At 46.3% G+C, this 72,089-nt stretch overlaps 2 protein-coding genes and 1 long non-coding RNA gene across 3 annotated transcripts; all 3 read left to right on the top strand.

The window, feature by feature from the left end:
• Nucleotides 1–46,371: 46,371 nt before the first annotated feature.
• On the top strand, nucleotides 46,372–48,547 carry LOC123411413 (pentatricopeptide repeat-containing protein At4g20090). Its single transcript, XM_045104353.1, has one exon. It carries the CDS (start codon nucleotides 46,490–46,492, stop codon nucleotides 48,392–48,394), a length of 1,905 nt encoding a protein of 634 aa, XP_044960288.1. The 5' UTR covers nucleotides 46,372–46,489; the 3' UTR covers nucleotides 48,395–48,547.
• Nucleotides 48,548–49,398: 851 nt separating this feature from the next.
• Nucleotides 49,399–51,789, top strand: LOC123411414. The gene is made up of 2 exons (XR_006613261.1): nucleotides 49,399–49,919; nucleotides 51,462–51,789. It is a non-coding gene; the product is annotated as an uncharacterized LOC123411414 (long non-coding RNA).
• A 1,611-nt stretch (nucleotides 51,790–53,400) lies between these two features.
• LOC123409781 lies at nucleotides 53,401–56,013 on the top strand. Its single transcript, XM_045102650.1, has 2 exons — nucleotides 53,401–54,267; nucleotides 54,393–56,013. The coding sequence occupies exon 2, from the start codon at nucleotides 54,972–54,974 to the stop codon at nucleotides 55,686–55,688; it is 717 nt and encodes a 238-aa protein (XP_044958585.1). The 5' UTR covers nucleotides 53,401–54,267; nucleotides 54,393–54,971; the 3' UTR covers nucleotides 55,689–56,013.
• Nucleotides 56,014–72,089: the final 16,076 nt, after the last annotated feature.

The following is a 72,089-nucleotide window of genomic DNA, read 5'->3' as shown; positions in this document are numbered from 1 at the left end:
GTTGTAGTGTGCCACTGACAGGTGGGTCCAGGGCCTACCTGTCATGCTCTAGGGAACCCTGGTGAGTATGATCAGTGGGACCCTCCCCTGTTGTTTGCATGTGTGATTATTATTTTTATTTTTTTGATGAATTTCCAAATCTGGAATATTCCTAAAATGGAATTTGCCTATTCTGGCATATGCCAAATTTGGCAGGTTCAGGAACACCTCTTGTTCTTGACTATAGTGTAGTTTGATTATGTGCAATATTTATTTTATTGTTTGTGGTGTTTTTCTGCAAGGAAATATGGCAGTATGATATATGGATTTGGGGTAGAAAATCCCAAGGAATATAATGGTGGTACTGGAATTCAGTTTTGAACAGATCTATAAACGTCACTTTGTGGTGAGGTGGCACTTGTTTATCCGAGTAGGGTTGTTTTGTGTGCATGTTTAGAGCTGTGCATACATGCATCATATTGTGTGTTGCATCATTTATTGTTGGTGTTTATTAGATGTTTCTTTCTTTTGGGTAGCTTCTAGGGCCGGAAACGAGTTCGAAGAGTCCGACCCCCACTACTGTGGTGTATCCTAGTGGTAAGGGCCAGTGTTGTTATGGAGAGGTGGTCGGTTCGACCCCCACTACTCCCATTTTACTCTGTGATTATTTTGTGTTGTAGTGTGCCACTGACAGGTGGGTCCAGGGCCTACCTGTCATGCTCTAGGGAACCCTGGTGAGTATGATCAGTGGGACCCTCCCCTGTTGTTTGCATGTGTGATTATTATTTTTATTTTTTTGATGAATTTCCAAATCTGGAATATTCCTAAAATGGAATTTGCCTATTCTGGCATATGTCAAATTTGGCAGGTTCAGGAACACCTCTTGTTCTTGACTATAGTGTAGCTTGATTATGTGCAATATTTATTTTATTGTTTGTGGTGTTTTTCTGCAAGGAAATATGGCAGTATGATATATGGATTTGGGGTAGAAAATCCCAAGGAATATAATGGTGGTACTGGAATTCAGTTTTGAACAGATCTATAAACGTCACTTTGTGGTGAGGTGGCACTTGTTTATCCGAGTAGGGTTGTTTTGTGTGCATGTTTAGAGCTGTGCATACATGCATCATATTGTGTGTTGCATCATTTATTGTTGGTGTTTATTAGATGTTTCTTTCTTTTGGGTAGCTTCTAGGGCCGGAAACGAGTTCGAAGAGTCCGACCCCCACTACTGTGGTGTATCCTAGTGGTAAGGGCCAGTGTTGTTATGGAGAGGTGGTCGGTTCGACCCCCACTACTCCCATTTTACTCTGTGATTATTTTGTGTTGTAGTGTGCCACTGACAGGTGGGTCCAGGGCCTACCTGTCATGCTCTAGGGAACCCTGGTGAGTATGATCAGTGGGACCCTCCCCTGTTGTTTGCATGTGTGATTATTATTTTTATTTTTTTGATGAATTTCCAAATCTGGAATATTCCTAAAATGGAATTTGCCTATTCTGGCATATGTCAAATTTGGCAGGTTCAGGAACACCTCTTGTTCTTGACTATAGTGTAGCTTGATTATGTGCAATATTTATTTTATTGTTTGTGGTGTTTTTCTGCAAGGAAATATGGCAGTATGATATATGGATTTGGGGTAGAAAATCCCAAGGAATATAATGGTGGTACTGGAATTCAGTTTTGAACAGATCTATAAACGTCACTTTGTGGTGAGGTGGCACTTGTTTATCCGAGTAGGGTTGTTTTGTGTGCATGTTTAGAGCTGTGCATACATGCATCATATTGTGTGTTGCATCATTTATTGTTGGTGTTTATTAGATGTTTCTTTCTTTTGGGTAGCTTCTAGGGCCGGAAACGAGTTCGAAGAGTCCGACCCCCACTACTGTGGTTTATCCTAGTGGTAAGGGCCAGTGTTGTTATGGAGAGGTGGTCGGTTCGACCCCCACTACTCCCATTTTACTCTGTGATTATTTTGTGTTGTAGTGTGCCACTGACAGGTGGGTCCAGGGCCTACCTGTCATGCTCTAGGGAACCCTGGTGAGTATGATCAGTGGGACCCTCCCCTGTTGTTTGCATGTGTGATTATTATTTTTATTTTTTTGATGAATTTCCAAATCTGGAATATTCCTAAAATGGAATTTTCCTATTCTGGCATATGCCAAATTTGGCAGGTTCAGGAACACCTCTTGTTCTTGACTATAGTGTAGTTTGATTATGTGCAATATTTATTTTGTTGTTTGTGGTGTTTTTCTGCAAGGAAATATGGCAGTATGATATATGGACTTGGGGTAGAAAATCCCAAGGAATATAATGGTTGTACTGGAATTCAGTTTTGAACAGATCTATAAACGTCACTTTGTGGTGAGGTGGCACTTGTTTATCCGAGTAGGGTTGTTTTGTGTGCATGTTTAGAGCTGTGCATACATGCATCATATTGTGTGTTGCATCATTTATTGTTGGTGTTTATTAGATGTTTCTTTCTTTTGGGTAGCTTCTAGGGCCGGAAACGAGTTCGAAGAGTCCGATGAGTTCGTGCAGGAAGATCAGGACCAATTCCACTCATAAGAAATCACAAGCAAGATGATCGTGACCTTGACACCGTTTCTTGCTTTGTTATGCTTAGTGCTATGTTTCTTTCATTACATCTCCGCTGCCTACCACATGATATATAGGCCATCAAACAATGCCATGAAACCTCAAACACCTCCCCTCCTAGCAAATATTGTTTGGCTAAGTTAGGCTTGCTCAACCACTAATTTATTAGCGTTGCTAGTTGCACGTGCCAGCTGGTCAATGTGATAACATGGGCATTTGATATCATCCTATTTATAGCTATTTAATTAATGCACCTATATACTTGGTAAATAGCGGAAGGCCTGGCCTTTTGCCGGGTGATTTGTTCAGCTGTTGTCGCCTTAGTTTCGGCTACGGATGTTTTGTTCCATAACTAAGCGATCCTAACATGTTCGGGGTTGTTATGGGGACCCCATTGATAAATCGTTTAGTGTTAAGGCTTGTCTAGTGATACGTCTCCGCCGTATCTACTTTTCCAAACTCTTTTGCCCTTGTTTTGCACTCTAATTTGCATGATTTGAATGGAACTAACCCGGACTAACGTTGTTTTCAGCAGAATTGCCAATATGTTGTTTTTGTGCAGAAATAAAAGTTCTCGGAATGACTTGAAAATTTACGGAGAATTTGTCTGGAATTAATGAAAAATACCTGCGCAAAGATCCACCGGAGGAGGTGAGCCAGTGGGCCACAAGCCCAAGTGGCGCGGCCACCCCCTGGCCGCACTTGGCAGGCTTGTGGGGCCCACGAGGCTCCACCGCCTCCAATCTCAGCTCTATATATTCCGTTTCGCCCGAAAAAAATCAGAGAGAAGGATTCATCGCTTTTTACGATATGGAGGCGCCGCCACCTCCTCTTCTTCATCTGGAGGGCAGATCTGGAGTCCGTTCTGGACTCCGGAGAGGGGAAATCGTCGCCATCCTCATCATCAACCTTCCTCCATCGCCAATTCCATGATGCTCTTCACCGTTCGTGAGTAATCTCATCGTAGGCTTGCTGGATGGTGATGAGTTGGATGAGATCTATCATGTAATCGAGTTAGTTTTGACGGGGATTGATCCCTAGTATCCACTATGTTGTGAGATTGATGTTACTACTACTTTGCCATGCTTAATGCTTGTCAGTAGGGCCCGAGTGTCATGATTTCAGATCTAAACCTATTATGTTGTCGCCAATATATGTGTGTTTTAGATCCTATCTTGCAAGTTGTAGTCACCTACTATGTGTTATGACCCGGCAACCCCGGAGTGACAATAGCCGGAACCACTCCCGGAGATGACCATAGTATGAGGAGTTCATGTATTCACCAAGAGTTAATGCGTTGGTCCAGTTCTTTATTAAAAGGAGAACCTTAATATCCCGTAGTTTTCATTAGGACCCCGCTGCCACGGGAGGGATGGACAATAGATGCCATGCAAGTTCTTTTCCCTAAGCACGTATGACTATATACGGAATACCTGCCTACATTAGATTGACGAACGGGAGCTAGTTACATATCTCTCCGTGTTATAGTTGTTACATGATGAATCACATCCGACACAATCATCCATCACCGATCCGATGCCTACGAGTCTTTTACTACTGGTCCTTCCTACGTTACTTTGCTGCTACTGCTATCACTGTTGTTGTTGTTACTCTGTTGCTGCTGATGTTACTTTGCTGCTACTGGTTATTGTTGCTACTGCTGCTGTCATACTACCTTGCTAGTGATACTTTGCTGCAGACACTAAATCTTTCAGGTGTGGTTGAATTGACAACTCAACTGCTAATACTTAAGAATATTCTTTCGCTTCCCCTTGAGTCGAATCAATAAATTTGGGTTGAATACTCTACCCTCGAAAACTGTTGCGATCCCCTATACTTGTGGGTTATCAAGACAATTTTCTGGCGTCGTTGCCGGGGAGGCACAACTCAACTACGAGGACAGGTAAGGATCTGCCATCTAGCTCTGCACTTGATTCACCTTCATTTATGAGTAAGTTTGCGACACCACCTCGTGCTAGAAATCTTGATATAATGTCGCGTGTGCTTGATGATGCTACTTCTGCTGCCCATGATGCTTATGATGATGCTATGCTTGATACTGCTTTGCCTAATGATGTTATGCTTGATACTACTTTGCCTGATGATGCTATGCTTGATACTGCTTTGCCTGATGATGCTATGCCTGATACTGCTTTGCCACTAGGTGCATTCCTTGATGCACAAATTGCTAGAGTTGCTGCTAGATGTGATGATACTTCTGAAACTGCTGATACTATTGAAGTAGAACCTGCTATTTTTCCTGCTATAACTATCTCTCCTATGCCTGATTTGCCTGTTATGCCTGAGCGCTATGTTATGGAGGGAGAGATAGCTGAGGACTTTCTTGCGTGTAAGGATAGCTATGATTTTGAGGAATTACTGCGCAAGTGGCAAGAAAAATCTCTGAACGCTAGGATGAAATACGACCCGAAGTTTGCTACTTCGCCTATCTTTGACCGATAAGGATTATGAATTCTCTGTCGACCCTGAGCTAATCACTCTAGTCGAATCTGATCCTTTTCACGGTTATGAGTCTGAAATGGTTGTAGCCCATCTTACCAAACTGCCCGATATAGCCACCCTATTCACTAGTGAGGAAAAGATCCGCCACTACTATATCCTCAAGCTGTTTCCTTTCTCGCTAAAGGATGATGCTAAGACCTGGTTCACTTCTCTTGATCCTGGTTGTGTGCGTAGCCCCCAGGATATGGTCTACTACTTCTCTGAGAAACATTTCCCTGCCCATAAGAAGCAAGCAGCCTTGCAGGAAATATACAACTTTGCTCAAGCTAAGGAAGAGAGTCTCCCGCAAGCTTGGGGGAGGCTCATCCAGCTACGGAATACTTTGCCTGATCACCCTCTTAAGAAGAATGAAATACTTGATATCTTCTATAATGGACTTGCCGATGCTTCCAAAGACCACCTAGATAGTTGTGTTGGTTGTGTTTTTAGGGAACGCACTGTAGAACAAGCTGAGATTCTACCGAATAACATCTTGTGCAATGAGAATGCTTGGACTATTCCCGAACCACCTCCTAAGCCAACTCCGAAGAAAAGAGGTATTCTATTCCTCGGTCCTGAAGATATGCAAGAAGCCAAGAAATCTATGCGAGAGAAAGGCATTAAATCTGAAGATGTCAACAATCTACCACCCATCGAAGAGATCCATGGTCTCGATAACCCGATACAAGTAGTAGAAGTAAATTATCTGCGTAGGTTTGATGAGAGTGATATTCCTTTTGATAAACCTGCTAGCTTATGCTTGAATGAATTTGATAACTTTGTTGCCAAACAACAGAGTTTCAATGATTATGTTAGCAGACAATTGGAACAGAATGCTCGTATGCTTAGTCATTTATGTGCTTGTGTGGACAGAAATGTCAATGATCTTAAGCTTCTGAGTAAACATGCCTCTATGGTTACTACTCAGGTAGAACAAGTACTTAAGGCTCAAAATGACTTGCTCAATGAGTTGAATGACAATTCCGTTAGAGTCGTTACTAGAGGCGGTAGAATGGCCCAAGAACCTTTCTATCCTGAGAGTCATCCAAAGAGAATTGAACAAGATTCTCAAGGAGTTAGCACTGATGCACCTATTCATCCTAGAAAGAAGAAGAAAGATGATAGGGATGTGCACGCTAGCAACCCTGTTGCTGCTACACCTGAGAGTCCAAACGATGTCTCTGTCTCTGATGCTGAAACACAATCTAGTGATGAACATGAGCCTAATGATGATATCAATAGTGATGTTCATGTTGATGCTCAACCTAGCAATGATAAGGATGTGGAGATTGAACCTGTTGATCTTGATAACCCACAGCCTAAGACTAAGATATATGATAAGAATGACTTCGCTGCTAGGAAGCATGATAAAGAAAGGGAACCATGGGTTCAGAAACCCATGCCCTTTCCTCCCAAACCATCCAAGAAAAACGATGATGAGGATTTTGAGCGATTCGTTGAAATGATCAGACCTGTCTTTCTGCAAATGCGTTTGACAGATATGCTCAAATTGTCTCCGTATGCTAAGTACATGAAGGATATTGTGACTAATAAGAGGAGGATACCTGAGGTTGAGATTTCCACCATGCTTGCTAACTATACCTTCAAGGGTGGAACTCCTAAGAAACTAGGTGATCCCGGAGTGCCCATTATACCTTGCTCCATTAAAGGTAACTACGTGAGAACTACTTTATGCGACCTTGGAGCCGCTGTTAGTGTTATGCCTCTCTCTCTCTCTCTATCGTAGACTTGAACTGGATAAGTTAACACCCACTAAAATCTCTCTGCAAATGGCCGACAAATCAACTGCTTTCCCTATCGGCATTTGCGAGGATGTGCCTATTGTGGTTGCCAACGTCACTATCTTAACAGACTTTGTTATCTTGGATATTCCTGAGGACGATGCCATGGCGCTCATCCTCGGAAGACCCTTTTTAAACACCGCAGGGGCTGTTATAGATTGCAAGAAAGGCAATGTCACTTTCCATGTCAACGGTAATGATCATACGGTGCACTTTCCGAAGAAACAATATCGAGTACATTGCATCAATGCTATCGAAAAAACTTCATCGATTCTTATTGGGAGCTTTGAATGCCCTATTAATCCTGTTAAGATGAAGTATGATTTGCTTGTTGGGGAGATACACATCCCCATTGAGGTGACCTAGTGACTATTTGAAAATTCTCCGTTCTCTTTTGTGATTCGAAAAGGTTTGTCGAGGAGACTTGATCAACCTCATTGACGGATTTTCTTTCGATGACCATGAGATGGATGAATCGAGGAGTCACAAACCTCTGTTCCAAGCTTTCACTTTAGGTTGATTAGAAGAAAAATGATAGATTTAGTTTAGTTTTCCCTGTTTCCTGTCTTAGCGTCCCGTGGAAAAGTACCCCGAAAATAAAAGTTCTCCGAACGTCCTAAAAATCAAGTATGATTTTTTCTGGAATTTTTGAAAAATACTGAGACGAAGAGCTTGTCTGGGGACTGCACTAGTGGGCCACAAGCCCTAGAGGCGTGGGCACCCCCTGGTCATGCCACCCAGGCTTGTGGGGCCCACAGGCACCCCCTCCACTCATTCTTGCTCTCATCTGGTTCTCCGACCTCCAGAAAAAATCGTTTCGCAGCTCAAACCCGTGTTCTTGCTCCTCTTGCTGGGATTTTCGATCTCTTTGCTCAAATCACCATTCTCTGAACTGTTCTGGGAAATTACTCCTTGGTAAGTGACTCCTCCATTGGTCCAATTAGTTTTTGCTCTAGTGCCTTATACTTCGCGTATTATTTCTGCCTTGGTGACCATCTTCTAGAGCTTTGCATTCTAATTTTAGATGGTCCCAAGTAGTTTTGATGCGTAATATGGCCTCTAGGCACTTGTGGGGGTAGTTGCTACTAGTTTAGTGGAGCCTTGTTCATTTTTCGTTTGGGTCAATGAAAATTTCAAAGAAGGAAGATGTTCAGGAGAAACTATCATGGTGGTTCCTCAAGCAAGGGAGGTCCCCGTCTTGCGATTCGGGAGCCTGATCCTTACCAACCAAGGGACGCGCAGGTACAACCATGTGAATGGACTTCTGATGAATTTATGATTGAGGCAGGTTTCAAAGACGAGTTTGATGTACTTGATGGGGTCATAGTCCTAGGGTAGGGTCATAGGCCTGTCCTACAGGTCCTACCCAAGGACTACCCCACGCAAGGGACAGGACCTTAAGTATGCCCGACTGTATTAAGGTGCCCCCATCATCGAGTCGGTAACGGGCCCAGAATCATCTAGTCGGAGACTAAGGCTCGAAGGACACCGGACCTACCGACTGGATACACTCGGTGCATCGTAACCTCCCTGGAGGGAAACCGCCGTACGTTTCCGGGTGCATTAACTAGCATTTATAGCATACGTTACCTGTAACGCATGCATTCAATCGCCACTACTCCACCCTTGAATCAGAACCGTTGTGGAGGGCAGCGCACTCTATATAAGCCGCCCTCCCCCACTGGTAAAAGGGTTAGAAAAACATTGTACTCCATATTACACTCGGTAACAAGCTCCAGGAGCACTGAGACGTAGGGCTATTACCTCCACCGTAGAGGGGCCTGAACTCATACAACCTCGCCGTAGCTAGGACTCTGCCCATCTCATTCGTACCCTACACATCTACTGTCAGGCTTATACCCACGACAGTTGGCGCCCACCGTGGGGCAGGCGTCTAAGCGACTTCCGGCGAGTTTGCGACTACTTCCTTTCGTCATGTCGTCCGGTGGAGTTTCGAGCATGGGTCACCAGATCCTCTTCGGTGCTCTCTCCTTCGTCGTCGACGATTCGGCGTGGCTTCGGGAGGCACCCCCTGACGTCGAGGCGCTTCCCCGTCGCGGGGCCACGCACTTCCGTGCCGGCGCTCGCGGCGTTCTTCTTCTCCAACAATCGGCTCCATTTCCGGATTACACCCTCGTCACTCGCCGCAGTAAGCGGTCCCGCAGTCCGCGTCTCCAACGTTGGGTGCAGCATGCCCGAGCGCGCCAGATCGCGTCCTCTCAGGTGGCAGTTCTGGAGTCTGTTGTAGTAGCCCCACGCTCCCAGTGCTCGGACTCGGTTCCGACTGAGCTTCATACCAAGTACGTGGGTCGTGGGCCTGCAGCAGAAGTACACATGGCCAACTCCCATGAAGATCCTCGTCAGGCCAACCGAGGTGAAGTTGGCGAAGCATCCGGTGCGCGTCGTCCGCCTCGTCGTTCTGCCAGCCAACACACTCGGCGGAGCAACGTGGAGGTGTTCCGCACACCTCTCCTCAACCTGGCCGCGGCTGCCCAGATTGTCGATTCCCTCCAGCCGACTGATTCAGAGGCAGGAAGGGGAATCGAACAAATCCGAGCCCTGTTGCGCATGGCGCAGCAGCAGAATTTGGCAGTCTCCCAGTCACACAATCGGATCCACAATAGTTCCGTCCATGCAAACACGCATAGATCGGTTCACAGCCCTGGATCTCATCAGTATCGCCGTCGCTCACGCACCCCTCCGTGCGGTGGGCCCTGCGGGTCCCGGCATCATGATGATCGGCATTCAGTCGGCGACACTTACGACCCAAGACCCGACGCAAGGGGCCGAATCGCTCAGCGAAGAGTCGACACGGGTCGAGCCCACCGCGATGGCCGCGGTATGGACCGTCCGAGTGGAAGCAGAGCCATCGTATCTGGCCCCGAGTGTTTTAGTCGAGCCATCCGCTCGGCTGATATCCCGCCCAACTTCCGATTGGCTGCGGGAATCGGTAAATTCTCAGGAGAGTCCAAGCCCGAAACATGGCTAGACGACTACCGAGTGGCGGTCCAGATCGGGGGAGGAGACGACCATGTCGCTATGAAGCACCTCCCTCTGATGCTCGACGGCTCGGCCTGAGCTTGGCTGAACCAGTTGGCCCCCTCAAGCATTTACAGTTGGGCAGATCTAGCCCGAGTGTTCATCAGAACCTTCGAAGGAACGTGCAAGCACCCTGCAGGTCTTGTGGAGCTTCAGCACTTTGTCCAGAAGCCGAATGAGCCCTTGCGCGACTTCATCCAGCGATGGACGACTCTTTACCACATGGTGGAGAACGTCACCGAGCATCAAGCAGTCTGCGCCTTCAAGGCAGGCGTGCGGTACAGGGAGCTCTACTTGAAGTTTGGTCGAACCGGCGACATCTCCATGAGCAAGATGATGGAGATAGCAACTCTCTATGCAAATGGCGAAGAAGAGGACCGCATCCGGAGCGGTAAACACAAGACAGTCGGCGATGCTGACGGGGGTAACACTCGGAAGCAGAAACCGAAGGTTCCGCCCACACCGCAAGCAGAAGCTGCAGCTGTAACCAGCGCCAAATTCAAGGGTAAAGGGAAAGCACAGTTCACCCCCAAGAAAAAGCCTTTCAACAATCCCATCCTGGACCAGCCTTGTCCAATCCATACGAAGATGGATGAGGAAGGTAACCCCATATACGCAAAGCACACCACTCGGCAGTGCCGTCTCCTGATCCAGGGGTTCAGCGAAGGGCAGCCGAGTGAGAAGAATCCTGAACAGGATGAGGAGGACAAGGAGGATCCGTTCCCCCAAGTCCATGCAACCCTCATGATCTTCGCTGACGTCGAAAGCAAGAGTCGACTGAAGCTAGTGAACAGAGAAGTCAAAATGGCCGTTCCGACTGCTCCCAAGTTTCTCAAATGGTCTCAGATTGCGATTACCTTCGATCAGTCGGATCATCCAACACATGTCCCCACCCCAGGAAGGCAAGCTTTGGTCGTCGACCCGGTGGTGGAAGGAGTCCGACTGCGCAAAGTCCTAATGGACGGCGGCAGCGGGTTGAATATTATGTACGCCCACACTCTCAAGGGGATGGGCATTCCGATGTCCAGACTCAGCGACAGCAATATGCAGTTCCACGGGGTCGTCCCAGGGCGGAAGGCCAAATCACTCGGCCAGACCGCATTGGAGGTCATCTTCGGCTCCGACAAGAACTTTCGCAAGGAGAAGCTCGCGTTTGAGGTGGTGGACTTCCAGAGCGCTTACCATGCAATTCTGGGTCGCCCGACATATGTGAGTTTCATGGCACGACCGTGTTATGTGTACTTGAAGTTGAAAATGCCCGGTCCAAAAGGCGTTATCACCATCACCGGCAACCGCCAGCGAGCCGGGGAGTGTCTGCAAGAGGGGTCGAGGATCGCCGACCAGCAGATGGCTGTACTCGAGCTCGAAGAGTACAAGAAGACAGTCGACCCCGCCAACTTAATGCGCTCAAAGAAGCCAGCTTCTGAGTCCGCATTCCAGTCGGCGGGAGAGACTAAGAAGGTCAGCATCCACCCGACGGACGAGTCTGCCGCCCCGACGAACATCTCCACCACCCTGGATCCCAAATAGGAAGCCGAGCTCACCCAATTCCTCCGTGAGAACTTGGACATCTTCGCATGGAAGCCATCTGACATGTCGGGTGTACCTAGGGAGTTGGTTGAGCACCGACTTCATGTGGATCCCGCTGCTCGGCCCGTCCGAGAGCGCCTGCACCGGTCCACCGCGCACAAGAGGAAGGCAATCAGAGAAGAGGTGTCTAAGCTGCTAGCTGCCAGATTCATTCGCGAGGTTCACCACTCTGAGTGGCTCGCCGATGTAGTCATGGTGCCAAAGAAGGACAAGTCCTCCGAATGTGCATTGACTTCAAGCACCTCAATAAGGTCTGCCCGAAAGACCATTTTCCGCTCCCCCGCATAGATCAAATTGTCGATTCGACTGCGGGGTGCGAGCGTTCATCATTTCTTGATGCCTACTCGGGTTATCATCAGATCCGTCTGTATGGTCCCGATGAGTTGAAAACAACTTTCATCACCCCATTTGGGTGCTTTTGCTACATCACCATGCCTTTCGGTCTGAAGAATGCAGGAGCTACCTTTATGCGCATGATCCAAAAATGTCTCCTCGACTAGATCGGTCGCAATGTGGAGGCATACATGGATGATATCGTAGTCAAGTCCCGCAAAGGTTCCGACCTGCTGACTGACTTGGCAGAAACATTCGCCAACCTTCGTAGGTACGATATCAAGCTAAATCCTGCCAAGTGTTCATTCGGTGTTCCCAGCGGAAAGTTACTCGGTTTCTTCGTTTCCGAACGAGGGATCGATGTTAACCCCGAAAAGATCGGGACCATCGTCCGAATGGAGAGGCCGGTCAGAATACACGATGTTCAACGACTCACAGGTTGCTTAGCAGCTTTGAGCAGGTTCATCAGTCGACTCGGCGAAAAAGCACTTCCTCTATACCGACTCATGAAGAAATCAGATACCTTCGAGTGGACAGACGAAGCCCAAGTCATGTTCGACGACCTCAAAGTCCTACTTTCCACCCAGCCGGTTCTTACTGCTCCGCTCAGTAAAGAGCCCCTTCTTCTGTATATCACGGCTACAAATCAAGTCGTCAGTACTGTTCTTACAGTCGAGCGAGAAGAAGAAGGCAAAGCATACAAAGTTCAGCGGCCGGTGTACTACGTCTCGGAAGTCCTGACACCTTCCAAGCAGAGGTATCCCCATTATCAAAAGCTTATCTATGGGATCTATATGACTGCAAAGAAGGTGGCTCATTATTTCCAAGACCACTCGGTATCTGTCGTTTCTGATGCTCCGTTGTCGGAAATTCTCCACAACCGGGATGCATCAGGCCGAGTGGCGAAGTGGGCGATGGAGATGCTGTACTGCAACATCAAGTTCGAGGCCAAGAAAGCTATTAAGTCTCAAGCCCTGGCTGACTTTATAGCAGAATGGGTAGAACAACAGCAACCGACTCACATCTACTCGGCTCATTGGACAATGTTCTTCGATGGGTCTAAGATGTTGAATGGATCCGGCGCTGTCCGAGAATGCCTGCGTCGGTCCGCCGCGCACAAGAGGAAGGCAATCGGAGAATAGGTGGCTAAGCTTTTGGCAGCCAACTTCATTCGCGAGGTACACCACTCCGAGTGGCTCGCCAATGTTGTCATGGTGCCCAAGAAGGACAAGTCTCTCCGAATGTGCATCGACTTCAAGCATCTCAATAAGGTCTGCCCGAAAGACTATTTCTCGCTCCCCCGCATTGATCAAATTGTCGATTCGACTGCAGGTTGCGAGCGTTTGTCATTCCTTGATGCATACTCGGGCTATCATCAAATCCGTCTGTATGGCCCCGATGAATTAAAAACAGCCTTCATCACCCCATTCGGGTGCTTTTGCTACATCACTATGCCATTCGGTTTAAAGAATGCAGGAGCAAATTTTATGCGCATGATCCAAAAATGTCTCCTTGACCAGATCGGTCGAAATGTGGGGGCGTATATGGATGATATCGTAGTCAAGTCACGCAAAGGTTCCGACCTGCTGACTGACTTGGCAGAAACATTCGCCAACCTTCGTAGGTACGATATCAAGCTCAACCCAGCCAAGTGTTCATTCGGTGTTCCCAGCGGAAAGTTATTCGGTTTCTTCGTTTCTGAACGAGGGATCGATGTCAACCCCGAAAAGATCGGGACCATCGTCGGAATGGAGCGGCCAGTCAGAATACACGATGTTCAAAGGCTCACAGGTTGCCTAGCGGCTTTGAGCAGGTTTATCAGTCGACTCGGCGAGAAGGCGCTACCTTTGTACCGACTCATGAAGAAATCAGATACTTTCGAGTGGACAGACGAAGCCCAAATCACATTCGACGACCTCAAAGTCCTACTTTCCACCCAGCCAGTTCTTACTGCTCCGCTCAGTAAAGAACCCCTTCTTCTGTACATCGCGGCTACAAATCAAGTCGTCAGCACTGTTCTCACAGTCGAACGCGAAGAAGAAGGCAAATCATACAAGGTTTAGCGGCCAGTGTATTATGTCTCCGAAGTCCTGACTCCTTCCAAGCAGAGGTATCCCCACTATCAAAAACTTATTTACGGGATTTACATGACTGTGAAGAAGGTGGCTCATTATTTCCAAGACCACTCGATGTCTGTCATTTCTGATGCTCCGTTGTCGGAAATCCTCCATAATCGGGACGCATCAGGCCGAGTGGCGAAATGGGCAATGGAGATGTTATACTGCGACATCAAGTTCGAGGCCAAGAAAGCTATAAAGTCTCAAGCTCTGGCTGACTTCATAGCAGAATGGGTAGAACAACAGCAACCGACTCACATCTACTCGGCTCATTGGACAATGTTCTTCGATGGGTCCAAGATGTTGAATGGCTCCGGCGCTGGCGTTGTGATCATATCACCAAAGGGTGACAAGCTCAAGTATGTGCTTCAGATACACTTTGATTCCTCTAACAATGAGGCAGAGTATGAAGCTCTTCTCTACGGATTGCGCATGGCCATCTCACTCGGCGTCCGTCGCCTGATGGTCTAAGGCGATTCAGACTTGGTGGTCAACCAAGTGATGAAAGAGTGGGACGTAAGGAACCCCATTATGACAACCTACTGCAATGCAGTCAGGAAGCTGGAGAAGAAGTTTGAAGGTCTAGAACTTCATCATGTTCCAAGACTGAAGAACCAAGCGGCGGACGAGTTGGCGAAGCTCGGATCCACTCGGAGACCCGTCCTGAGTGATGTCTGCCTCGAGCACCTCCGTCTTCCTTCAGTCAAAGAAGATCCCTTCACGGAAGAGCCAGTACAACCCAAGAGCGCAACAGACCCAACTGAAGTCGATGTGCCTGCTATGGTTGATCTGGTCACAGAGATTCTGGTAATCATTCCCGATTGGACTGTGCCGATTATGGCATATATCCTAAGGCAAGAACTTCCAGAAGATGAAGTCCAAGCCCGACAAATAGTTCGCAGGTCGAAGGCGTTCACTGTCATTGACGGTCAATTGTATAAGGAGAGTGTTTCATGCGTTCTCCAACGTTGCATTTCCCCAGAGGAAGGGCAGTTGATCCTAGAGGATATCCACTCAGGAACCTGCGGCCATCATGCTTCTTCAAGAGCAATCGTCACCAAGGCGTTCAGGGCTGGATTCTTCTGGCTGCAGGCTAACGAAATGGCCAAAGCTATGGTCGATCGATGCGAAGGCTGTCAGTTCTACTCCAACAAGTCCCACAAGCCAACATCTGCACTAAAGACAATCCCACTTGTGTGGCCGTTTGTAGTTTGGGGATTAGACACAGTCGGACCATTCAAGACAGGCCAAGGAGGCTACACACATCTGTTGGTGGCAGTCGACAAGTTCACAAAGTGGATAGAAGCCAAGCCCATCAAGAAACTCGACGCCTCCACAGCCGTGAAGTTTGTCAGAGACATCATCTCCAGATTCGGAGTGCCTCACAGCATAATCACGGACAATCGGACAAACTTTGACTCGGACAGATTCAAAAGTTTCTGTGCGAGTCAAGGTATCCGAGTGGATTTTGCTTCCGTAGCACATCCGCAATCCAATGGACAAGCTGAGCATGCAAATGGACTTATCCTTCAAGGTTTGAAGCCTCGACTCATGCGAGAGATAGGACATGCTGCTGGTGCGTGGGTAACCGAGTTACCTTCAGTACTTTGGGGCCTCCGCACCACTCCGAACAGATCAACAGGGCGATCACCGTTCTTCCTCGTCTATGGAGCAGAAGCGGTCCTTCCGAGTGACCTGCTTCACAATGCCCCGCGAGTCAAACTCTTCTCCGAAGCCGAAGCAGAACAAGCAAGGCAAGATGGAGTCGATCTTCTAGAGGAGGAGCGCGAGATGGCACTTACTCGCTCAACAATTTATCAGCAAGATCTGTGACGTTTTCATGCACGACATGTCAGAAGCCGCACGTTCCAGGCTGGCGATTTGGTGCTCCGAGTGGATCAGCAAAGACCACACAAGTTGGCTCCGGCCTGGGAAGGTCCTTTCATCATTTCAAAGGTGCTGAACAACGGGGCATACAGACTCTACAACATTCAGAAGGAGACCGACGAACCCCGCGCGAGGAACGGAGACCTCCTCAAGCGTTTCTATACGTGATCGCCGACTGAAGCAGTGTAACGAACAAGTTTTGGAGAAATAATATATAGCAGTTTCAATTTCTTTTGCAGATTCAGAGTTCTTCCGTGGTTGCACACTACGGTCACACAAAAAAAAACTTAGCTGCGATCCCGAATCGCCTAAGTAACACCTACCTTCGAGTGTGCACTTCACGTCGCACTCGGGGACTTAGCTGCGATCCTGCATCGCCTAAGTATTAACTTCCTCCGAGTGTGCACTTTACGTCACACTCGGGGACTTAGCTGTGATCCTGCATCGCCTAAGTATTAACTTCCTTCGAGTGTGCACTTCACGTCGCACTCGGGGACTTAGCTGCGATCCCGAATCGCCTAAGTAACACCTTCCTTCGAGTGTGCACTTTACGTCACACTCGGGGACTTAGCTGCAATCCTGCATCGCCTAAGTATTAACTATCTCCGAGTGTGCACTTCACATCGCACTCGGGGGCTTAGCTGCGATCCTGCATCGCCTAAGTATTAACTTCCTCCGAGTGTGCACTTCACGTCGCACTCGGGGACTTAGCTGCGATCCCGAATCGCCTAAGTAACACCTTCCTTCGAGTGTGCACTTCACGTCGCACTCGGGGACTTAGCTGCGATCCTGCATCGCCTAAGTATTAACTTCTCCGACTGTGCACTTTACGTCGCACTCGGGGACTTAGCTGCGATCCCGAATCGCCTAAGTAACACCTTCCTTCGAGTGTGCACTTTACGTTGCACTCGGAGGCTTAGCTGCGATCCTGCATCGCCTAAGTATTAACTATCTCCGAGTGTGCACTTCACGTCGCACTCGAGGGCTTAGCTGCGATCCTGCATCGCCTAAGTATTAACTTCCTCCGGGTGTGCACTTCACGTCGCACTCGGGGGCTTAGCTGCGATCCTGCATCGCCTAAGTATTAACTTCCTCCGAGTGTGCACTTCACGTCGCACTCGGGGACTTAGCTGCGATCCCGAATCGCCTAAGTAACACCTTCCTTCGAGTGTGCACTTTACGTCGCACTCGGGGGCTTAGCTGCGATCCTGCATCGCCTAAGTATTAACTTCTCTGAGTGTGCACTTTACGTCGCACTCGGGGGCTTAGCTGCGATCCTGCATCGCCTAAGTATTAACTTCTCTGAGTGTGCACTTCACGTCGCACTCGGGGACTTAGCTGCGATCCTGCATCGCCTAAGTATTAACTATCTCCGAGTGTGCACTTCACGTCGCACTCGGGGGCTTAGCTGCGATCCTGCATCGCCTAAGTATTAACTTCCTGCGAGTGTGCACTTTACGTCGCACTCGGGGGCTTAGCTGCGATCCTGCATCGCCTAAGTATTAACTTCCTCCGAGTGTGCACTTCACGTCGCACTCGGAGACTTAGCTGCATCCTGCATCGCCTAAGTATTAACTACCTTCGATTGTGCACTTCACGTCGCACTTGGGGACTTAGCTGCGATCCCGCATCGCCTAAGTACTAATCTTCCTTCGAGTGTGCACTTCACGTCACACTCGAGGACTTAGCTGCGATCCTGCATCGCCTAAGTACTAATCGCTCCTCCGAGTGTGCTCTATACGTTACACTCGGGAACTTAGCACTGATCATGAATCACCTAAGTCCTAATATTCTACGAGTACACATTAAGTGTTCAACTCCAAACAACATTCAAGCAAAAGAATAAGTGTTTTCATTGTGACTACCAGCAGTCTAGAAACGATAACGGACTCGGTGCAGATCAAGCTTACCCGCACCGATCTAAAAGTATGACGGCCAACAGAAGTGGCCAGAATATCTTACAGACAAACACTCGGCATACCGAGGATAGAGTTCGATCATGAGTCAGCTGGGCCCGCGTCAGGACTGGAGTGTTCCACAAAGGTATCCAGGTCGATTCCATCAGCAATGCGGGTCGCAGTCTCCAGGAATGTCTCCATGAAGTCTTCGAATTGAAGCTTCTTCGTGTTGGCGACTTTCAAGGCTTTCAGCTTATCTTCCCGCACTTCTTTGCAATGGACTCGGACCAAGGACAGCGCCACATCAGCACCGCAACGCGCTGCCGATTTCTTCCAAGATTGCACTTGGCTCGGCACCTCCTCCAGTCGGCTCGTTAGGGTCTCCATCTCCTCCCGCGACTCGTCTTCCGGCCAAAGTTCCTTGTCAATTCGGCCGACGACTTCTCTCAGTTGACCGATGAAAGGACCTACTTTGCTAGCGCGGATTTGTGCTTGAAGCAGATCCCGATTGGCGTCCTCACCGAGTGGAACTTTGTCCTTAACAGACCGTTCCACAGCCGCCGTTTCAGCTTCAGGGTCTCCGCAAAACTCTGCCACCAACAAGCAAGCAGACAATGAAAACCGAATGTATGGCACACGATAAAGCCACTCGACAAAGCATAAGACTTACCAGCCAGACAAGTCATCATTTGCTCAGCCCAGTCGGTGACATACTTCTCTTGAGCTATGCACCTTCTGTTCAGGATGCCCATCTGATTATGCAGATCGGTCCTATGTTTCCTCATCATCTGCGTCTCCGCCGTCAATACCCTGTTTGCCTCCCGAGCTTCTTCCAAGGACTTTTCTCGCGCTTCCAGAGCGTCCTTGATACCAGCCATGGCAAGCATTGCAGGTTCCAGTTCACCAGCATATTGATTCCTCTCCGCTCTAAGGGCTTCATAAGAAGTTCCCATTTCACAAGTTTTCTGCACCAAACAAACAAAGGGCGGTCAGCAAGTTTATCAGTTCACACACTAAGTTTTTCAGACCCCTGCCGACGCAAGCAGTCGACAGCGGTCTCGGGGACTACACCCAGTGGGTTCACTGAGAGTGACCCCACTGACACGCACCTCAAGCAGATCCGCCCTATTGAGGTGCACGTTTTCACCTACGCCTCCGAGGCTAAAACTACTCGACTTGTGTGTAGTTTAATCTAGAGACTCTTACCGCAAGAGTGCTCCGACTGCAGTAAATACTCGCACTCGGAAATCTTGTCTACGGACACGATAAACATAAAGGCCAAATGTATAAAGACAACTGTCGGTGCAAGCACTCGACAGAAGTCTCGGGGACTACACCCACTGGGTTCACTCGGAGTGAACCCATTGCAAACAACAGACAACACCCAGTGGGTTACAGAAGAAAAGTAAGTACTTACTAGGTTACTTACTCGGATGTCATCGCGCAGCTCCAAGCTCCGCTGATATAAAGCTGCAGCGGAGTCATAAACCCTTTTGGCCTCTCCGGCCATCAGCTCCGCCTGAACCATGGTCCCCTTGACCGCTCCCACCTGCTCCTCCGGGACACACCGAATGTTGAATTCAGCGTTCAACGAACCGGGAATCGGGGGGAGATCCTGGTTCATCCCAAGGTTCGCCCCAGTAGGTTCCTCACCCGTCAGCGCCGGTTTAGTCGGCGGAGGCACTTCGTTTGGTAGAGCGTCGGTGGCAGGGGCGACGGCAGGAGGAGCAGCCTTAGGGACAGGCTCTTCGACGGGCTCCGCGGCCGGGTCAGCTCTCCCCCCTGACAAGCCGAATAACGCAGTGCTTCAGAAGAAGAAAGAGATGGCGCAGTCTGCAGGAATAAAATACCCGACTCTCCCACAACGTACCTGGCTGTGATGAAATGACATTGTCCGCGTCCATGGGGTCGTCCCCTTGGCGAGCCGGCAAGGTCGCAGAAGTGGCAACCCTGTCGAGTGAAGACCATTCTACTTGTAAAACAAGAGTTCACTCGGTCAACAGAAAGGACCAAAAACTAGATTCGCTTACGTGGAGGTGACGGGGATGGCCACCCTCATCCGCGGCAGAGCCTTTCGAGGTTTGGACCCGCTCGATTTGGGCGCCTTGGAGGACTGGCCCGCAGGTTCAGCGGCTGCGTCCCTGGCTCTTTTGGTACCTCGAACACTCGGTGCAGCCGGGGAAGCAGGCGGGGCACTCGGCAACACAGGGGGAACTGAAGGGACGGCAGACTCTTGCCGACGCCTATTCCGATGCTCTGGCCGCGGAGGCGGCGAGTCTGGCTCTTCATCCTTTTCCTCTTCCTCGCTGTTTTCCTCCTCCGACTCTCCGCTGTCGAAGATGTATTCGTCGCTCTCCACGCTTCCCTCCTGGCTGGCTTCTTCATCTTCCTCCTCCAGTTTCCCGCTCGAGACGGGGGAGAACCAGTTGGTCCACGCCTGCATGAATTTCAGTCGGAAACGTTAAGCATCACGCGGAGATATAAATGAGTTGCTGAAATCAAGGCAGTTCAACGCACTCGGCTAATGCTACTCACCTGATTCGGTGGAGGGTTGTCCGCACCGTAAGGCGTCACTCGGCGGGCCCCCTTGGGATTCTCACAGGGACCCGTGATTTGGAGCACCTCTGAGGTCACCTTCTCCTCGAGAATGCCCTCCACGTTGGTCTGAGTGGAGTCCTCGGGTCCTACGTAGTGCCACATAGCGTGGTGGCGGGCTTGCAGGGGCTGGATTCGCCGACCGATGAAGACTTCCAGCAAGTCCATCCCAGTGACCCCCTCCTAACAACATCCGCGAGTGCCTCAACCAAAGGCTGGATGTCTTTCTTCTCCGCTTTCGAGAGAGCGAGTTGCTTGGGCGGAGCAGGGCAGTTTAGACTGAATGAAGGCAGCCCAGTCGACGCGTTCGGACAGGCTATGTCCTGGCAGTAGAACCACGTCGACTGCCAGTTCCTAACCGACTCACTCAACTGCAGAGCAGGGTAAATACGCCGATTCTTCTTCTGAAACCCTAAACCTCCACAGAGCTGGAGGAGATGCGTCTTGTCATCCGATTGACTAAGACGTTTTATGGTTTGGGAGCGGACGGAAAATATGTGTTTGAATAAACCCCAATGGGGAGGACAACCAATAAAGCATTCGCATAAAACGATGAAGGCAGAAAGGTGGACGATGGCATTCGGAGGGAAATGATGGAGTTGTGCACCAAAATGATTCATGATACCCTTGAAGAAAGGGTGAGGGGGCAGAGAGAAACCTCGGTGAACGTGGCTGAGGAGCAAGACGCGCTCCCCCTCCCGTGGCGCCGGCTCAACCTCGTCGTCCGCCGGCAACCTCCAAGACTTATGCACGAGCTGGCCATGCTCTACCAGCTCCAGCAGGTCCCCCTCCGTCACTGTGGAGGGGAGAAAGTCTCCCTGGATCCATCCCGCTGGCAATGGCCGCTGCCGCCGCTGAGCAGCCGCCGCCTTGCCCTTCTTCTTCCTTGCCTCCATCTTGCTGGTCTGGCCCTTGGTCATGGTGGCGATGGCGAGCTTTCGAGAAGGATGGGAAGGGAAAGGTGTATGAGCGCAAGAGGTGGCGAGGAAGACGGAGCAAGCAAGAGCAGAAGATTCGGTGAGCGTAACCGAAGGGTCTCGTCGGCCAGAGTTAAATAGAACACCGACTGGGTCGCTGGCGAGCGGGCCTGAAATCTTATCCGCCCAACCAGCCGCGGCGATATCGGCGGAAGAGTTGAAGGCACGAGGATCGAGGAGTCAGGCGCTACTCGATCGTGCTGACGTCGCCCCCGCTAAGCGCGCGGAACCCGAAATTTGAGATCCCGGAAAATCCGCCGCTGTCAGTTGACCGGTCGTGTCAAAAGATGCCGCGAAGGCACTCGGTTCTCGACAGTCCGTTCCACAAAACACATTCACTCGGATCATTGGCCAGGAGAGATAGAATGGATAGAGGCAAGCAACGCCCAAGCCGAACCTAGTCCAGTCGGATCTGAGCATCGAGCACTGCTTTGACGTTTCAACCCCAATCCATTCGGGGACTAATGATGGGGTCATAGTCCTAGGGTAGGGTCATAGGCCTATCCTACAGGTCCTAGCCAAGGACTACCCCACGCAAGGGACAGGACCTTAAGTATGCCCGACTGTATTAAGGTGCCCCATCATCCAGTCGGTAACGGGCCCAGAATCATCCAGTCAGAGACTAAGGCTCGGAGGACACCGGACCTACCGACTGGATACACTCGGTGCGTCGTAACCTCCCTGGAGGGAAACCGCCATACGTTTCCGGGTGCATTAACTACCATTTATAGCATATGTTACCTGTAACGCATGCATTCAATCGCCACTACTCCACCCTTGAATCAGAACCGTTGTGGAGGGCAGCGCACTCTATATAAGCCGCCCTCCCCCACTGGTAAAAGGGTTAGAAAAACATTGTACTCCATATTACACTCGGTAACAAGCTCCAGGAGCACTGAGACGTAGGGCTATTACCTCCACCGTAGAGGGGCCTGAACTCATACAACCTCGCCGTAGCTAGGACTCTGCCCATCTCATTCATACCCTACACATCTACTGTCAGGCTTATACCCACGACAGTACTTGTTCGCAACGTCGGACTCGAAGAATTCATCTTCGATAAATGTGAATAGTATGTTGCTCTCACTGCCTCTTTTGTTCGTAGATTCAAATTTTCAGTTGGTCGTGACACATCGGTACTGTTTGATCTCTATGATAAATCGTATACCATGGATTTAGAGGATTTTAATAGAATTTGCAAAATACCTATTTGGGGTAGCCTCAATGATCCTCCTAAATCTTTGGTTAGAGATTTTTTTCTCTGGTATTACTATTGGAGAAACTAGAGACATTACACAAGCTACCATGGGGAGTATTCATTTTCCTGCCTTGCATTACTTTGCCCTCTTCATAGGCAGATGCATTAATGGCAAGATTGAGCATTGTCACCTCTGTGCACCCGACCTTAGTATCCTTAAGAGCGCAGTGATGGGTGACAAGAGTTTCAACATGGGAGCTATTATAGCAAGGAGGTTGAATAAGAATGCTAATGAAGGGGATTTCTTTGGTGGGATCTATGCCACCCGCATAGCAAATTTTCTTGGAGTACCCATCCGCGAAGGAGATCCCCCGCTCCATACAACTTTTCTTGACCGCGTCGCTTTGACACGCTACCAGTTCCTTGAGAGGGATGATGAATCCCTCCTTTACCGTTTGATATTTAACCGGCGGCGTGTTTTCCATATTACCCTTCCTGCTCCTGCCTTCTTTGACTTTCAGGTAAAACGGAGATATTACATAACTAGAGGAGAGGCAGAGGAGTATGAGAGAGAGGCAAAGGCTGCTCGTCTCCGTGAGGCAGCTATTCAGGCAGTGGCTGCAGCACTCCCGTATAACCCCCATTATGATTTTGGGTGTCGCCAGGACCATCCTTGGGAGTAGACCAACTTAGGCCAAAAGCCTAAGCTTGGGGGAGTACAGGTTTCTCACCGACTTTACATTCTTGCTTATGCTTTCACTTTGTTCGTCGGTGTTCACACTTTGCCACTGTAACACCCATGCTAGTTTATTTCTTTTTCTCGTTTTCTTTTCGTGTGTCTATCTAGTTTGAGAAAACCCAAAAAGATTTTCTTTTTCTTCTTTTGCTTGTTAGGAGTTTTCCCGTGTAAGTAGTTTTCTTTTTCTTTGGGTCAAGGTAGAAGACCATGGTTACAATGTTTAGTGGCTCTCGCATGCATACCTGTTTAGCTGTCATAGAGCCATATTACTTTGTCTTCTCTTTTGTGTTTGCCTACAGATTCTAGCTTTAGTCCAATGCACGAGCACACTTATTATTGTTCACATCGTTCGGGCGTGCAAGTGAAAGGCAATAATGACGATATATGATGAAGTGACTGAGCCTGGAAAAGCTGGTATGAACTCGATCTATTTTGTTTTTGTAAATTTGACTAGTTCATCATGCCTGATTCAGCTTTGTTGTGAGAGAAACATGTTTGCAATGACAACTTAGAGATCATAGTTTCTTATGCCATGCTTACTTATCTAGGAGCTTATAATGGTTTGTCTTGGATGCCCACATGAATGTTGAGATGACTGTGTTGTAGTATGATAGGATGGTATCCTCCTTTGAATGATTCAAGTGGCTTGACTTGGCGCATGTACACGCATGTAGTTGAAACAAAATCAACATAGCCTCTATGATATTCATGTTCATGGTGATTTATGTCCTACTCATGCTTGCACTCAATATTGGTTAATCTTAGTGCATTTTGATGACTGTTGTCGCTCTCTAGTTGGTCGCTTCCCAGTCTTTTGCTAGCCTTCACTTGTACTAAGCGGGAATACTGCTTGTGCATCCACTTCCATAAACCCAAAGTTGTTCCATATGAGTCCACCATACCTACCTATGTGTGGTATATACCTGTCGTTCCAAGTAAATTTGCATGTGCCACTCTCTAAACCTTCAAGAAATAATCTGTTTTGCGTGCCCGAACCGCTCATGTGGTGACAGGGGGCTATCAGTATCTTCCATGCTAGGCGTGTTATTCTCGATATGTGTTTATTCACTATCATTCACGAGAAAGGGACCGGTAATTGGAATTCCCAGTTCCATGCTCCCCGAGGATTGATGTTGGTATGGACGGTACCCGAGGATTCGGCTAGCCGTGGAGTGTGATTGATTGGTGGTGGGGGAGTCAAAACTTTACTTTTCTATTTGGGAACTTCCTATACCATGTGTAGCGTGGAAGATGTTGAGAACTCTTAGTCATTGCATTGACAATGAAAGCATGCCACCCAAAATTATTATCTCTGTTTTCAAAGCTTGAGCTCTGGCACCTCTGCAAATCAATGCTTCCCTCTGCGAAGGGCCTGTCTATTTATGTTCCTGTTGTGTCATCCTCCTCTTATAAAAGCACCAATTAGAGAGCACCTCTGTCGTTTTTATGCTTTTCTTTTAACTGTGTTGAGCATGACTGTGACTGGATTTTTTTGCTATCAATTACAATGTTTAGTCAGCCCTTGGTCTTTGAAGGTGCTCTGCATTTATGTTTTGCGGCCTTAGAAAGAGCTAGCGAGATACCACCTGTTCGTACTGCTTATTGATTGTTTTGATTGAAGTGTTGACATTTGAGGCTTATTATTATTTGCTCGCTAGCTGATTATGCCATTGATATGAGTTTACCGTGAGACCTAGATGTCATTTGCTTATGTGGTTTGCTTGTGATCTTGCTGAAATTCTGGTTATGAGTTAGACATAGTTGCAACCACAAGATCAAACAGAGTTCATCAAAGTTTTTCTTTTATCTCTTTCAGTTTGTCAACTGAATTGCTTGAGGACAAGCAAGGCTTTAAGCTTGGGGGAGTTCATACGTCTCCGTCGTATCTACTTTTCCGAACTCTTTTGCCCTTGTTTTGGACTCTAATTTACATGATTTGAATGGAACTAACCCGGACTAACGTTGTTTTCAGCAGAATTGCCATGGTGTTGTTTTTGTGCAGAAATAAAAGTTCTCGGAATGACCTAAAAATTTACGGAGAATTTTTCTGGAATTAATGAAAAATACCTGTGCAAAGATCCACCGGAGGAGGTGAGCCAGTGGGCCACAAGCCCAGGTGGCGCGGCCACCGCCCCTGGCCGCGTCTGGCAGGCTTGTGGGGCCCACGAGGCTCCACGGCCTCCAATCTCAGCTCTATATATTTCGTTTCGCCCGGAAAAAAATCAGAGAGAAGGATTCATCGCGTTTTACGATATGGAGGCACCGCCACCTCCTGTTCTTCATCTGGAGGGCAGATCTGGGGTCCGTTCTGGGCTCCGGAGAGGGCAAATCATCGACATCGTCATCATCAACCTTCCTCCATCACCAATTCCATGATGCTCTTCACCGTTCGTGAGTAATCTCATCGTAGGCTTGCTGGGCAGTGATGTGTTGGATGAGATCTATCATGTAATCAAGTTAGTTTTGACGGGGATTGATCCCTTGTAACGACCCGACTCAAGACGAGTCAAGCCTGTGGTGTTTCCGTACCATCCCAAGATCATGCTGGTACACACTCAGTACATCAATGTATATATCAAGAGTTCAATCACACAGCTTTATTAATCGAAATCTCATATCGAGTACTTTATTACAATAATGGATTACAATAAAGTGGCTGAAGGCCATCTCATGAGATATCTAACGAAGACTAGCGGAAGCATCAGGTAGACGAGTCCATCCGACTCCAGGGCATGTCGCTGAGCGTAGATCGTAGCCTCACTCCTGGTCGGAAAAGTACTCTGCAACATGATACGTTGCAGCCGTGTAGGTCAGCATATGGAATATGCCGGCAAGTCATCAAAGAGAGGGGTAAAATAATAATCAACTATCTCTACATGCATATTTGGCAGGTGGGGCTATAAGTTTTGCATAAAGCCAATTTTCTCCTACAACAAGAGGGGCTGGAAACAAAATATTACTACATTGTTTGTTGTTAACGAGATGGTTCCGCCAACCAATTCTTGTACCCGAGTTGTTGTTAATACCCACATCATTATTAAGTTGTGTCGAGAGTTCAGGGGAATTTCAATGCCTTCGGCTCAAGTTGTCCATGACCGTGGACACGGCTAATCGATTAGGTTGGGCACTCTGCAGAGTTTTGCACACGTTCCCCACAAGATTTGATCGCCTCCGTGTATGTCCTCGCACTTCAGGGTGTTTGAAGACCGGATGATCAAAACATGGTCTTTCAACGGGTCCCCCTGAATCCCTGTCGGTGCCAATCCAATCCTACCATTCTTCTACATCTGTTAGCACCGCCTGTCCAGAGTCTCCGCGTTGTCCAACCAAGCCAGAGCCCACAATGACTTATGTCTGTGCAGGTAAGCCTTGGGTCTTGAAGCCTCCGTCCGTCTCTTCGAGCCTGGGTGAAGCTTTCCGCAAGATGTCATGGCCATCTCCAGCATCCCGGGTCATCCACTGGTTTCTCCAGGGAGCCGATCAACCGTCCTTCACCCAGAGTTGCATTGCATCACGAGGTCTTGAAAATCTTGTCTTAACCGGTCTTGGTTATTTAATCAACCTCGCATCACTCATGTTATGCACTCGACCGAAATCCCGTCTACTCAAGCATAGCAATATGAAATTTGTCGTCCCGGGCCAAGTATCGGGGTTGTTGTGTGCCTGCCACATGATACTACAACCTATACTAAAATTTCCAAGTACCTAAGCAGCATGCAATTGGGCAAAGAAAGGTGAAACTACCATGCATCAAAAAACATAGGAGATAGTATGATCAAAATGACTTGCCTTGATGATAGTTCTCTTGATCGAGCGCTTCTAAGTAACAAGCTTCGCACTCCGGGTGATCTACCGATACAAAAAAGTACACACCATAAGCACTACAATCAATCAACAAGTAAAAATAACATCACAAGTAATAAGTAGCTATGGCCTAAGTGAAAGAATTCACTACACGTCACTAAGGCAGAAACTTGTTTCTGTTAAAACCCCAAGTAAAAATATTTAGAAAATTTGAAACTTATACCACAGTAATATATAATCACTAGGAAGCAGTAGCAAAAAGAATCAAATAAAAATCATTTTTTAAACTCCTGGAATAAGAAAAACATGGTTTAAACTAAATCTGATCTAATTCAAATTTGAAAATTTCAAACATAGACAAATTGTATGTTTTTAAAAACTACAGAAAACTTGTGATCTACTGGAAAAAGAATCGACCTCATTGGATCTCTAGATCAAAAGTTATAGGGGAAACAAGATTACAACTTTTTCTGTTTTTCAATTAAACAGAAAAAACAGAGAACTAGCTAGTCAACCGGGGGGGTATGTGGCGTGCTCTGATTGGCTGCGGGGTGTTTTCTGCGAGGGAAAAGTAACACACGGCCGCAATCTAATGAAAACTACTCGGCTCAGTTTAAGTGACAGAAAAACCGATCCGGTTTTTTTTGTAAGACCCGAAGGGGTATGCAGGTCTAATCTAACCCATTGATCTAAGATCCTACGGTGGAAAAACAACAAAAAGAAAAACTAGAGGAGGGAGAGGATCTCACCGTGGCTGAGAGGAGCTGGGCAGCTCCGGTGGCTATTCCGGCGAGGGGGGGCTGGTCGCCGACAGGGTGGGGCGGCGGAGGAGGGGGCAGTCGGCTCCGGGGCGTCGGGGAGGTAGCAGGGGAGGCGTCCAGGGCGACGGGGGAGGCAGCAGCAGTTTCTGCTACTAGCTCGAAGGGCCAAGCTCCGGCGAGCTGTGCGGGCGCGGCGTGGTGGCTGGGTGTTGGGGCATAGTTTATGCCTAAGTAATTTTGGTGATTGATGACAGTACCGTACAGGACTAACCGTGTGTGTCAAGGTTTCCGATAACACACGTCAACGGCACAAGACGACACGTCTCCTCTCTCATGGAACGGAAGCACGGCGCTCTCTACGATTCTCTTTATTTGAGTCATAGGAAAGCCGTACTATTAAGAGGGGATCCGTAGTGGAAAGGTTTGGGTGGAATTTATCTTTACACATGCACACTTCACATTCTCCCTTTCCTTATCTTTGGAGCGGCCCTCGCCTATTTGTCTTTAGCTCTCTGCAAAATGGTCCCCAGCGGTAGTACCGCTGGACTGCTAGCGGTAGTACCGCTGCAGCCAGCGGTAGTACCGCCCCTGGTCAGCGGTAGTACCGCTCCAGGTGCTTTGTTCCACCTACCTAGCGGTAGTTCGTGGACGGACCCTTTTGCGAAGACTTTCTCGGCAGTAGTAGTGTTTGTGCACTACCAAGGGGCCAGAGGTAGTACCGCTGGTGTCAGCGGTAGTACCGCTGGAGGCCCGGCGGTAGTACCGCTGGTGTCAGCGGTAGTACCGCTGGAGGCCCGGCGGTAGTACCGCTGGTGTCAGCGGTAGTACCGCTGGAGGCCCGGCGGTAGTACCGCTCCTGCTCAGCGGTAGTACCGCTGGAGCTCGGGCAGAGAGTGGGAAAACGGTCTGAATTTTCCTCCCACTATATAAAGGGTTCTTCTAGCTGAGGAACCCTATCTCTTACCTCTCTAAGCTCCATTGTTGCTCCCCAAGCTCAAAAGTGCCCGATCTCTCTCCCTAGCCAATCAAACTTGTTGATTCTTTAGGGATTGGTTGAGAAGGCCTAGATCCACACTTCCACCAAGAGAAAAGTTGATTCCCCCACCAATCCCTTGCGGATCTTGTTACTCTTGGGTGTTTGAGCATCCTAGACGGTTGAGGTCACCTCGAAGCCATATTCCATCGTGGTGAAGCTTCTTGGTTTAGTTGGGAGCCTCCAAGCTTTGTGTGGAGTTGCCCCAACCTTGTTTGTAAAGGTTCGTTCGCCGCCTTCAAGGGCACCTATAGTGGAATCACAGTACCTTGCATCGTGCGAGGGCGTGAGGAGAATACGGTGGCCTTAGTGGCTTTTTGGGGAGCATTGTGCCTCCACACCGCTCCAACGGAGACGTACTTCCTGTCAAAGGGAAGGAACTTCGGTAACACATCCTCGTCTCCATCGGTTCCACTTGTGGTTATCTCTATCCTTTACTTTGTATTGGCTTATGCTTGTGACTATATCTTACTTGTCTTAATAGCTCTCGTTGTTAGCTTCTATAGGGTTCACCTCATTGTCATATTATTTGTGAACCCGGATAGTGTTTACCTTAACTTGCTAAGATTAATTAAAAAGTGGTCGTTGTCTATTCACCCCCCCCTCTAGCCAACCATATCGATCCTTTCACTGGGCAGGGGCGACGGGGTGGGAACGGGGCGAGGGCGGCTCGGGGGTCTTGTTTTTATAGGGGGAGGGGGTGGCCGAGGGGGAAAGGAATCGGGCCAGCCATGGAAGGAGAAATCTCGCTGGAGAAAGGAAGGTCACGGGAGACAGAAAGATGGAAGGAAGAAGAAGAGGGAAGGAAAGAGAAAGAAGAAAAAAAAGAAAAAAAAAAAGAAAAGGGGAAAAGAAAAAAAGAAGGAAGGGGTGGCGCTGCGGTTTGCCAGGGATTGGCTTCCTCGCGATGGGGATCTCACCCCAGAATATCTCCCGTGTCTTTTTTTTAACAGAAACTAAAACGAAATAAAAGGAAACAAATAAATAATTAATATAGGATATTATATACCAAAATGATCAGAAAAATATCCTCTACTCGATTAACATTTTTCCAAGGCAAAAATAAAAACTTTAAAAAAATGTTTTTTCAGAAAAAATCCCTTATGCTATATTTTCTTTTTGCAATTATTTCCACGATAAAACTTTGGCTTTCTTGGCTCAAAATATTTCAAAAATGCCTCACACTTTGGAGGGTCATTTTCCTCCGCTCTCTCTTGTGTGCAAGAGATTATTTCCCGGCACTTCTCGTGTGAAGAAAAAAAATAGAAATGCAAAAGCAAAAGTCGAAAGAATTCAAATGCAAACTTTATTTAAATCAATATGCATAGATGCTTAGCTACAATGTAAAATATTCCCAATTAGGAAAATTGGGATGTTACATCCCTGGTATCCACTATGTTCTTAGATTGATGTTGCTACTACTTTGCCATGCTTAATGCTTGTCACTAAGGCCCGAGTGTCATGATTTCAGATCTAAACCTATTATGTTGTCGCCAATATATGTGTGTTTTAGATCCTATCTTGTAAGTTGTAGTCACCTACTATGTCTTATGACCCGGCAACCCCAGAGTGACAATAGCCGGAACCACTCCCGGAGATGACCATAGTATGAGGAGTTCATGTATTCACCAAGTGTTAATGCGTTGGTCCGGAGATGACCATAGTATGAGGACCCCGCTACCACGGGAGGGATGGACAATAGATGTCATGCAAGTTCTTTTCCCTAAGCACGTATGACTACATACGAAATACATGCCTACATTAGATTGACGAACGGGAGCTAGTTACATATCTCTCCGTGTTATAGCTGTTACATGATGAATCACATCCGGCACAATCATCCATCACCGATCCAATGCCTACGAGTCTTTTACTACTGGTCCTTGCTACGTTACTTTGCTGCTACTGCTGTCACTGCTGCTACTAGTTACTGTTGCTACTGCTGCTGTCATACTACCTTGCTACTGATACTTTTCTGCAGACACTAAATCTTTCAGGTGTGGTTGAATTGACAACTCAACAACTAATACTTGGGAATATTCTTTCACTTCCCCTTGAGTCGAATCAATAAATTTGGGTTGAATACTCTACCCTCAAAAACTATTGCGATCCCCTATACTTGTGGGTTACCATCTAGCAGGACCCAACTTTGGTGCTAGTTTGCTAACAACTTAATAAAATGCTTAGGGAATAGCTACCCCGAGGAATTATTCAACAACCTGGGCCAGTGCTCCTCATGAGTGTTGGTCCAAAATGAGCAGACTATGGGGCCAAGCAACTCAGTTGACAAACTGAGAGAGAAAGAAAAACTTTGACAAACTCTGTTTGATCTTGTTGTTGCAACTATGTCTAACTCATAACCAGAATTTCAGCAAGATCACAAGTTAACCACATAAGTAAATGACACAAAGGTCTCACGGTAAACTAATATCAATGGCATAATCAGCTAACGAGCAAATAATAATGAGTTTCAAATACCAACACTTCAATCAAAACAAGCATGAAGCAATATGAATAGGTGGTACCTCGCTAGCTCTTTCTGAGACCGCAAAACATAAATGCACAACACTTTCAAAGATCAAGGGCTGACTAAATATTGTAATTCATAGCAACGAAGATCCAGTCATAGTCATACTCAATATCAATCAAAAGCGAAGCATAAAAATGACAGAGGTGCTCTCTAATTGGTGCTTATATAAGAGTAGGATGACTCAACAGGAAAATAAATAGACAGACCCTTCGCAGAGGGAAGCATTGATTTGCAGAGGTGCCAGAGCTCAAGCTTTGAAAACAAAGATAATAATTTTGGGTGGCATGCTTTCATTGTCAACGCAATGACCAAGAGTTCTCAATATCTTCCATGCTACTCATGCTATAGGCGGTTCCCAAACAGAAAAGTAAAGTTTTAACTCCCCCACCACCAATCAATCACACTCCACGGCTAGCCGAATCCTCGGGTACCGTCCATGCTAACATCAATCCGGGGGGAGTCTTGTTTTACAGTTATGTTTTCGATTTAAGCGTGGAACTGGGCATCCCAAATACCGACCCCTTTCTCGTGAATGACTGTGAATAAAGACATGTCGAGGATAACACTCCTAGCATGGAAGATACCAATAGCCCTCTGTCACCACATGAGCGGTTCGGGCATGCAAAACAGATTATTTCTAGAAGGTTTATAGAATGGCACATGCAAATTTACTTGGAACGGCAGGTAGATACCGCAAATAGGTAGGTATGGTGGACTCTCATGGAAAAACTTTTGGTTTCATGGAAGTGGATGCACAAGCAGTATTCCCGCTTAGTACAAGTGAAGCCTAGCAAAAGACTGGGAAGCGACCAACTAGAGAGCAACAACAATCATCAAGATGCAATGAGTTTAACTAACATTGAATGCAAGCATGAACAGGATATAAATCACCATGAACACGAACATCATAGAGGCTATGTTGATTTTGTTTCAACTATATGCATGAACATGCGCCAAGTCAAGCCACTTGAAACATTCAAAGGAGAATACCATCCTATCATACTACATCATAGTCATCTCAAAATCTATGTTGCCAATCAAGACAAACCATTATAAGCTCTCAGCTAAATAAGCATGGCATCAGAAACTATGATCTCTAAGTTGTCATTGCAAACAAGGTTCTCCCACAACAAAGCTAAATCTGGGTCGACAAGCTAGTCATATTTACAAAAACAAAATAGATAGAGTTCATACCAGCTTTTCAGTCTCAGTCACTTCATCATATATCATTATTGTTGCCTTTCATTTGCACGATCGAACGATGTGAACAATAATAAGCGTATTGGACTAAGCTGGATCTGCAGGCAAACACAAAGGAGAAGACAAAATAATATGGCTCTTTGAAAGCTAAACAGGTAAGCATGTAAGTACCACTAAACACTGAAACCAATATATTCTACCTTGACACAAAGAAAAAGAAAGCTATTTACACGGAAAGCTCCCAACAAGCAAAAGAAGAAAGAAAAATCTTTTTTGGTTTTCTCAAAAGGACACAAAACAAGAATACAAGAAAACAAAAAGAAACTAGCATGGATAATACAGTGGCAAAGTGTAAACACCGGCTAACAGAGTGAAAGCATAAGCATGAATGTAAAGTCAGTCAGAACACGTACTCCCCCAAGCTTAGGCTTTTGGCCTAGCTTGGTCTACTCCCGTGGATGATCCTGGCGAAACCCAAAGTCATAATGGGTGTTATACGGGAGTGCTGCAGCCACTGCCTGAATAGCTTCCTCACGAAGTCGAGCAGCAGTCGCCTCCCTCTCATACTCCTCTGCCTCTCCTATGGTTATGTAGTATCTTCGTTTAACCTGAAAATCAAAGAAAGCAGGAGCAGGAAGGGTAATATGGAAAACACGCAGCCGGTTAAATATCAAGCGGTATAGGAGGGATCCATGATCTCTCTCAAGGAACTGGTAGCGTGTTAGAGCGACACGATCAAGGTAGGCTGTACGGAGAGGTGGGTCTTCTGGACGGATGGATACTCCAAGAAAATTTGCTAAGCGTGTAGCATAAACTCCACCAAAGAAATCCCCCTCACTGGCATTTTTATTCAGCCTCCTTGCTATAATAGCTCCCATATTGAAGCTCATGTCACCTGTTACTGCGCTCTTAAGGATACTCAGGTCGGAAGCGCATAGGTGACAATGTGCACCCTTGCCGTTAACGCACCTACCTATGAAGAGGGCAAGGTAGTGCAAGGCAGGGAAATGGATGCTTCCTATGGTGGCTTGCGTGATATCTCTGGTTTCTCCAATAGTTATACTGGAGACAAAGTCTCTGACCGAAGACTTAGGAGGATCATTAACACTACCCCAATCGGGTATCTTGCAGATCCTATTGAAATCCTCCAGACCCACGGTATAGGATTTATCATACAGATCAAACAGTAAGGATGATTCACGGCCAACTAAAAATTTAAATCTACGCACAAAAGAGGCAATGAGCATAGCATATTGTTCACATTTATCTGAGAGGAATTCTTCTAACCCGGCATTGCGGACAAGTGCATCAAACTCATCCTTGAAGCCTGCTTCGATCATAAACTCATCGGAAGGCCATTCACATGGTTGCACCGGTGCATCCCTTAGTTGAAAAGGTTCGGGCTCCCGAAAGGAGAGACGAGGACCCTTCTTACTAGAGGAACCACCATGAAACTTCCTCCTGGACATAATTTCCTTTTGAATTTTGAAGTTCAAGAGAAAAGTGAATGAGGACCAACCATACCTTGTAGCAACTACTCCTATTAGTGCCTAGAGACTGTATCACGCGCTAAAACTACTTGGGACCAGCTAAAATCAACTTTTCTAGCTCAAGAACAGGGCACCAAGGTAGCAAGAATACGCGGAGGATAAAGCACTAGAGCAAAAACTAATTGGACCAATGGAGGAGTCACTTACCAAGGAGTAATTTCCCCAAAACAGTTCGCAGAATGGTGCTTTGAGCAAAGAGATCGAAAACCACAACCAAATGCACAAGAACACGGGTTTGAGCTGCGAAACAATTTTTTCTGGAGGTGGAAGAAGAGGCTGAGAGTTGGAATGAGTGGAGGGGATGCATGTGGGCCCCAAAAGCTTGCACCCCGCCACCAGGGTGTAGGTGGCGGTGGGGGGGCTTGTGGCCCACTGGTCAGGCCCCCTGACCAGCTCTCAGGCCCAGAATTTTGCAAAAATTCCAGAAAAAATCATACTAAATTTTCAGGACCATCGGAGAACTTTTATTTTCGAGGTATTTTTCTCTGGGACGCTAAAACATAAAACAGAAAAAGCTAAACTAATTCCATCATTTTTCTTCTAAGCAACAGAAAATGAAGACTCAAAACAGAGGTATGTGACTCTCCGATTCATCCGTTTCATGGTCATCGGAAGAAATTCGTCAATGGGGTTGATCAAGTCCTTATGACAAAACCTTCTCGAATCGCAAGAGAGAATGGAGAATTTTCGTATAGCCACTAAGTCACCTCAATGGGTATATGAATCTCCCCAACAAGCAAATCATACTTCATCTTGACACGAGGAATAGGGCATTCAAAGCTCCCAATGAGAATCGATGAAGTCTTTTCGATAACATTGATGCAATGTACTGGATATCATTTCTTCTGAAAGTGCACTGTGTGCTCATTATCGTAGACATGGAAAGTGACATTGCCTTTGTTGCAATCTATAACAGCCCCTGGAGTGTTTAAAAAGGGTCTTCCGAGGATGATAGCCATGGCATCGTCCTCGGGGATATCCAAGATAACAAAGCCTGTTAAGATAGTGGTATTAGCAACCACAACAGGCACATCCTCGCAAATGCCGATAGGGAAAGCAGTTGATTTGTCGGCCATTTGCAGAGAAATTTCAGTGGGTGTCAACTTATCCAACTCAAGTCTACGATAAAGAGAGAGCGTCATAACACTAACACCGGCTCCAAGGTCACATAAGACAGTTCTTACGTAGTTTCCTTTAATGGAGCAAGGTATAGTGGGCACTCCGGGATCAGCATGTTTCTTAGGAGTTCCACCTTTGAAAGTATAATTGGCAAGCATGGTGGAGATCTCAAGATCTGGTATCTTCCGTTTATTAGTCACGATATCTTTCATGTACTTGGCATACAGAGACATCTTGAGCATATCAGTTAACCGCATCTGCAGAAAGACGGGTCTTATCATCTCAACGAAGCGCTCAAAATCCTCATCATCCTTTTTCTTGGATGGCTTAGGAGGAAAGGGCATAGGTCCTTGAACCCATGGCTCTCTTTCTTTACCATGCTTCCTAGCAGTGAAATCAATCTTGTCGTATTTCTTAGGTTGTGGATTATCAGGATTAACCGTAGGTTCAATCTCCACATCCTCATCATGGCTAGGTTGAGCATTATTATGAACATCACTGTCCATATTGTCACCAGGTTCATGTTCATCACCTGATTTTGTTTCCGCATCAAAGGCAGAAATAGCATTAGGTTCTTCAGGTGTGACAGTATTTGGTGAACTGGCGTGCAGGTTTCTATCATCCTTCTTCTTCTCTTTAGGATGACTAGGTGTATCAGCATTGACTCCTTGAGAATCTTGATCAATTCTCTTAGGATGACCTTCAAGATACAAAGGTTCCTGAGTCATTTTGCCTCCTCTAGTAATGACTCTAACAGAGTTGTCATTTAGTTCATTGAGCAGGTCATTCTGAGCTTTAAGTACTTGTTCTACTTGAGTAGTAATCATAGAGGCATGTTTACTCAGAAGCTTCAGAGCATTGACATTTCTGTCTACACAAGCACTTAAATGGCTAAGCATACGAGTACTTTGTTCCAAATGTCTGCTAACATAATCATTGAAACTCTGTTGTTTGGCAACAAAGTTGTCAAATTCATCAAAGCATAGGCTAGCAGGTTTATCAAAAGGAATATCACTCTCATCAAACCTACGCAGAGAATTCACTTCCACTACCTGTATCAGGTTATCGAGACCGTGGATCTCTTCGATAGGTGGTAGATTCTTGACATCTTCAGATCTAATGCCTTTCTCTTTCATAGATTTCTTGGCTTCTTGCATATCTTCGGGACTGAGGAATAGAATACCTCTTTTCTTAGGAGTTGGCTTAGGAGGTGGTTCGGGAATAGTCCAAGCATTATCGTTGATCAAGAGGTTATTCAGTAGGGTCTCAGCTTGTTCTATAGTTCGTTCCCTAAAAACACAACCGGCACAACTATCTAGGTAGTCTCTAGAGGCATCGGTAAGTCCGTTATAGAGGATATCAAGTATCTCGTTCTTCTTAAGAGGGTGATCAGGCAAAGCATTCTGTAGCTGGACGAGCCTCCCCCAAGCTTGTGGAAGACTCTCTTCTTGGAGTTGAGCAAAGTTGTATATTTCCTGCAAGGCAGCTGTGCTTCTTATGGGTAGGGAAATATTTCTCACAGAAGTAATAGACCATCTCATGGGGACTACGCACACATCCAGGAGCAAGAGAGGTGAACCAGGCTTTAGCATCATCCTTTAGAGAGAAAGGAAACAACTTAAGGATATAGTAGTGGCGGATCTTCTCCTCATTAGTGAAAAGGTTGGCTATTTCGGATAGTTTGGCAAGATGGGCAATGACCGTCTCAGACTCATAACCGTGAAAAGGATCAGATTCGACTAGAGAGATTATCTCAGGGTCGATAGAGAATTCATAATCCTTATCGGTGACAAAGATAGGCGAAGTGGCAAACTTCGGTTCATTTTTCATTCTAGCTTCACGAGATTTTTCCTTCCACTTGAGAAGTAATTTCTCAGCGTCGTAGGCATCCTTACACGCAAGAAAATCCTCAGCTATCTCTCCCTCCATAACGTAACCCTCAGCTATATCAGGCAATTCATATCTAGGAGAGCTAGATCCAATAGGAGCAAAAGCAGGTTCTATCTCAATAGTATTGGCAGTATCAGAAGCATCACGAGCATTGGCAGTAACTCTAGCAATATGAGCATCAAGGAACACTCCTAGTGGAACATCAGACAAAAGAGTACCTCTAGCAGTATCAAGCATAGCATCATCAGGCAAAGCAATATCAAGCATAGCATCTCTAGCAGTATCAAGCATAGTATCATCAAGCATAGCATCAGGCATAGTATCAAGCATAACATCTCTAGCAGTATCAGGCATAGTATCAAGCATAGCATCTCTAGCAGTATCAGGCATAGTATCAAGCATAGCATCTCTAGCAGTATCAGGCAAAGTATCAAGCATAGCATCTCTAGCAGTAGTATCACAAGCATCATCAAGCACATGCGACATATTAAGATTTCTAGCAGGAGGTGATGTTGCAAACTTACTCATAACTAAAGGTGAATCAAGTGCAGAGCTAGATGGCAATTCCTTACCTCCCCTCGTAGTTGAGGGCAAGACTTCGGTCTTCGGATCCTTCAAATTCTTCATAGTGATCAGCAGATATAAATCCCAAGTAACTCAGAGAATATAGAAATACCTCCCCGGCAACGGCGCCAGAAAAGTGCTGATCTGTGCAATCTCTAGCGTTAGCTAGATGAATGCTTATGACAGCGAACCTTCTCCTGCAACGGCACCAGAAGAATGCTGATAGCACTCCCCGGTAATGAAACTAGAAGAATGTTGTTGACGGCCCACCAGCGCGTGGGTTCGCAGCAGTTTTCGAGGGTAGAGTATTCGACCCAAATTTGTAGATCGCCTAAAGGAGGTGAGAGAATAATCTCAAGTATTAGCAGCTGAATTTGTCGGATTCAACCACACCTAAAAGATTAGTATCTGCAAGCACAGTAGTAACAACAAAGTGATATGATAACAACGGTGTCAGAAACGATCTGTTGACAACAGACTATTCCTAACGATTGTATCAATGGCGCTTCCGTTGCCGCGTTGACGGAAGTTGTCAATTCCCGTCAACAGTCTGGCGAATCAACAGTGTAGCAGGTAATAGCAGTGTAACGAGCAATAGCAGTGGCAAGGAACAGCAGTAGTGACAGCAGTAGCAAGTAGAAAGAGTAGCAAGCGACAGTAGTAGCAACAGTAGTAGCGGCAGAGCAAGACAAGTAACAGCAGTAGCAACAATAGTAGCAGCAGAGCAAGACAAGTAACAGCAGTAGCGACAGTAGTAGCAGCAGCAGAGCAAGACAAGTAACAGCAGTAGCAACAGTAGGACAAACTCGTAGGCAATGGGTCGGTGATTTGTTTGGATGATATTCATCATGCAACAGCTATAACACGGAGAGATAAGTGGCTAACGCCCGTTCGTCAATGTGATGTAGGCATGCATTCTGTGTGTCGTCATACGTGCTTAGGGAAAAGAACTTGCATGACATCTATTGTCCATCCCTCCCGTGGCAGCGGGGTCCAAAAGGAAAGTACGGGATATTAAGGTTCTCCTTTTAATAAAGAACCGGACCAACGCATTAGCACTTGGTGAACACATGAACTCCTCAAACTATGGTCATCACCGGGAGTGGTTCCGATTATTGTCACTCCGGGGTTGTCAGATCATAACACATAGTAGGTAACTACAACTTGCAAGATCGGATCTAAAACACACATATATTGGTGACAACATAATAATTTCAGATCTGAAATCATGGCACTCGGGCCCTAGTGACAAGCATTAAGCATGGCAAAGTAGTAGCAACATCAAATCTCAGAACATAGTTGATACTAGGGATCAATCCCCATCAAAACTAACTCGATTACATGATAGATCAATCCCCATCAATACTCATCACTGCTCAGCGAGCCTACGAATAAATTACTCACGAACGACGAAGAGCTTCATGGAATTGGAGAGGGAAGAAGGTTGATGATGATGATGGCGACGATTTCCCCTCTCCGGAGCCCAAGACGGACTCCAGATCTGCCCTCCAGATGAAGAACAGGTGGTGGTGGCGCCTCCATATCAAAAACGCAACGAAAACTTCTCTTTTTATTTTTTCTGGGACGAAAGGCAACTTACAGAGCTGGAGTTGGGGGCGGCAGGTGCCTGTGGGCACCACAAGCCTGCCCACCGCCACCAGGGGGTGGTGGCGGAGCAGGGGCTTGTGGCCCACTGGCCCACCCCTTGAGGTGGAACTTGGCGCAGATATTTTTGATATTTTCCAAAACTGCTCCCCGTAAATTTTCAGGACGTTTGGAGAACTTTGATTTCTGCACAAAAATAACACCAAGGCAATTCTGCTGAAAACAACGTCAGTCCAGGTTAGTTCCATTCAAATCATGCAAATTATAGTCCAAAACAAGGGCAAAAGAGTTTGGAAAAGTAGATACGTTGGAGACGTATCAGGCCACCGCGGGGCAACTTGAGGTTTGGTTTAACTCGTAGTGTGACTCATCCGTCGTGTCCTGAGAACGAGATACGCGGCTCCTATCGGGATCATCGACACGTCGGGGGGTCTTGTTGTACTTGTCTTGCCTTAGCGATATATCTTGCGCATTGGGATTCCGGTGAGACTTTGGATCTTCTGAGATTTGAGGTTTTCCTCTAAGGAATCCGACGAGATCGTGAGATTCGTGGTCGATGATTACTATGCAACATGTGGTAATTTGTGATGTATTAGTTGGAGCACCCCTGCAGGGTTAAATCTTTCGGAAAGCCGTGCCCGCGGTTATGTGGCAAACATGGAGATTTTGTTAACATCCGGTTCTAGACAACTTAAAGTAACTTAAATAAAACCTGCCAATTGTGTGTGTAACCGTGACTGTCTCTTTCACAGCTCCTTCTCTGATCGAGGATATGGTGGGGTTACGCATGACGTAAGTAGGTGTTCATGATCACTTAGTGATCATTCTTAGATCTCAACCGTCTTACGTAGACCACCATAACATGTTTCTGTTCTCTGTAAGTTAACCACCATATATGCTTAGGGTGCTGCAAACTCAAACACTTAACCCTACCTCACCCATTAACTTAGTTAGACTCGATACCAAGGTCATGAGATTGTTGAGTCCTCGTGGCTCACAGTTTACTACAACCACCCACAGGTACAGGTACTCCAGATGCAGACGTCCCTGAGGATACCCAGCTGAGGTGGGAGTTCGACGAAAACAGTGGCAGACTGTATGTGACGTATCCCGAGGACTAGAGGCACTTGGTCGTGATCGTGGGACTAGCAAGGCGAGATATCATGATTTTGTCATTTATCTTGTCCACAGACGGACCCTGTCTTATGTATGAATAATGAATGCTTGTGTGGACTGTAATCTAGCATGTGGTGAGTGTAAGCCAAATCTTATACTCATCTCTCTATTTATGTAATGACCATTTTATCCTACTTGCGATACGCTTAGATGGGACCCTTTCCCATTTTGAGGCCTCGCCCCCAAATAAGGAAAGTACCGCATTTTAGTCGTTACACAACGACCACCTCTACACTGACAAAAATGGTATAGATTTCGATCACCACGTATATATCTCCATGATTGGCTCTTTATTGTACCGATATGCATCTAGGCCAGACATTATGCTTAGTGTTTGCATGTGTGCACGTTTCCAAGCAAAACCGAAGGAATCACACCATAAGGCTGTGAAACATATTCTTCAATATCTAGCTCGCACACCAATGCTTGGATTATGATACCCCAAGGGTCAAATCTTCACCTCGTTGGATATTCTGATTCTGATTGTGCTGGTGACCGTGTGGATTGCAAGTCAATGTCACGCACATGTCATTTCCTCGGACAATCCTTAGTCTGATCGTCCTCAAAGAAGCAGAAGTACGTATCACTCTCCACTATTGAAGCTGAATACATTGTTGCTCGATCTTGTTGTGCTAAACTGCTATGGATGAAGCAAACCCTCAGAGATTACGGCATTAACATGAAGAATGTGCCCCTCTACTGCAACAATGAGAGTGCAATCAAGATCGCCTACAACCCAGTACAACACTCGAAGACCAAGCACATCCAGATTCGTCATCATTTTCTTCGTGATCATGTACTCAAGGGCAATATCATCATTGACCATGTGAAGACTGATGGCCAGCTAGCAAATATCTTCACAAAGCCCTTGGATGAGAAAAGGTTTTGCAAGTTGCGGTGTGAGCTAAATATCCTAGAATCTTCGAAGGTTCTTTAAAAATGCACACATCCTAACACTTATGCAAAATTGATGACTTAGATGCGCAACACATGAAGTAGTGTTTTTCTTCATTGAATGAAGAATAACACTCTAAGCGTGAAGAAATTAATGAAGAATTTGATTCTCAGGGCCCTATGACAATTGTACGCGGCGCCTGAAATCATCATTCGTATACGGTGGGTCACGCCACCACCGAACTTTGAAATTCTTCAAATCTGAGACTTCTCACAAATTCCTCAAAATTTTCAAAGTCTTCAAAAAAATTCAAATTCTTCAAAAAAAATGTGATGATCCTCATTGACTATATGTTATATTATGAGCTTTCAATGTCCTTAACAACATTCACTTATTGCTAAGTCTTCAAGTTGGTATTTCTTCTAAGTGAATGTGATCGGACCCGTCTCCCCTCTATGCTAAGCTCAACCCAGTCTATTCTCAATTCTTCATATGTGTTCTATTTGACACTTGTTCAAAGTCCTCACTGAGTCCTTGTCAGCTGATGACTTTGCAACAAAATCCTCAAAAAAAATTACCGTTACCACTCTAACTCCACCCATTATTCATGATAGGATAACCACAATCTCCACTATCTCCACCGCTTCATACGTGGGTAGCACGTGTCATGCTGAGACGAAAGGGCACGGGTAGTTTCGTCAGAATATTTTGCTTCAGACCGTTTTTACCTAAGCTATAAATAGCCCCTCACCCGTTCAGTTAAAAACTCTTCTCTCCCTCTCGACTTCTCCGCTCGAGCTCAACCCTAGAGCCGCCTCTAGCAATCTTCATCGCCGATGACGAACAGCTTCACTACCTCGACCTCGCCGTCGTCGGACTCACTCCGACTGCGGATCATCTTGCTCCGCCTCCGCCGTAGCTGTCTTTAGTCGCCAAGTTAGGGCACTGAAGATCTGAACCGATGAGCTTCAGTTTTTACTTCAACAATTCATCGAGTTCATCAAGCAGGGTAATTAAAATCATATTTTACTGCCTCTGTTGATCCATTCATTTTCTTTAGATCTGTGAAATATGTTATTCCTCAAAAAATCCTTCAGCTGTGCACACCCATGTCTAGAACACTTGATGAACATCTGATTCGCACAAGTAGCATGTTCAGGATTCGCAAGTGAAGAACAAGTGAAGTGAAGAATTTGGGGTGAGGAAATTGTGAAAGTCTTTGGTCAAATTCTTCAAACCGTAACGATCAATTTCATCAACACATAAATGAGGAAATAAAGGGGTTGAAGAAATAGAACCAGGTACTCGGTGAAGAGAATGATTTGATGACCCACTTCCAACTGCTATGAGAGTCGTACGTCTGGTTTGGAGCGGCTTGGTATTTAAATCAAAGGACACACAGCCCAGGACACACAATCCTTACCATATTCTCCTTGAGCTAAGGACACGTAGTCCTCGCCCAACACTCGTGGTAAGTCTTTAGAGCAGACTTCCAAACCTCGCAAACTCGGTCACCCGATGATCCACAATTGACTGTTGGATGCTCTAGACCATGACGCCTAACCGTCTGGAGGATGCATAGTCCTCAAAGGTAACAAGCGTCGGTTCCACACAGGAACAATCTCTTCAGTGATGCTCAATCACTTTGGGGTTTGGGTTTTGGTTTGGGTGTCTGGGGTTTTTCGTCACTAATGATTTTCTCTCAAAGTCTTCGAGGAATGGGTTGCTCTCAAATGACAAATGTCAGTTTCTCTCACGGAGCAGCCAACCAGGTAGTGGTTATGGGGGCGGCTATTTATAGCCTCGGAGCAATCCTGACATGATTTGACATAATTGTCCCAATGATATGATCGTTATGTGGATAAGGTTGGGGATAGCTGGCGCGCGGCACAACAACTGTCTGAACTTTCAAGCTATGAAAGTCCTCCTGTCTCTCATATTCCTCACTTGTAGGTAATTCGCACTGATGAAAACCTAACTCCTCAGTTAGAGCAATTTCCTCAGGGACCAGAAGATCATCGTCTCTATCACTGAAGAAATTGACTATACTGTAAAATTCACTCGAAGGATTGGGTATGTGTAGGCTTTGAGATGAGCATCACTTGGAAACTTTTTCTTAGACTTACCTCGACCCACTTTAATAGTACGGTGGTCCTATGACTCAAAAGAAAGGAAATGAAACTGCGAAAACAAAAGTCTTCACGCTTCAAAGTCCTCACATCAATTTCTTCACGGACACACCAATTTCCTCGCTTTCAAAGTCTTTGAGGAATTACCAAAGTCTTCAGGTGAAGACATTCATTTTTAGGGGTCGATATTCTTTGAATAACTCAAAATCCTCAGCGACTTATAGTGCCTATGTACACTCACAAACACATTAGTCTCTTAACCTGTAAGTCTTCAATACACCAAAATCACTAAGGAGCACTAGATACACTTACAAACCCCTACGTGAGCCACCAGAAACACTTTTTCTGATGCCGCAAGTCTCTGTTCCGTTGTGTGCTCATGTGGAGCCCGGTTTTGGTGCCCTGACGGAGGGGAAATCGACCATAGAGGGCCTTTACATCAACCTTGTTGCTCCCATGGTGATGTGTGAGTAGTTTACCACACACCTACGGGTTCGTAGTTAGTACCTAGATCTCTCTCTCTCTCTCTCTCTCTCTCTCTCTCTTGATCTTGATCTTGATCTTGATCTTCAATACAATGATCATCGTATCTTTGCTTTGGTCTATCCGATGTAATTATTTTGTGTAGTGCGTTTGTTGGGATCCGATGAATTGTGGATTATGTTTAGATTATTCATGATAAAGCTTTGAGTCTTCTCTGAATTCTATTATGATTCTTATTTGCATGATTATTATAGCTTTGTAAATCTCTCTGATCTATTTAAATAGTTTGGCCAACTAGATTGATATTTCTTCAGTGAGAAGGGTGCGTTATAGTGGGTTCAATCTAGCGAAGTTCTATATCCCGGTGACAGAAAGGGACAAGGACACGTCTTTGTATTGTTGCTACTAAGGATAAAACGATGGGGTTAATTCATATTGTTTAGGTTATCTTTGTCTACATCATGTCATAGTTCTCCAAGCATTACTCTGTTTTACTTAATACTCTAGATACATGCTGGATAGCGGTCGATGGGTGGAGTAATAGTAATAGGTGCAGGCAGGAGTCGGCCTATTTGCATTTGGACGTGATGCATATTTATACATGATCATTGTCGTGAATATCACATAACTATGCGCTTTTCTACCACTTTATGCCTACTACATGAGAGATGCCATTAGGGAAAACTACGGCCTCCGGGTCTATTCACTTATAAGTTTACAAACGTTACAATTACGTCGTTGCCTTTATTTGCTCTTTATTTACTTTGCAATTATCAACTATCATCTACACACTTTGCTTGCTTGCAAATAACGAGTCCAAGGGGATTGACAACCCTCTTGCCCGCATTGGGTGCATGTGTTTGCTTCTTTGTGTGTAGTCGCTGGAGACGGGGGTGGTTGTTACTCCTATTGGTTCGATAAACCTTGGTTCTTTACTCAGGGAAATACTTGTCATATTTTCCGCATCACCCATTCCTCTTAACGGAAAACCTAACGTAGATTACAAGTATCAAACGATGAGATCGGATCGAGGGTAACAGGAGACAAAGAACACGAGGCTTTTACCCATGTTCGGGCCCTCACAATGGATGTAAAACCCTACGTCATGCTCTTGTTGTATTGATGTTGTAACAATTATAGAGTTCATCTACCTTAAGACCGTGAGATTGTGGGCTAAAACCCTAGGGGGTGTGATGTTGTGTATGGGTGTCATCATAATCTATTGACTAGCCTAGCCTTGGCTTATATAATGTACCGGAGGCCTAGGATAACAAGAGTCCTAGTCGGATACGTTGGTGGAGGGGAATTCTTGTTTTGATCACCAAGTCTTGTGGAATATTCCTCTTATATGTCATGGGCTGCCCGAATAAGCCCATTAGTGAACTGTCATGGGTCCTCGACCCAATCCACCTGGTCGGGGGACGCCGTGGTGAGTACCCCCTAGTCCAGGGCACCGTCACTTGGTCTCATGCGATCATGTGATGCTCCTGAAAGAACTACCTCAATAAAGGACGGGGGAAAATAAGACAACATGAGCATAAACATTGGCAACGTATTATGCAGATAATCTAGAAAAAACTCATTTAAATGGTTCATCTGATTTTTTGATTGCATATGATTTTTGCGTTAAGGGCCCAGCGGGTCATCTAGTAGTTTATTTTCCTCTTCCATCGTAGGTAATCAGGTTTCATCCCCCTGATGGCGCCGCCACGGGCCCGCCCTGCCTCTGATGGCCTTTGGCCGTGGAGGTGTTGAATACCTCAACCCTCCTCCTTCCTCGACAGAAGGGAGGGACCTTGCTCTTGTTCTTATTAGGTTGGGGTTGTGTGTCGGCGACAACACTCCTCGTTAGGAATAATGCCCCCCACGTTTGATCCCTATCATGATGGCGCGTCTAGCGTCGTGAGAGGGTGTGTGTGAAGGTGTTTCTTCGTTGGATCTTGCGGGATTCAACTGGTGGTGGTCTTCGGTGGATCTGTTTGGACCAAGTATTTATTTAGGTCTTTACATGTCTCATCCTTTCGATCTACAACTCTTTTTATCGACAATAGTTGGTACTCTAGTGTGTTGGTCCTCTAGGGCCTTAGCACGACGACTTCTCAGCTATCTGTCATATTAAAATTTGCGTGGCTCCGATAAAGTAGGGATGATGACGGTCATGCGTTTTCGGCTCATTTTATAGTCGTCAATATGTCATATTTTTTGTTATCTATTATGTTCTCTGTCATGTTTGATTATGTATAAATTAAGAAGATTCTGAGAAAATGCATTGTGATGATTTTTATTGAGGAAGCGCAGGTGAACTGCGTTTGCATTATGAAAAGAATGCACTATTATGACAATACTATAACGGTGTAGTGTATCGTTTACTATAGCAAACTCCCTGTAAACCCTAGAGCGAGCGAGGGTTTGCCGAAATGCCGAGCCCAATGCTTCTTCCTCGCCGCCCCTTCCCCTAAACCCCGCCGCCCACCCTCCGCCATGCTTCTCCTCCCCCTATGCCCTCCCCCACCTCCCCTCTCCCCCTACGACGCCTCATCCCTAACCCACCCTTCTACGCCGCCGCCGCCGCCGCCCGCCTCTTCCACTCTGACTCCTTCGTCTCTTCATCCTCCGACGACGAACCCCCCCTCGCCGACGAGCTCTTCCCCGCCGCCGGCGCGCCCACCCTCCTCTCCGTCGCGCGCTCGCTCTCTCATTCCCCCAGCCCCTCCGTCTCCTCCGTCCTCGGCTTCCTCCACCGCCTGCCCACTGACGCCTCCCCGCATATCTTCCCCCATCTCATCGCCGCCCTCTCCCGCTCGCCCCGGCCGCTCCTCGCGCTCCGCCTCTTCCTCCGCCCGCCCACCTCCGCCGCCACCACCCATCATTCCTTCAACTCCGCCCTCCTCCGATTCCCCCTCCCCCCGCACCTTCTCCCGGCCTTCTTCTTCCACTCCCTCCGGCGCTTTCCCCGCCTCGCCCCCACGCTCCTTTCCTTCAACCTCCTCCTCAAGTGCGTTTGTTTCTCTCTGGTCCCAAGGAACCACCGGCTCTATCTTGAAATCGCCCTCCGCGTTCTCCACGAGAGCATTCCAGGGTGGAAACTTCAGCCGGATAAGTTCACATATTCCACGGTTGTGTCTGCGCTCGCGGATGCAGGGCGGGTTGATGATGCTGTGGCGCTGGTGCACGAGATGGTGGTGGATGGGGCGGTGGCCGCGGAAGCATTTAATCCTGTGCTGAGTGCAATGCTGCGTGCCAGAGATGTTACAGGGGCGGCCAAGCTGTTTTCTTTTATGCAGCTGAAGGGCTGCAAACCGTCGGCAGCGACATACAATGTGCTGCTGCATGGGTTGTTGGTCTGCGGTAGGGCCAGCGCGGCGATGGGGGTCATGAGGAGAATGGAGAGGGAGGAGGTGACGCCAAGTGTGCTGACGTATGGGGCAATTGTAGATGGACTAGTGAGGTGTGGAAAACTGCAGGATGCATGGAAGGTGACTGAGGAAATGGCGAAGAAGGGTTTTGCACCTAATGAGTTTGTGTTCTCGCCCGTGATCACTGGGTTTTGCAAGTCAGGAGAGGTCGATAGGGCATCAACAGTGTGGGACACAATGGTAGCAGGTGGTGTAAGGCCGAACATTGTTTTGTATTCGGCGATGATTGATGGCTTTGCCCGGTGTGGGAAGATGACTAAGGCTGAACTGTTATTTGAAGAGATGGTTGAGGCAAAATGTGTACCAAATATCATGACTTATAGCTCGATGGTTCGGGGATATTTCCAAATTGGAGATTCATCACAGGCTCTTTCTATCTGGGAGGAAATGTTAAGTGCTGGGTGCACACCAAATGCTGTTACTTATAGCATATTGATCAGTGGATTGTGCAATGTAGGGAGATCAAAGGATGCTATGATGGTCTGGAAGCACATGCTTGGTCATGGCTGTGCACCAGATACAATTGCTTATACTTCCATGATCAAGGGCTTGTGTGCTTCTGGGATGGTAGATGGTGGTCTACGACTGTTCAATGACATGTTGGCAAGGGGTGATGCTGATCCAGATGTTATCTGTTATAATGTATTGCTTGATGGGTTGCTCCGGGCTAAGGACCTTCCTCGGGCAATGGACTTGCTCAACCAGATGCTTGACCATGGTTGTGATCCGGACACAGTGACTTGCAACACATTCTTGCGGGAAATTGAGGTTGGGCAGGGTAAAGGGAGGGAGTTCTTAGAGGGCCTAGTGTTGAGGTTATGCAATAGAAAAAGGAATAAGGCAGCTGCAGAGGTCGTGATGGTGATGTTGGCTAAGTATATTGTGCCAGAGGCTGCCATTTTGGAGATGGTGGTGAGAGGTGTTTGCCGGCAGAAGAGGGTTTGGAGAGTGATTGACAAATGTTGGGATGAGATTTGGAGGTTCTGAGGATTTTTTTTCAATGATTTCTTGATAATACCAAAGGAGCACACACTTGCTTGGGTTTTTCTGAACTCCATTTGTTGTACGCTGTAATATTGTGGTACTAACTCATTCATTTATATCAAGATTTTGACACAATAAAGTAATAGCTATTGATCATTATGCTTGTTTTTGAGAATTCCCAACCTCATCGTCTCCCTATATGCATGCCCTTAAGCCTATATGAGAAATATATTTGCTCTATGGTGATGCTTTTGCCAGACCTTTATGAGTATCACTTGTCCTTCATCTTCTGTTTTCCTTGACCTATTTGTTTTTGACTGTGTGTATCTTCTTCCTAGAAGTGATGGGTTTGCTTGCAAGTTTTGACCATATTATATTGTTGTGACTTGACTTGTCTTAACACATTTGTTTACAGAGGGAGTATTAAGAAATCAATGGTTATTATCAATAGTATGGAGCGTGTAAAGTGTGAACAGTGGTAGCAAACATGTATCCTGAATATTTTAACCGGAGAAGCAAATATGTGAACTAGTTTTATAAAATATGTTTCCATCATTACCAGTTCTCCATGAAAAGGTAGGTTATATTCTTAACTGCATAGACTTACTATTTTGAAGTGTGGATTCAATCGTTTACATTCATCTGAAGAATTTATTTGGGCATAGCCCTTCAATATTTCTGGCAGTTCTCTGTTTTTCTATCAAATTATTTGAAAACATACATGAGAAGCTGTTGTTAAGAGGTTTCTGTTGTCTGTTCAAATTATGAATTTAGGTTTCTTTCCTTGCAATTTTCTCTATCAATAGTATAGCATGGTATCTCTCACTCGCGATGTATATGATGGTGCATTAAACTGGTTGCAGGCGGTGATGTCAACAGCATCCTGTACGTTACGTTGGATGTTTCAGGATCTGAACCTTGCAGCCAAGTGCTTGGTATTTTATTAAAGATTTAAGACTTGGTGCTTCATATGAACTTCAGGAGTATATTGATATGGAGGTATATAACATCTTCACATTCATGGATGCAGCTAATTAAGAATAGGTAGTTGTTTTGACTCAAGGAGAATACTATCTTATAAATCGATAAAAGAAGATTTGATAGCTCAGCGTTTCTTTACCATATAGTTCACCATTTCTGGACCCATCAGACATGTTTTGCTTCCATGATGAACAGATTTAATTAATAGTCTCAAAGTTTTAGCCAGAAAATTGCATATGCATAATACGGAGAGATAATGCTTCAGTTAGTTACCATTTTTTTAATGTAATAATGAATATGATATATTTCAGCAGCATTGCAGTTAATTCTAGAGAGTTGTTGCAGCGGCTACCAATCTTCTTCAACAGAGAACAATCAGTTCAGCTGTCTGAGAAATTATATTTTGATTTGTTTTATATTCCTAATCTTTCCGAATATGAATCTATTTAGGACTGCAGTGGTTTCAGGTTTCACCCATTGCGTGCATAAACTATCTTAGTATGTATGCTAGGCTGGCGAAATCATCAAATTCCTGATTAATGTGCAGGTATTTATTTATTTTTTATAATTTTTAAATGGATATTAGATTAATTTACACCGCACATGGCATTGTGAAGTAGTATACTTCATGATTTCATTTATTCAGGCTTAATCATATTTTTGTTTTCTTATCTTTCAGATGTTGTTTTTGTTGTTGTATCTTTCAGATGTACTCCCTCTGTTCCAAATTATAAGATGTTCTAACTTTTTTCTGTATCGGATGTATATAGACACGTTTTGGTGTGTTTGTTCACTCATTTTAGTCCGTATGTAGTCAATGTTGAAATGTCTAAAACGTTTTCTAATTTGGAACAGAGGTTATACTCCCTCCTTTCCGGTTTATAGGGCTCAAATCTGAAATCACTAGTTTAAACTAGCCAATGAAATATTTCTCACATATTCAATTTCCAAGGCAATAAATGTAGCATCCTTCCTTTCATTGGACTTGCATGATGGATGTAGAAAACGATGCATGCATAGCCACTCATCTCCTTTCTCTAAACTCTATAAATTAAATATGGTGTGAGACTCAAAGCACTTTAGCTCACTTAGACTCAAAATGAGCCTAATATAGTGGAAATCTGAAAATTTTGAGATGAGCCCTATAAACCGGAAAGGAGGGAGTACTATTTTCACTTTCTCCCACCTGGTAACTGTTTAGTGTTTATGTTTTCTACTTGAATACTGCATAATTGAACATTGGCCTTCTTAGAAGTCTCCTTTGCACTAATTCTTCGTAGCTGTTTGATATGTATAAATAAGTTGTTATGCATGGAATTCTGAACGAGAATGATAGAATCGATTCAGTCATTCAGAGCCGGTACTGCATTTTTGTGGTTTGAGTAAATAATCCTGACAAAATATTATGCATACTGCCGCATGAAGTGCTCTGTTTTTTTAGCTTGTACCTCATATACAATGCAGACCAATTTTGCGTATCTAGTAATTATTTGCTGAGGTTGTACGTATTATATACTGGGCTAATGCCATTCCCTAGTCAACATAGAAAAATGGTGGCAATGTAATATTGCTTACATGCTAGAATTGCCAGATTGTAGTCTGCTACTAATTGTAGTATACTTGCATCTAAATGAACTCAGGTTGCTACTGCTTCAGGCTAACCTTCATGAAAAATCATGGATACAATCAATTATGTTTCATTCATATGTACTTACAAACTAACCTAGTAGTTTTCTTATAATTTACAAGTATTTCGCTGTGAACAACTGAAGATATAGTTTTTTTAGGCTTGCATGTGAGATCGGAGGTTTGTCATCTAAACTTTACGAAGTTCTTTTTTCTGTATCTATGATTTGCTTTCCGTTCTTCGCGTACTTATGATTTTTTGAACAAATCGCGAGGCCACATTTATTGCTGCTGCATGATTACATGTACTCTGTGGCCTCCTTCGGGTATTTAGAATACTGATATGTCAATCTTTCAGAACCGATTGCTTACCTCAAGAGAGTTTCCAAGTAGTGTTCGTAAGTTTGGACTGACTGGAACTGTGAGCCATTTCGCTCACGCTGTTTTTCTTCTTTCGAAGCAGTCATGGCACGGTTGGGTGACAGGGCGAGGATATTGGTCAACGAGAAATGCCTTGCTCCAAGATGATTGGCTTATACTCAAGCCTTCCAAATGGCTCCATCAGCCGTGTGCAGCGGATGTTACTGTGCATGTCGCCTCTGCTCGATACTGCCTGATACAGAACCGGGGGGAAGTTTCCGGTTGAATTCCACTGGTTTCCAATTGTTCACCCCACTGTCGATTGCTTGCTGGCATTCTGAATATTCGATGTTTCTTTGCTGATGCATCTGTGCTACACAACACATCTGTGCCTTTGAAGTTGGTAAGGATTTTAGTAAATTATCCATTCAGTGTTGTGTTGTGTTGTGGAAGTTTCAGACATGTCCAGGAACGGGTCTAGATATGAACCGGTAGTAGTCTATGTCCCGAGTCTTTGACCCGAGAAGTGTAGGTACAAGCCTGGACCAGCGAATTGTTAGGTTAGGTACACTGCCATGTCCATGTCCATGTCCAGGCATTGACTGCTATACATGCGACGTGGCTCGGTGCTGACTGCTGAGGCCGATGTGCAGAATTAGCGTATGTTGCTGGTTGATGGTGATACCACCGCCGAGCATGAGCACCGGTAAACGGCCAGCAGGCCTACGAGGCCACCATCGCCGCTGTCGCGGGCTCTTCGCGGGGAAAAGAATTGATGGTGCCTGGTAGGTAACCGGTCTGTTGGTTGCATATCAGTGTTGGGAGATATGAGGAGTCAGGACCCTCCCAAATTTTCTAAACTTCGGAAATGAAAAGAAGAGATAAATACACTCGTGGTCATTGTATTTGAACCCAAAGCACGATACGGTTACTAGACTTTGAAATATGGTCATTATATACGTGAAGCGGTGATTATACGGTCACTAATTCATCGTATAGCATCGTATTACACTTGTTGATCAGTCAAATGGATCTGTTGACCAGTCCCGAGCCGCTGATGCCGTCGTTCGTCGCAGCTTGCCCCGCTTCGCGTCACGTCCACTCCGGAGCCGCAACTTCTAGCTCACCCCCCCCCCTCCCCACGCTTCTCTCTCCTCGCTCCGTGGCGAGGAGCTGCGGGGTCTTGGCGTGATCTGGCGGTAGAAGGTGGTCGGGTCGGGCGGGATGGAGGAGCAGCGGGTTTAGAGGCGGCAGGGCGTGAGGGAGTTGGTGCTGATGCAACAGGACGGGAAGAGGCGGTAGGGCGTGAGGGAGTTAGTGCTGATGCAATAGGATGGGAAGAGGCGGCGGAAGGAGGGGTCGGGCGGGATGGAGGAGCAGCGGGTTTAGAAGCGGCACAGTGTGAGGGAGTTGGTGCTGATGCAACAGGACGGGAAGAGGCGGCAGGGCGTGAGGGAGTTAGTGCTGATGCAACAGGATGGGAAGAGGCGGCGGAAGGAGGGGTCGGGCGGGATGGAGGAGCAGCGGGTTTAGAGGCGGCACAGTGTGAGGGAGTTGGTGCTGATGCAACAGGACGGGAAGAGGCGGCAGGGCGTGAGGGAGTTAGTGCTGATGCAACAGGACGGGAAGAGGCGGCGGAAGGAGGAGGAGGAGGAGGAGGTGCGACGCGAGGTGTTCTTCGGAGGGGCGGCCTTCCATGCCGTGGCAACTGAGGCCGCACTGGGCCAGCAGCAACAACAGGAGGCGGAGTACGGCGTCCTCGGAGACGGCGCTGGAGGCGCGTTCTACGAGAGCGAGGCGGGCGGGTCGTTGGAGCCCGAACCACATGAAACCTCCAACCGCACGTGCGGCGGAGGCGGGTCTGGCAACAAGTGCACCTGCGCCGCCGAGGTGCATAACCTCTCTGAGAAGGTGATGGCTCTTCGTTGCGACCCCTTCTCCCCTGAGTTCGCTCTGCTTTTATGCTCTTCTCATCATGTTCGTTTTTTGGCCGCTCATTGTTTGCCTGCTTGATTGGGGCACACCAACGGAGGAGCAGGATCAACAAGAAGATGAAGGCAGTGCAGAGCCTGATACATTCCAACAAGGTCGGTAGCTCACCCACAAAACCAACCAAACCACCCCCTTCATTTTACTTTCTTTGTCCCTGAATTTCGGGGCGAGCTACGACGAGCAGCGCACGAGCAGTGGGGCGCAGGCGAACGGTGGCATCATCGGCTCGGGGCTGGTCAACAAGTGTAATACGATGCTATACGCTGAGTCAGTGACCGTATGTCTAACATTCTTGCCAATACATTATCCTCATTGTGTTCCGGATTAATCACCGCTTTGCGTATACAGTGAACGTAACAAGGGTATTCCAAAGTCTAGTGACCATATCGTACTTTGGATTTAAATACAATGACCAGGAGTGTATTTATCTCTGAAAAGAACTTCAAATATATACTCGGTTGAGTTTTCATTTTCTTCTCCTATTATCGCCTTGTCGTCGGTCACATGTGAGATGTGAGATGTGAATGACAGAAAATGGCATATTTATTTGCCCTTTCTTTCCTCTCGAATGATAACCGCATCGAGTGGGCACTCCGGCGGCGCAGCCCTGATCTCCTTCCACCCGACCTCCCTGCAGCTACCGTCATCAGATCCGAAGCCCTCTCCGCGCCCTCCCTCGTCTCCCTAAAAGATCTGCCATGAGCTATGGCCTCTCGCGTCCAACCCGCATCCGTGTTGATGGGGACGGCGGTTGTCCCTCCGTCCGCACCTGGCACCAGCGCTGCACCGTCCCGCTGTGCTGTGCTCCGATGTCCTCCTGCTTGGAGGTTCTTGAAGGAGAATGGGGGCAAGAAGTTGTTTGATGCACGCCTTTCGAGCAACAACGACGGTCCGGGTCCTGTCTCGCCGCCACCTCGGTAGGCCTCGTCCCTGACGCTGTTGTGCGTCCTTCTCAACCGCCGCTGGTTGCCCTCGCCGCCAACGGTGACAACAACGATGACGACGAGCTCGCCCTAATGACGTTGTTGTTTGTCAATTCTAGTGTGGTGCTCGGTCAGGCTGCTGCTGCTCGTGAGGCGGCTTCAGAGCAGGGATGGGAGAAGGCAGGGGGCCGGCATCGTCCGCGGCAAGGGTTAGCACCCGCTCGCCGCACCAGATGGAGACTGCCAGCTCCCTCGCCTTCAAGCGAAGAGCCTTCGGCCTCTGTTACTGTTGCTTGGCATTGGAGCATTTTGTCGCTGGTTGACGCGGTCCTGTCAGATGCCTGACATGCGGCCTCCCGGGCCATCGTGAGCGTGGTTGTCCCTCGCGCCAGCCTTTTGGGGATGACGCTCACCTTCGTCCCCGCTCCCCCCTCGTCTTCCCCGCGTTGTCCCACAGACCTGTCGGCCTGCCAAGCTCCTCGCCACTGCAGCCAGTCGACTTCTGGATCTCCGCATCTGCAACGACGTTCTTGGGCCTCAGTTGTTGCCCCTCCGGTTGCAGCGGATCCTAGCAAGTGTGTTGCTGCTGATTTGGAATTACTCGAGCCTCTCCTTCCTTCTCACATGGAAGTGTTGTGCTCTGAGATGCGGGCTTTTACTGTGTCTCGTTTGGAGGAGGTGGTCCAGCCCTTCGCGACATGATGACTGCTTTGCAAGGGTGGACGACTCTGCTCGGGGAACTTTTTGAGCTCATGGAGGTTGTTGCTGGCCGGCTGGGTCACTTGTCAGAGCTCCCTCTTGCGTCAGCTTCTATGGTTGAACCTGTTGTTGGCTTTGTGGATGAGGCGGGTGATGAGCTCTTTGGTCGCTTTTCGCCTCGTGTTGGGTCTAGTTTGACGCCCCCTGTGTTGCCGGACTTCGAGGGTGAGGCCTCCATCGAGGTTGTGTCTCTGGTGCTAAAGATCGTGCTTGAGCTGCAAGTGTCATGTGGGGAACCTGTTTTGTCTCAGTCGATGGAGCAACTTATGTTGGGCTCTTTACAAGCTTCGGAGGTGGCCTTGGTGCCATCACCACCCCCTGAGGAGCCTTGTCGGGCTTCTGCCAGCTTGCCTCTCGGTGTCGTGGAGCACGGTGTTTTAGATGTTGCCGCCCCTCCCTTGCATGTGACCTTAGGGCAGGTGATGCCTGTGAATGATGTGACCATTGAGCCAGACGTGATGGCGCCTACTCTTGTTCCAGATGATCCCTTCGCGAAGGAGTTGTGTGACTTATTTGCGAGCGTGTTGGTTGCTAGACCTGGTTTGGGAAGGTCAATTGCTTGCCTCCTTAGGGGGACAAAAATAAGGGGCAAATGCGAGAAGGTGGGAAAAGGAAAGAAGAGTGGTGACATAGGGAAGACGTATGTGGCTGCTTGATCTTCGGTCTCTCGGCCCGCTCTCTTGGACTGAGTTATCATTGTGGTTTGGGGTACCTCATGTCTTGTGTCGGGGATCACTTTGCGTGGTGGTAGTGTTGTTGAATCATTTGTCTTTGGTTAGTTTGTATCGGTTTTCGCTTGTTTTTCGTGAATTAACTCGGCAATTCTCTTCTTCTTAATTAATCGATGAGGCAAAGCTTTTGCCTCCGTTTCAAAAAAAGCAAGTACAACCATGTTTGTCGTTACCGACTCCATGAATCTTTTTCGTTACCCCTGCAAAAGTATATTAAATGAAGATCATCCATTGTGCCGCCTTTTGGTCACAAATAACCCAATCAAGTAGGTGCGAGAAATTGCAAAATGTGACCATTTCCAAATCTTAGTCATGACTCCTTTTTCAAGCAATGGAGTGACTGGCCGACGAATGATCTCATGCTCGCTCGTGGTTGGGTAGTTTCCGATAGCCTAATAAGGGCATCTACAACCGGACGCCTCAAACGATCTCTCATACATCCGTGAACGCACCCGATCACTTACCGAACAAAAGAGAGAAGGAAAAAAGTGATCTAGTCGATCCCTTATATCATTCCTATACGTTTGGACTGTGTGTGAATCCTTATAACGAGAACAAAAATAGGAAAGATATGAGGGTCCGTGGACGCAACCGGACAGTCCGTCACGTAGGGATTTCGTCGCGTTTGCGATACGGATGCGCCGCCACATCTTGTTCTTCATCTGGAGGACAGAACTAGAGTCCGTTTTGGGCTCCGAAGAGGGGAAATCGTCGCCATCGTCATCAACAACCTTCTTCCCTCTCCAATTACATGAAGCTCTCTTCATCGTTCGTGAGTAATCTATTCGTAGGCTCGCTGGGCAGTGATGAGTAGGATGAGATCTATCATGTAATCGAGTTAGTTTTGACGGGGATTGATCCCTAGTATCCACTATGTTGTGAGATTGATGTTGCTACTAATTTGCCATGCTTAATGCTTGTCACTAGGGCCCGAGTGCCATAATTTCAGATCTGAAATTATTATGTTGTCACCAATATATGTGTGTTTTAGATCTGATCTTGCAAGTTGTAGTTACCTACTATGTGTTATGACCCGGCAACCCCGGAGTGACAATAACCGGAACCACTCCCGGTGAGGACCATAGTTTGAGGAGTTCATGTGTTCACCAGGTGCTAATGCGTTGTTCCGGTTCTTTATTAAAAGGAGAACCTTAATATCCCGTAGTATCCTTTTGGACCCCGCTGCCACGGGAGGGATGGACAATAGATGTCATGCAAGTTCTTTTCCCTAAGCACGTATGACTACACACAGAATGCATGCCTACATCACATTGACGAACGGGAGCTAGCCACATATCTCTCCGTGTTATAATTGTTGCATGATGAATATCATCCAAACGAATCACCGACCCATTGCCTACGAGTTTGTCCCACTGCTGCTGTTACTTGCTCTGCACTGCTACTGTTACTATTGTTGCTACTTGCTACTGATGTTACTACTGTCGCTTGCTCTGCTGCTACTTGCTACTGTTGCTACTTGCTACCGCTGTCACTACTGCTGTTCCTTGCCACTGTTGTTACTCGTTACACTGCTGCTACCTGCTACAATTCTGGTTCGTTCGTCGTTGACGGGAAAAGACAATTTCTGTCAACGGGCAACTTCTCGCGCCATTGATACGACCGTTAGAAATAGTCTGCCGTGTCAACAGATCGTTTCTGACACCGTTGTTATCATACTACTTTGCTGCTGATACTTTGCTTGCAGATACTAATCTTTCAGGTGTGGTTGAATCTGACATATTCAACTGCTAATACTCGAGAGTATTCTCTCACCTCCTGACTGGCGTACCAACAAATTTGGGTCGAATACTCTACCCTCGAAAACTGCCGCGAACCCACACGCTGGTGGGCCATTGCAAGATAATTGCTAATTGTTGAGCAACTGGGAGCAGTTTTGGCTTTGTTGTCGCGAAGACATCAAGTCAGGGGCTCGTCATCAACATTCTTCTAGTGTCGTTGCCGGGGACTGCTAAGCAGCATTTTTCTGGCGCCGTTGCCGGGGAAGGTATTGCTATATTCTCTGAGTCACTTGGGATTTATATCTGCTGATCACTATGAAGAATCTGAAGGATCCAAAAACCAAAGTCTTGCCCTCAACTACGAGGGGAGGTAAGGAAATGCCATCTAGCTCTGCACTTGATTCACCTTCAGTTATGAGTAAGTTTGCGACATCACCTCCTGCTAGAAATCTTGATATGTCGCCTGTGCTTGATGATGCTTATGATGCTACTGCTAGAGATGCTATGCTTGATACTATGCCTAATGCTATGCCTGATACTGCTAGAGATACTATGCCTGATACTGCTAGAGATGCTATGCTTGATACTGCCTTGCCTGATGATGCTAGAGATGCTATTTTGCTTGATAATGCTATGCTTGATACTGCTAGAGATACTACTTTGCCTGATGTGCCACTAGGGGTATTCCTTGATGCTCATATTGCTAGAGTTACTGCCAATGCTCGTGATGCTTCTGAAACTGCCGATACTATTGAGATAGAACCTGCTTTTGCTCCTGCTAGATCTAGCTCTCCTAGATATGAATTGCCTGATATACCTGAGGGTTACGTTATGGAGGGAGAGATAGCTGAGGATTTTCTTGCGTGTAAGGATGCCTATGACGCTGAGAAATTACTTCTCAAGTGGAAGGAAAAATCTCTGAAAGCTAGGATGAAATACGACCCGAAGTTTTCCACTTCACCTATCTTTATCACCGATAAGGATTATGAATTCTCTGTCGACCCTGAGATAATCTCTCTAGTCGAATCTGATCCTTTCCACGGTTATGAGTCTGAGACGGTCGTAGCCCATCTTACCAAACTACACGATATAGCCACCCTTTTCACTAGTGAGGAGAAGATCCGCCACTACTATATCCTTAAGCTGTTTCCTTTCTCTCTAAAGGATGACGCGAAAGCCTGGTTCGCTTCTCTTGCTCCTGGATGTGTGAGTAGTCCCCATGATATGGTCTATTACTTTTGTGAGAAATATTTCCCTGCCATAAGAAGCAAGCTGCCTTGCAGGAAATATACAACTTTGCTCAACTCAAAGAAGAGAGTCTCCCACAAGCTTGGGGGAGGCTCGTGCAGCTACATAATGCTTTTCCTGATCACCCTCTTAAGAAGAACGAGATACTTGATATCTTCTATAACGGACTTACCGATGCTTCTAGAGACCACCTAGATAGTTGTGCCGGTTGTGTTTTTAGGGAACGAACCGTAGAACAAGCTGAGACTCTACTGAATAACATCTTGATCAACGATAATGCTTGGACTATTCCCGAACCACCTCCTAAGCCAACTCCAAAGAAAAGAGGTATCCTATTGCTCAGTCCCGAAGATATGCAAGAAGCCAAGAAATCTATGCAAGAGAAAGGCATTAGATCTGAAGATGTCAAAAATCTACCACCTATCGAAGAGATCCATGGTCTCGATAACCCGATACAGGTAGTGGAAGTAAATTCTCTGCGTAGGATTGATGAGAGTGATATTCCTTTTGATAAACCATCTAGCCTATGCTTTGATGAATTTGACAACTTTGTTGCCAAACAACAGAGTTTCAATGATTATGTTAGCAGACATTTGGAACAAAGTACTCGTATGCTTAGTCATTTAAGTGCTTGTGTAGACAAAAATGTCAATGATCTGAAGCTTCTGAGTAAACATGCCTCTATGATTACTACTCGGGTAGAACAAGTACTTAAAGCTCAGAATGACTTGCTCAATGAACTAAATGACAACTCTGTCAGAGTCATTACTAGAGGAGGCAAAATGACTCAGGAACCTTTGTATCCTGAAGGTCATCCTAAGAGAATTGATCAAGATTCTCAAGGAATTAATGCAGATGCACCTAGTCATCCTAAGGAGAAGAAGAAGGATGATAGAAACCTGCATGTTAGTTCACCAAATACTATCACACCTGAAGTACCAAATGATATTTCTGCGTCTTATGCAGAAACACAATCTGGTGATGAACATGAACCTCGTGACAATATGGATAGTGATGTTCATAATAATGCTCAACCTAGCAATGATGAGGATGTGGAGATTGAACCTACGGTTAATCCTAATAACCCACAACCTAAGAGATACGATAAGAATGACTTCAGTGCTAGGAAGCATGGTAAAGAAAGAGAGCCATGGGTTCAGAGACCTATGCCCTTTCCTCCTAAGCCATCCAAGAAAAAGGATGATGAGGATTTTGAGAGCTTTATTGAAATGATAAGACCCATCTTTGTGCAGATGCGGTTAGTTGGTATGCTCAAAATGTCTCCGTCTGCCAAGTACATGAAAGATATCGTGACCAATAAACAGAAGATACCAGATCTTGAGATCTCCACCATGCTTGCCAATTACACTTTCAAGGGTGGAACTCCAAAGAAACTTGGTGATCCTGGAGTGCCCACTATACCTTGCTCCATTAAAGGAAACTACGTAAGAACTGCATTATGTGACCTTGGAGCCGGTGTTAGTGTTATGCCTCTCTCTCTTTATCGTAGACTTGAACTGGATAAGTTGACACCCACTGAAATCTCTCTACAAATGGCCGACAAATCAACTGCTTTCCTTGTCGGCATTTGCGAGGATGTGCCTGTAGTGGTTGCTAACACCACTATCTTAACAAACTTTGTTATCTTGGATATTCCCGAGGACGATGCCATGGCAGTCATCCTCGGAAGACTCTTTTTAAACACTTCAGGGGCTGTTATAGATTGCAACAAAGGCAATGTCACTTTCCATGTCAACGGTAATGAGCATACCGTGCACTTTCCGAAGAAACAATATCAAGTACATTGCATCAATGCTATCGAAAAAACTTCATCGATTCTTATTGGGAGCTTTGAATGCCCTATTCCTCGTGTCAATATGAAGTATGAATTGCCGCGAATCCACACGCTGGTGGGCCATTGCAAGACAATTTCTAATTGTTGAGCAACTGGGAGCAGTTCTGGCTCTGTTGTCGCGAAGGCATCAAGTCAGGGACTCGTCGTCAACATTCTTCTAGTGTCGTTGCCGGGGACTGCTAAGCATCTGTCTCTCCTACTCTATCGGATTGGATTTGATGAAAAGGGTCCTTATGAAGGGTAAATAGCTTTGGCATATCATCGTTGTGGCTGTCACGTAGGTAAGAAGGCGTTCTTGCTAGAAACCCAAATCAGCCACGTACAACTTGCAACAACAATTAGAGGACGTCTAACTTGTTTTTGCACGGTTTGACATGTGATGTGATATGGCCAAAGTTGTGATGTTGCATGTATGATGTATGAGATGATCATGTTATTGTAATAGGTTTCACGACTTGCATGTCGATGAGTATGGCAACCGGCAGGAGCCATAGGAGTTGTCTTAATTTATTGTATGAGATGCAACGCCATGTGCTTACTACTTTTACTTCATAGCTACCGGTTAGCTATAGTAGTAGTGATAGTAGTAGTTGGCGTGACGATTTCACGGAGACACGATGATGGAGATCATGGTGTCAAACCGGTGACAATGATGATCATGCGATGCCTGAAGATGGAGATCGAAAGAGTAAAGATGATAATGGCCATATCATGTCACTATATGATTGCATTGTGATGTTTATCATGTTTTTCATCTTATTGCTTAGAACGACGGTAGCATAATAAGATGATCCCTCTTAAAATTTCGAGAACGTATTCCCCTAAGCGTGCACCGTTGTGAAGGATCGTTGTCTCGAAGCACCACGTGATGATCGGGTGTGATAGATTCTAACGTTCACATACAACGGGTGTAAGCCAGATTTACACACGCGAAACACCTAGGTTGACTCGACGAGCTTAGCATGTACACACATGACCTCGAATACAAGAGACCGAAAGGTCGAACATGAGTCATATGGCTGAATACGATCAGCATGAAGTTGCTCACCATGGTGACTAGTCCGTCTCACGTGATGACCGGACACGGGTTAGTCAACATGGATCATGTATCACTTAGATGACTAGAGGGATGTCGATTTAAGTGGGAGTTCATACTTAATTTGATTAAATGAAATTAATTGTCATGAACTTAGTCTAAAAGTTGTCTTTATAAATATTGTAGATGGCGAACGTCAACCTCAATTTCAATGCATTCCTAGAGAAAAACAAGCTGAAAGATGATGGTAGCAACTATGCAGACTGGGTTCGCAACTTGAAGCTCATCCTTGAAGCAGCTAAAAAGGCTTATGTCCTTGATGCGCCGCTAGGTGACCCTCCCGCTCCCGCAGCAGCCGAGGACATTCTGAACGTCTGGCAAACGCGAAGTGATGACTACTCTCTGGTTAGGTGTGGCATGTTATACAGTTTGGAAACGGGGCTCCAAAGGCGTTTTGAGCAACACGGTGCATATGAGATGTTCCAAGAGCTGAAACTGGTTTTTCAAGCTCATGCCCGTGTCGAGAGATATGAAGTCTCCCACAAGTTCTTTAGCTGTAAGATGGAGGAGAACAGTTCTGTCAGTGAGCACATACTCAAAATGTCTGGGTTACACGGTCGTCTGACTTCACTTGGAGTCGAACTTCCAGATGATGCTATAATTGACAAAATCCTCCAGTCTCTCCCACCAAGCTACAAAGGTTTTGTGCTGAACTACAACTTGCAAGGGATGGAGGAGACCATTTCCAAGTTGTACTCGATGCTCAAGTCTGCAGAAGTAGAAATCAAGAAAGAGCATCAAGTGTTGATGGTCAACAAGACCACCAGTTTCAAGAAGGGCAAGGGTAAGAAGAACTTCAAGAAAGACGGCAAAGCCGTTGCCGCGCCCGGTAAGCCAGATGTCGGGAAGAAGAAAAAGAATTGACCCAAGCCTGAGACTGAGTGCTGCTATTGCAAGGGAAAAGGTCACTGGAAGCGGAACTTCCCCAAGTACTTAGCGGACAAAAAGGCCGGCAACGTTAAAGGTATATGTGATATACATGTTATTGATGTGTACCTTACCAACACTCATAGTAGCTCCTGGGTATTTGATACCGGTGTTGCTGCTCACATTTGCAACTCAAAGCAGGAACTACGGAATAAGCGGAGACTGGCCAAGGTTGAGGTGACGATGCGCGTCGGGAATGGCTCCAAGGTCGATGTGATCGCCGTCGGCACGCTACCTCTACATCTACCGCCGGGATTAGTTTTAAACCTTAATAATTGTTATTTAGTACCAGCTTTGAGCATGAATATTGTATCAGGGTCTTGCTAAATGCGAGACGGCTACTCATTTAAGTCAGAGAATAATGGTTGTTCTATTTATATGAGTGATATGTTTTATGGTCATGCTCCGCTGGTAAATGGTTTATTGTTGATGAATCTCGATCGTGATGCTACACATATTCATAGTGTTAGTACCAAAAGATGTAAAGTTGATAATGATAGTCCCACATACTTGTGGCACTGCTGCCTTGGTCATATTGGTGTTAAGCTCATGAAGAAGCTCCATACTGATGGACTATTAGAGTCTCTTGACTTTGAATCATTTGACACATGCGAACCGTGCCTTGTGGGCAAGATGACTAAGACTCCATTCTCAGGAATAATGGAGAGAGCAACCGACTTATTGGAAATAATACATACTGATCTGTGTGGTCCAATGAACGTTGAAGCTCGCGGTGGCTACCGTTATGTTCTCACTCTTAGCGATGATTTGAGTACGTATGGGTATATCTACTTGATGAAGCACAAATCTGAGACGTTTGAAAAGTTTAAGGAATTTCAGAGTGAGGTTGAGAATCAACGTGACATAAAAATTAAGTGTCTACGATCTGATCGTGGAGGAGAATGTTTGAGTCACGAGTTTGGCACACACCTAAGGAAGTGTGGAATCGTTTCACAACTGACGCCGCCTGGCACACCGCAACGCAAGGGAGTGTCTGAACGTCGTAATCACACTTTATTAGATATGGTACGATCTATGATGTCTCTTACTGACCTACCGTTACCATTTTGGGGATACACATTAGAAACTGCAGCATTCACTTTAAATAGGGCACCGTCTAAATCCGTTGAGACGACACCGTATGAACTATGGTTTGGCAAGAAACCTAAGTTGTCGTTTCTTAAAGTTTGAGGCTGCGATGCTTATGTGAAGAAACTTCAACCAGAGAAGCTCGAACCCAAAGCGGAGAAATGCGTATTCATAGGAGACCCTAAGGAAACTATTGGGTATACCTTTTATCTTAGATCCGAAGGTAAAACCTTTGTTGCCAAGAACGGATCCTTTCTAGAGAAAGAGTTTCTCTCGAAAGAAGTAAGTGGGAGGAAGGTAGAACTTGATGAGGTAATTACACCCCCTCTCGAACCGGAAAGTAGCGCAACGCGAGAAATTGTTCCTATGACGCCTACACCAACTGAAGAGGAAGTTAATGATAATGATCATGAAGCTTCGGATCAAGTTACTACTGAACCGCGAAGGTCCACAAGGGCACGCTCCGCACCAGAGTGGTACGACAACCGTGTGATGGAAATCATGTTGTTAGACAACGGTGAACCTTCGAACTATGAAGAAGCAATGGCGGGCCCGGATTCCAACAAATGGCTTGAGGCTATGAAATCCGAGATAGGATCCATGTATGAGAACAAAGTATGGACTTTGGTGGACTTGCCCGATGATCGGCGAGCAACAGAAAATAAATGGATCTTCAAGAAGAAGACTGATGCAAACGATAATGTGACCATTTATAAAGCTTGACTTGTCGCATAGGGTTTTCGACAAATTCAAAGAATTGACTACGAGGAGACTTTCTCTCCTGTAGCGAAGCTGAAATCAGTCCGAATCATGTTAGCAATTGCCGCCTTTTATTATTATGAAATTTGGCAAATGGACGTCAAAACAGCGTTCCTTAACGAGAATCTTAAGGAAGAGTTGTATATGATGCAACCAGAAGGTTTTGTCGACCCTAAGGGTGCTAACAAAGTGTGCAAGCCCCAGGGCTCCATCTATGGGCTGGTGCAAGCATCTCGGAGTTGGAACATTCGCTTTAATGAGGTGATTAAAGCGTTTGTGTTCATACATGTTTATGGAGAAGCCTGTCTGTACAAGAAAGTGAGGGGGAGCTGTGTAGCTTTCCTCATACTGTATGTGGATGACATATTATTGATGGGGAATAATATAGAGATGTTGGAGAGCATAAAGGCCTATTTGAACAAGAGTTTTTCAATGAAGGATCTTGGAGAAGCTGCATTCATATTAGGCATCAAGATCTATAGAGATAGATCGAGACGCCTCATAGGTCTTTCGCAAAGTACATACCTTGACAAGATATTGAAGAAGTTCAATATGGAAAACTCAAAGAAAGGGTTCTTGCCAGGTTTGCAAGGTATGAGATTGAGTAAGACTCAGTCACCGACCACGACAGCAGATAGAGAGAAGATGAGTACTGTCCCCTATGCTTCAGCCGTAGGCTCTCTAATGTACGCCATGTTGTGTACCAGACCTGATATAAACCTTGCCATAAGTTTGGTAGGGAGGTACCAAATGTTGGGTAACGTAGCATAAATTCAAAAAATTTCCTACGCATACTCAGATCTTCCTATGGAGAGACCAGCAATGAGAGAGGGGTGAGTGCATCTTCATACCTTTGAAGATCGCTAAGCGGAAGCGTTACTAGAACGCGGTTGATGGAATCGTACTCGCACGATTCAGATCGCGGTGTGATTCCGATCTAGTGCCGAACTACGACACCTCCGCGTTCAACGCACGTGCAGCCCGGTGACGTCTCCCACACCTTGATCCAGCAAGGAGGAGGGAGAGGTTGGGGAAGAACTCCAGCAGCACGACGGCGTGGTGTCGATGGAGAGACGAGGTCTCCCGGCAGGGCTTCGCCAAGCACCGGCAGAGAGGAGGAGGAAGAAGGACAGGACTGCGCCGAGAGAGAGAGAGAGAAAACAGTGTGCGAAACAGCCCCGAAACGTCAACTATATATAGGGGAAGAGGGAGGGGGCGCAGCCCATAGGGTTCCCAACCCCAAGGGGTGCGGCAGCCCCATCTGCGCCAGGAGGTGGCGGCCAGGAGGGGAGGAGGGGTGGTGCGCACCCCTGGTGGGCCTTAGGCCCATCTGGCTTAGGGTTTGCCCCCCTTCCGTCTCCCCTGCACATTAGGCTGAGTGGGGAGGCGTACCAGCCCACCTAGGGGCTGGTTCCCTCCCCCACTTGGCCCATCTTACCTCCCGGGGTCGTTGCCCCCCTTCGGTGGACCCCAGGGGCCACCTCCGGTGGTCCCGGTGGTCCCGGTACGTTACCGGTGATGCCAGAAACACTTCCGGTGTCCGAAACCATCCGTCCTATATATCAATCTTTACCTCCGGACCATTCCGGAGCTCCTCGCGATGTCCGGGATCTCATCCGGGACTCTGAACAATTTTCGGTAACCTCGTATAACAATTCCCTATAACCCTAGCGTCATCGAACCTTAAGTGTGTAGACCCTACGGGTTCGGGAGATAGGCACACATGACCGAGACACCTCTCCAGCCAATAACCATCAGCGGGCTCTGGATACCCATGGTGGCTCCCACTTGCTCCACGATGATCTCATCGGATGAACCACGATGTCAAGGATTCAATCAATCCCTTATACAATTCCCTTTGTCTGTCGGTATAGAACTTGCCCGAGATTCGATCGTCGGTATACCTATACCTTGTTCAATCTCGTTACCGGTAAGTCTCTTTACTCGTTCCGTAGCACGTCATCATGTGACTAACTCCTTAGTCACATTGAGCTCATGATGATGTTCTAGCGAGTGGGCCCAGAGATACCTCTCCATCACACGGAGTGACAAATCCCGATCTCGATTCGAGCCAACCCAACAGACACTTTCAGAGGTACCCGTAGTGCACCTTTATAGTCACCCAGTTACGTTGTGACGTTTGATACACCCAAAGCACTCCTACGGTATCCGGGAGTTGCACAATCTCACGGTCGAAGGAAAAGACACTTGACATTAGAAAAGCTTTAGCATACGAATAATACGATCTAGTGCTATGCTTAGGATTGGGTCTTATCCATCACATCATTCTCCCAATGATGTGATCCCGTTATCAATGACATCTAATGCCCATGACCAGGAAACCATGATCATCTATTGACTAACGAGCTAGCCAATTAGAGGCTTGCTAGGGACACATTGTGATCTATTTATTCACACATGTATTACTGTTTCTTAATACAATTATAGCATGAACAATAGACAATTATCATGAACAAGGAAATATGATAATAACCATTTTATTATTGCCTCTAGGGCATATTTCCAACAGTCTCCCACTTGCACTAGAGTCAATAATCTAGTTAGATTGTGATGTATAGAACACCCATAGCATTATGGTGTTGATCATGTTTTGCTCGTGGAAGAGGTTTAGTCAACGGGTCTGCAATATTCAGATCTGTGTGTACTTTACAAATATCTATTACTCCACTCTGGACATGGTCCTGGATGGAGTTGTAGCGGCGTTTGATGTGCTTCGTCTTCCGGTGAAACCTGGGCTCCTTGGCTATGGCAATGGCCCCAGTGTTATCACAGAAGAGTGTCATTGGACCCGACGCGCTTGGAACCACTCCAAGGTCGGTGATGAGCTCCTTCATCCAAATTCCTTCATGAGTCGCTTCTGAAGCAGCTATGTACTCCGCTTCACATGTAGATGCTGCCACGACTTCTTGCTTGCTGCTGCACCAGCTCACTGCCCCACCATTCAAAACATATACATATCCGGTCTGTGACTTAGAGTCATCCAGATCTGTGTCGAAGCTAGCGTCGACGTAACCCTTTACGACGAGCTCTTCGTCACCTCCATAAACGAGAAACATTTCCTTAGTCCTTTTCAGGTACTTAAGGATATTCTTGACCGCTGTCTAGTGTTCCATACCGGGATCACTTTGGTACCTCCCTACCAAACTTATGTCAAGGTTTATATCAGGTCTGGTACACAACATGGCATACATAAGAGAGCCTACGCTGAAGCGTAGGGGACAGAACTCATCTTCTCTCTATCTGCTGCCGTGGTCGGCGACTGAGTCTTACTCAATCTCATACCTTGCAAAACTGGCAAGAACCCTTTCTTTGAGTTTTCCATATTGAACTTCTTCAATATCTTGTCAAGGTATGTACTTTGTGAAAGACCTATGAGGCGTCTCGATCTATCTCTATAGATCTTGATGCCTAATATGTATGCAACTTCTCCAAGGTCCTTCATTGAAAAACGCTTGTTCAAATAGGCCTTTATGCTCTCCAACATTTCTGTATTGTTCCCCATCAATAATATGTCATCCACATACAGTATGAGGAAAGCTACAAAGCTCCCACTCACTTTCTTGTACACACAGGCTTCTCCGTAAACCTGTATGAATCCAAACACTTTAATCACCTCATTAAAACGAATGTTCCAACTCCGAGATGCTTGCACCAGCCCATAGATGGAGCGCTGGAGCTTGCACACTTTGTTAGCACCCTTAGGGTCGACAAAACCTTCTGGTTGCATCATATACAACTCTTCCTTAAGGTTCCCGTTAAGGAACGTTGTTTTGACGTCCATTTGCCAAATTTCATAATCATAAAAGGCGGCAATTGCTAACATGATTCAGACTGATTTCAGCTTCGCTACGGGAGAGAAAGTCTCTTCGTAGTCAACTCCTTGAATTTGTCGAAAACCCTTTGCGACAAGTCGAGCTTTATAAACGGTTACATTACCGTCTGCATCAGTCTTCTTCTTGAAGATCCATTTATTTTCTATGGCTCGCCGGTCATCGGGCAAGTCCACCAAAGTCCATACTTTGTTCTCATACATGGATCCTATCTCGGATTTCATAGCTTCAAGCCATTTGTTGGAATCCGGGCCCGCCATCGCTTCTTCATAGTTCGAAGGTTCACCGTTGTCTAACAACATGATTTCCATTACAGGGTTGCCGTACCACTCTGGTGCGGAGCATGCCCTCGTGGACCTTCGCGGTTCAGTAGTAACTTGATCCGAAGCTTCATGATCATTATCATTAACTTCCTCTTCAGTTGGTGCAGGCGCCACAGGAACAACTTCCCGCGCTGCGCTACTATCCTGTTCGAGAGGGGGTGTATTTACCTCATGAAGTTCTACCTTCCTCCCACTTACTTCTTTCGAGAGAAACTCTTTCTCTAGAAAGGATCCGTTCTTGGCAACAAAGGTTTTACCTTCGGATCTAAGATAGAAGGTATACCCAATAGTTTCCTTAGGGTATCCTATGAATACGCATTTCTCCGCTTTGGGTTCGAGCTTTTCTGGTTGAAGTTTCTTCACATAAGCATCGCAGCCCCAAACTTTAAGAAACGACAACTTAGGTTTCTTGCCAAACCATAGTTCATACGGTGTCGTCTCAATGGATTTAGACGGTGCCCTATTTAAAGTGAATGTTGCAGTTTCTAATGCGTATCCCCAAAATGATAGCGGTAAGTCGGTAAGAGACATCATAGATCGTACCATATCTAATAAAGTGCGATTACGACGTTCAGACACTCCGTTGCGTTGCGGTGTGCCAGGCGGCGTCAGTTGTGAAACGATTCCACACTTCCTTAGGTGTGTGCCAAACTCGTGACTCGAATATTCTCCTCCATGATCAGATCGTAGACACTTAATTTTTCTGTCACGTTGATTCTCGACCTCACTCTGAAATTCCTTGAACTTTTCAAATGTCTCAGATTTGTGCTTCATCAAGTAGATATACCCATACCTACTCAAATCATCGGTGAGAGTGAGAACATAATGATAGCCACCGCGAGCTTCAACGTTCATTGGACCACACACATCAGTATGTATTATTTCCAATAAGTCGGTTGCTCTCTCCATTATTCCTGAGAATGGAGTCTTAGTCATCTTGCCCATGAGGCACGGTTCGCATGTGTCAAATGATTCAAAGTCAAGAGACTCTAATAGTCCATTAGTATGGAGATTCTTCATGCGCTTAACGCTGATATGACCAAGGCGGCAGTGCCACAAGTATGTGGGACTATCATTATCAACTTTACATCTTTTGGTACTTACACTATGAATATGTGTAACATCACGATCGAGATTCATCAAGAATAAACCATTCACCAGCGGAGCATGACCATAAAACATATCACTCATATAAATAGAACAACCATTATTCTGTGACTTAAATGAGTAGCCGTCTCGCATTAAGCAAGACCCTGATACAATGTTCATGCTTAAAGCTGGTACTAAATAACAATTATTAAGGTTTAAAACTAATCCCGACGGTAGATTTAGAGGTAGCGTGCCGACGGCGATCACATCGACCTTGGAACCATTCCCGACGCGCATCGTCACCTCGTCCTTGGCCAGTCTCCGCTTATTCCGCAGTTCCTGTTTTGAGTTGCAAATGTGAGCAACAACACCGGTATCAAATACCCAGGAGCTACTACGAGCGCTGGTAAGGTACACATCAATAACATGTATATCACATATACCTTTAACGTTACCGACTTTCTTGTCTGCTAAGTATTTGGGGCAGTTCCGCTTCTAGTGACCCTTTCCCTTGCAATAGAAGCACTCAGTCTCAGGCTTGGGTCCATTCTTTTTCTTCTTCCTGGCATCTGGCTTACCGGGCGCAGCAACAGCTTTGCCGTCTTTCTTGAAGTTCTTCTTACCCTTGCCCTTCTTGAAACTAGTGGTCTTGTTGACCATCAACACTTGATGCTCTTTCTTGATTTCTACTTCTGCAGACTTGAGCACCGCGTACAACTCAGGAATGGTCTTCTCCATCCCTTGCATGTTGTAGTTAAGCACAAAGCCTTTGTAGCTTGGTGGGAGAGACTGGAGGATTCTGTCAATTATAGCATCATCCGGAAGTTCAACTCCAAGTGAAGTCAGACGACCGTGTAACCCAGACATTTTGAGTATGTGCTCACTGATAGAACTGTTCTCCTCCATCTTACAGCTAAAGAACTTGTCGGAGACTTCATATCTCTCGACACGGGCATGAGCTTGAAAAACTAGCTTCAGCTCTTGGAACATCTCATATGCTCCGTGTTGCTCAAAACGCCTTTGGAGCCCCGTTTCTAAACTGTATAACATGCCACACCTAACCAGAGAGTAGTCATCACTCCGCGTTTGCCAGACGTTCATAATGTCCTGGGTTGCTGCTGGAGCGGGAGGGTCACCTGGCGGTGCATCAAGGACATAATCCTTTTTAGCTGCTTCAAGGATGAGCTTCAAGTTGCGAACCCAGTCCGCATAGTTGCTACCATCATCTTTCAGCTTGTTTTTCTCTAGGAATGCGTTGAAATTGAGGTTGACGCTGGCCATCTACAATATTTATAAAGACAACTTTTAGACTAAGTTCATGACAATTAAGTTCATTTAATCAAATTAACTATGAACTCCCACTTAAATCGACATCCCTCTAGTCATCTAAGTGATACATGATCCATGTTGACTAACCCGTGTCCGATCATCACGTGAGACGGACTAGTCACCATGGTGAGCAACTTCATGCTGATCGTATTCAACCATACGACTCATGTTCGACCTTTCGGTCTCTTGTATTCGAGGTCATGTCTGTACATGCTAAGCTCGTCGAGTCAACCTAGGTGTTTCGCGTGTGTAAATCTGGCTTACACCCGTTGTATGCGAACGTTAGAATCTATCACACCCGATCATCACGTGGTGCTTCGAGACAACGATCCTTCGCAACGGTGCACACTTAGGGGAATACGTTCTCGAAATTTTAAGAGGGATTATCTTATATGCTACCGTCGTTCTAAGCAATAAGATGAAAAACATGATAAACATCACAATGCAATCATATAGTGACATGATATGGCCATTATCAATTTTGCCCTTTCGATCTCCATCTTCAGGCATCGCATGATCATCATCGTCACCGGCGTGACACCATGATCTCCATCATCGTGTCTCCGTGAAGTCGTCACGCCAACTACTACTATCACTACTACTATAGCTAACCGTTAGCAATGAAGTAAAAGTAGTAAGCACATGGAGTTGCATCTCATACAATAAATTAAGACAACTCCTATGGCTCCTGCCAGTTGTCATGCTTATCGACATGCAAGTCATGAAACCTATTACAATAACATGATCATCTCATACATCATACATGCAACATCACAACTTTGGCCATATCACACCACATGTCAAACCCTGCAAAAACAAGTTAGACGTCCTCTAATTGTTGTTGCAAGTTTTACGTGGCTGATTTGGGTTTCTAGAAAGAACGCCTTCTTACCTACGTGACAGCCACAACGATGATATTCCAAAGCTATTTACCCTTCATAAGGACCCTTTTCATCAAATCCAATCTGACTAGAGTAGGAGAGACAAACACCCGCTAGCCACCTTTATGCACGATGTGCAT

The sequence above is a fragment of the Hordeum vulgare genome, chromosome 7H (assembly GCF_904849725.1).
Source record: "Hordeum vulgare subsp. vulgare chromosome 7H, MorexV3_pseudomolecules_assembly, whole genome shotgun sequence".
Lineage (NCBI taxonomy): Eukaryota > Viridiplantae > Streptophyta > Magnoliopsida > Poales > Poaceae > Hordeum > Hordeum vulgare.
This window is presented reverse-complemented; position numbering and strand designations above follow the sequence as displayed.

Excerpts from the sequence above, each read along its gene's own strand:
- LOC123411413 (XM_045104353.1), top strand. The coding sequence starts at position 46,490 with ATGCCCTCCCCCACCTCCCCTCTCCCCCTACGACGCCTCATCCCTAAC.
- LOC123409781 (XM_045102650.1), top strand. The coding sequence starts at position 54,972 with ATGATGACTGCTTTGCAAGGGTGGACGACTCTGCTCGGGGAACTTTTT.